Below are 72089 nucleotides of genomic sequence, written 5' to 3'. Positions count from 1 at the left end.
CCAGCTTACACATACCCTCTTTACCCAGATGAGTCAGACCGTGTGCCGCCTCAGCTAAGCTTGGAAGATATGCTCTGGGGGCTACTGGCTTACCGTGTCCACCTGTCCAAAGTCCTGAGGACTCCTGGACATACCCCTTTGACCTCCAGACTGCCTTTTCCTGTAGAGAACACAAATCTTGCATTTCAATTAATTGTTGTGTGTTGATTGTGTTAAATGTCATCAGTGATGTGATGTTAGTTTGTATGGGGGTGCTGGCTGCTGATTCAGCAGCTTCGTCTGCCCGGCTGTTACCAAGTGAAATTGGGTCTTGGTTGTAAGTATGTGCTTTGCACTTGATAACAGCCACTCTGTCTGGTTCCTGTATCGCTGTTAAAAGTCTTTTTATGTGGGACGCATGCGCTACCGGTGTGCCAGCTGCCGTCATGAAATTTCTGAGGCGCCATAGGACCCTGAAATCATGCACCACTCCAAAGGCATACCTAGAATCTGTGTATATATTAGCTGACTTACCCTTGGCCAATTCACACGCTCTGATTAGGGCGACCAACTCAGCAACTTGTGCTGAGTGCGGTGGGCCCAGGGGTTCAGCTTCTATGATACCTCTGTCGTCTACAACTGCATATCCAGTACACAAGTCTCTCGATTCTGTCTGTCTGTGGCAACTACCGTCAGTGTAGAAGGTAAAGATTACTCCTTCCAGTGGGTTGTCACTGATGTCAGGTCTCGCTGTGAAAGTCTGATTCAGGTATTCCATACAATCATGCTTATCAGTGTCTGCACTAAATCCTCCTTCACCATCATTCTCATCCTCCACCCTTTGTGCCTGTCCAGGCACACTTGGCAAGTAAGTTGCAGGATTTAGTGAGCTGCATCTCTTAATGGTGATGTTTACAGGGGCCATCAGTGATAATTCCCACTTTGTAAACCGAGCAGATGAGACATGTCTGGTTTGGGCTGAGTTCAGTAAGGCTGATACTGCATGAGGTGTATGGATGGTCAGGTTGTGTCCTTACACTATTATTATTATTATTACATTTTATTTATAGGGTGCCACAAGTGTTTCACAGCACCGTACAAAGGACAGTACAAGGAGACAAAACTTAGCATAACAGTAAATAAATAACAAAAATGGAGTGCAGGTAACAAAGAGCACCACAATTCTCAAAGCATAATACAGCTTAGATGTAAGTAGCGAAGGAGTAATCATTGTACTACTTGGGGCTGGTGGCCATAGATAGAAAGGGGCCATTTACCAGCAGGAGAAAAAGCAGGTAAAGATGGTCGCTGAGTGAAATGTGTCAAGAAGAGGGCTTAGACAAGAGGAAAGAGGGCCCTGCTCTGAAGAGCTAACAATCTAGTGGGGAGGGGCAACAGACAGATGACATGAGGTGCAAGCAAGCAGGTAGAAGCCTGATGGTGGTATGCGAGCAAAGCAGAGATGTCCAAGGCATGGGGCAGGGGGGATGGAGGAGCAGCCTAAGGACTAGGTTATGCATTGGAGGGGTACATTTTGATAAATAGCTGGGTTTTCAGTGCCCGTTTGAAGCTTTGCAAGGTCGGGGAGAGTCTAATGGAGCGGGGGAGCGCATTCCACTGAAGGGGTGCAGCACAGGCAAAATCCTGAACTCGCTTTTACTTACTAGCAAATCTATCGCTGCAACACTTCGCAAGCATGTGGGGAGAGACCGCGCTACGGTGTCCAACTGTGCACTGTAGTAAACTACCGGCGTGCTGGCATCACCATGTCTCTGGGTTAATACTCCTGCCACGCACCCTGCACTTTCTGTACTGTATAATTAAAAGGGCTTCTCATAATCTGGCATACCTAATGCAGGTGCCTGTGATAGGCACTGTTTGAGTCTCTCAAATGCCAGTTCGGACTCATCTGTGTGTGAGACCCGTTCTGGTTTGTTCGAAGAGACCATTTCTTGCAAAGGTAAAGCCAGTATAGAGAACCCTGGAATCCAGTTTCGACAGTACCCACACATTCCAAGGAAAGTGCGGATCTGTTGCTGTGTTTTGTGGCAGAGTCATGTCGCGAATCGCCTGTATTCTATCATCGGTGAGGTGTCTAAGTCCTTGAGTCAAGCAATGTCCCAAATATTTTACCCTGGTCTGGCACAACTGCAACTTATCCTTTGAAACCTTGTGTCCCGTTTGAGAAAGATGAAACAGAAGCTGTTTCGTGTCTTTCAAGGACAATTCGACTGAGTCAGAACACAATAAGTCATCGACATACTGTATTAGCACTGATCCACTTTTAGGTTGAAAGGATTGTAAACAGTCATGCAAGGCCTGGGAGAAAATACTCGGGCTGTCAATGAAACCTTGGGGAGGACGAGTCCAGGTGTACTGTACTCCCATGTATGTAAAAGCAAAAAGATATTGGCTGTCAGGGTGCAGAGGGACAGAAAAGAAGGCAGAACAGAGGTCGATGACAGTGAAGAATTTTGCAGTAGAGGGAATTTGCATGAGGATGACAGCTGGATTGGGCACTACGGGGAATTGGCTCTCAACTATCTTGTTTATCCCCCTTAGATCCTGCACTAGCCTGTAACCCCTCCCCCCACTCTTGTTCACAGGGAAGATGGGACTATTGGCAGTGCTGGACGTCCTGACTAGGATGCCCTGTTGTAGCAACCGCTCTTTGACGGGGTACACTCCTAATTCTACCTCTGGCTTCAGAGGATACTGAAGGATGTTTGGAGCTATCCTACCATCTTTTACTTGCACTACTACTGGAGCTACATTCGCCATCAATCCAGTGTCTTGTCCATCTTTGGTCCAAAGGGAACCTGGTATTTGTGAGATCATTTCCTCTACCTTTGATGGACACTTGTCTATAACAGTAGAATGCGACATTAGCCTTTGAGGGGTGTCTAATATATCTTGTACTTCTTGAGCGTGGTTCCCAGGTATATCCAAGAAGACACCCTCAGGAGTACAGTATATGATACACCGCATTTTACACAATAAATCTCTCCCGAGTAGATTAGTCGGAGCCGATGCAGCCAACAGGAAAGTATGTTTGGTTTGCAAGGGCCCTATCGTAATCTCTGCAGGTCTACTCAAAGGGTATTGTTGCACAGTTCCTGTTACTCCCATTGCCGAAATTGTTTTACCCGTGGTTTTTTATGCCTACTGTCGAATTTAACACTAACCTGGCCACCCCTGTATCTACAAGAAAAGGTAATGGTACACCAGCTACATCAACCGTGACCTCAGGTTCACTACCAAGGCTAGCAATCAACTTCACTGGCTGCAGACTACAGGTGTGGCCCAACCCCTATTGTATGGTGAAAGCCTCCCGCAGCGCATTGGCAGCAACAATATGTGAGGGGGGTAGCTGAGAATTTTCGGAGGCCTGCCAGTCTTTCCTTGGTGGGTACCTCCTTGTTTCCCCTGTATGTGGCTCATAATTTCTCCTAGGTGGTCCCTGATCCCAATTATGTGCATTGTAGTGGGGTTCATATCCTGGTCTAGGGGGTCGGTATACATCATGTGTACCTTTATTCCTACAGTCCCTTGCAAAATGTCCTACCTTGTGACAAGTATAGCATGTTACTACACGTGACTTACCATCAGGGGTCTGGGGTTTCGGCTGATATGGCTTTTTTGTAAGTGCGTCTATACTTACTGTCATCAGCCTTTCCCCCTGTAACTCCATGTGCTTAATGATGTTCCTATCATGCTCGACAGTGGCCTCCCTCAATGCAGCCACCAAGATACCTCTCCAGTTTGTTAGAGAGGTCTGTACCCTCGTTCTTAATGCCTCCTTTAACCCGTCCATTAATACAGTAACAGCTACCTCCCTGTGATGCACATTATCTTTTATGTACTCGATCCCAGTGTATCTAGACATCTCCTGCAGTGCTCGATGGAAATATTCGGATGCCGTTTCACCTTGCTTTTGTCTTATCGAAGAGATTTTATTCCATTTGACAACAGTAGGGAAATATACTCCTAATTGCAGATTGATTTGCCGTACATTCTCCTGATTGTATTCATCAGTGAGAGGTACTTCTGCGTCTAACTTACAATCGGTTATGAATTTTGCGGGGTCAATATTTGAGGGTAAACATACCCGTAGCACTATTCGTCAATCTTTGTTCATGGGTTCGCATTACCTAACTCTTTAATGAACCTTTGGCATGCGACTAGATCTTTTCTGGGATCGAAAAATTCTGACATAATTGACCTTAACTCTGCCCGGGACCAATGACAATGCATGGCAATGTTTCTGATGGGAGTGACTCCCTGAACGTCAGTATTCCCATTGGGGACTGCAATCACCCTGACAGGATTTAATTCAATTACATCATTCTGGTTTGATTCTATAATATTGTTTCTACATAATGTACGGTACCGTACTTACCTGTGGACACGACCTCACTTATCCCTCCGCTAGGGGGCCTGACTACTGCTCTTATTGGTTGGGCCGTGCCCACCTGAGTGTCTTGTATGGTGGCTGCTAGAGAGAGTGCCGATATCGTGCTGGGCTCATCTTCCTGCTCGCAGTCCTGGGGAAAACTTAAAATGATATACAACTGGCAAGGGTTAGCGTTAGTACATTTATGAGTTATTCTCCTATTCTGTACCAATGTACCATTGTCTGTACCCATTTTCTCCCCCACAATATATGGTGGTGGGGGTGCGGTCGCCATTGTTTTCCTCTCGGTTTGGAACTTGCTGCGCGAGCTAATTCCCTTTGCATATCCCCCATCTGTTGCCATAAATTTAAACAATCTGTGTGTCTAATCCTTTGTTTCTTGGATTAAATCAGACATATCCTTATCCTTAAACTCTGTAATACCTCTGGTTCAAAGCTGCCCACCCTAGGGAATGGTTCCCTTTCTTTGTTAGTCATACATACCCATTCATTGCAAAAAGCCTCCGTGTGTGAACCATACTTTTCACACATAATAAACCTTGCTGACCCTCTCTGTCGCAAATCTGACCTTTTCGGTCCCACTTCTTCAGCCTGAACCCTGGCTACTGAATGCCCAATGCTTGTGCAATTGGATCCCATCGCGGACTTTTTGCCAATAAACGCAATCCCCCAATGCACACCGCAGATAAACGGTGAAAGACACCTAGCGCTTTTACTCGCTCCTTCTCCACTGAGTACCACGACTCACTCCAATAGTGAACACCGCATACCCAGCGAGGCCCTATCTGTTTTCTATTTACTGGAAGTGTTTAGGAGTGACTTACCTATTCCAGTAAATATACACCGCTGGAGATTTTCCTGAGAGAGACCATCAAAAACTCCCTGTAACCTTATACACAAATCACACATGCGTATGCTCTATACAGCGCTAATGGTACCGCGATTTTACGCAAAAGCTCGTAAAGTGGTATCCAGTTGCGCTATATATATCACACCCACAAATGCGCAGTCCAATCACACAGCATATAGGTACTTGTTACCTATCTGCCGTACAACCACGGGTTGATGTACAAACTGCGACCCTCAGCCCGGAGCGTAATACAAAAACCTTTTTACTTCAATACTTCGCAATACTTATGCACTATCACGCTCCTTTGCAAATCACCTCACGATTTGCGTATTTCAATCTATATTAACATGAGTCAGCCACTTCACGCCACCAAGCCTCCACTTACTTGATGTACCACGGGACCCGATTTCCGGAGTTCAATACGTTCACTCTTAAATTCGCTCACTGAAATATACTTTGTTTTTCTGTACAGAAAATTTGGATTCATTCAGGTTGGCAGCTTTACCCCCAGAGGAAATTTAAATAAAAATTATTTATACTAAATTTTGTTTTTATACTAATTTTTTTTTTTTTAGAAACCGGGTAGTTTTGTGCTATTGTAGCGTGGCTACTGTCCCACCTTTAAACTAAATGAACTATTGTGTAATTTGTACTTAGCGCCCGTACTCTTATGCAATTTGCGTAAACACGCGACCGTGCGTGTCTCTTACGCCGCGTGTGCAGTTCCGTACTTTGTCCGAGACACGTGTACAAAACCGTACGTCTGCAATAGCACAAATCATACAACTCTATAAATGTGAGCAATAAAACTACTATTGCCCACTAAACACAACACAGTTTCTTTCTGTATAAACCTTTACAACTAGGCCAGACTGCGTTTGTGCTTTACGCTAACTTCCTTAAATATTTATTTTAGTTTTAACTATATAGCAACAAATATCTCCGGTTTCACACAGGTCTAAATGAATCTAGCAATCTGAATGTTATGGCAACAATGTAAGGGTATACAAAGAGTATGGGTGCTGTATACGCTTTTGGCGCCCCAAAAAAATCACAGATTTTTAAATAGCTTTTTTTCTGTTTACCTTACGGGTTCTACCAGCATCTCTACAAACCATACAGAGCAGACGCCATCTAATCAGCAAATAAGTAGGGTTTTCAGTGTATCCTTCGACCAGGAAAAGGATACGTAGGATACTTTCTGTCCACCCTTTTGCTGATAGATTAAGTCTGCTGTGACCTGTTAGGCTGTGAGTATGTGGAAAACCGGATGGAGCCCCCAATTGATAATGCTGATTTATATACAGGAATGAAAAGCTATACCTTATACACACTTTAAATACACTTTACCATGGAGCTGCTGCGGACGCAAAACTTAATACACACTCTACGCACCTTTTACGCTGTTAGCGTACAGAGTCCCGTACAGTGTACGGACTTTGCATACAAATGCCGCGCTGACGGTACAAAGTACACACAGCGCGTATACACCCAATGAATACACTTTAAACCTTATGCAGCAATGCAGTGCGATGCTATTGTACTTTAAACCTTAGCAGGGAAAGAAAGACATGACACCAGTCTGTAGTTAAACCACTGGGTTCCGACACCACAGCGTATTATTGCTGAAAGGGGGTTACAATATAAACAATACAATACAACAGAATAATGGCTACATTCAATGGTACATACGTGAGTGGATTTGCCGCGCTACCTGGTCCGGTCCTCGGTCATCTAATAGATAACTTTGTGAGTCTTGTGTCTGACCAGGCCTGCTGCAGGCTCTCTTTATGCAATTCATCCAAAACATAACACAATGGATACTGTAATCTCTTTGTCCATTGGACACAGGGATGGTCATTTACAGTACAGGAGAGGTCATAGGTCGGTTTGAATAGGTAAGCGATGTCTGTTCCAACTGCTCTTGTGGGTGGTCTCCTCTGGATTCCCGCCGCATACATAATGTACAGTAAATACAGTTTATAGCTATATTCTGCTCCTGCACATAACTATCTGCAGGAACATGTGATCTTCCTCAAACCAACACCGGAATGTTACCCTTGAAATACCCTACAGCTGGATACCAAACACCACCTTATAACCTTGTTCTGTCCCCTTCTATCCTGTAAAGGTGAATCCCTTTGTTCTGTTACCATTGAAACTGCTGTAACTTGCTGCTGTAGTGCAGGGAGGCTATGTGTAAAATGTGCACTATTTGGATTAAATATGTAATGTGTTTTGATGGCTTTTCCATGCGTTCACAAACTCTACCGTAAATACTCATACCACGCGCTAATACACAGGTCCGCAAGAGCGACCATATGCAAATTGCGAATATGCGCACGCACGGCGGAGCAAGTACGCGCACAGAGGCCATCTGTGCGTAGTTTGTACGTAATGTATGTACCGCAATATTTTTCGACTTTGACATGGGCTAGGAACCTGGCTTGGGTAGTGAAGTTCGGGGGGGTTCAGTTCTCAGGAAATCGAACCCGCTCATCTCTAATCAAAAGAATCTACGCATGGGCACTGGCTGAAGTGTGCAGGCTGTAACGGTGCAATTGCAACCCCGAATATGTGAACTCATCATGATTAACAGCTCTGGGCATCGAGAGGAGGGCGGTCTGTGGCGTCTCGTCTGCGTGATCCAGACAGTGGAGGTGTGTCTGGACTATTTTCGGGTGGGTTGTGCAGCCACTTCAAGAAAACAGATTGCACCAGACTGCCTGCCAGCGCAGCTGGGGTTCGTCCTCTAAATCGATGCTTTCAGAATAAAATTCCGAGCTTATCGTGGGGCGGCACAACACACATGCTGGACGGCCTTGCCCTGTGCTGGGCAGCCCCCATCATGTGAGCAGATGGATGCAGATCTTGCTGTAGAAGCAAGATCTGCGCCCATCTCTGAATAGCCCTCATAGTAATTAACAGTGGCAATATAATAGTACTGTACAACAAGTAAGCTACAATGCTGAGATTTCTAGACAAGTTTTTTAAAGTCCTTGCAAAATAATCATGAAATAAGTAATGAAATAAGATAAATGTGCAAACTATCAGAAAGGATTTATTTCTTTGTTATGTAGTCCAGTTATAATTTTTTTCCCAGCAGATTTTGCAGTATTAGTGAAGTCTCTGATACTTGGCCACAACATTTAGGTACATACATTTTTAAACATGCATACTGCACATCATCATAATTATAATCACCACATTATTAAGATAGCTTTTTTTCACTCAATAGGATTTAAAGTTCTTTGTATTTGTATTTAAAAAAACACATAATACAAAAATAACTTTGGGATGTATTTTTGTAGGGATATTAATTAAATACTTATGTATACAGGTAAGTGATATAGGTGACTAACATTCAGGATTCCGGCAGTCAAAAGACCATCAGCAGCATCCCAACGGTGAGAATCTTAACAGTGGTCTGGTAGGTATACTTACCTTCCCCCCATACACCCCGAACTATAACCTTCCCTTCCTGCAGCCTAACCCTAATCCCCCCATCCCCTCCCCTGCAGCCTAACTCTAACCCTCCCCAGTGGTGCCAAAACTTAACCCCCTCCCCGTAGCCTAACCCTAACCCTCCCTTCCCCAAAGCATAACCCCAACTCGTTGTTTAATAATTGGAACAATTATTTTCACAATGAAAGATATTCTCAAATGTTGATAGTTAAAAATAACGGGAAAAATTATATTCCTTAAAAAGTACTATGCAAACAGGACATTTGATACAGTATCTAATGTTAGTTCTGCTCCATAAAAGATGTTCTTATATACTTGTGTGTACCATATACAAGTGGTACACATTCATTTGGTACACACAAGTATCTAAGAACATCTTTTAAAGAGCAGCACTAACATTAGATATCAAATTTCCCATTTACACAGTCATAATAAGTATTGGTGATTTTACTTTCCATTGGTAATCTAAAGTTTGCTGTATACTTTTTTTTTACTGCACAATTCTCCTATGCAATTAAAAAGTATTTTACAAAAATTATCTAATGACATATTTAAAACAAAGGCGTAGCACATGGGTCTTCAACCTGTGGCCCTCCAGATGCTGTGGAACTACACATCTCAGCATGCACTGCTTCTGTTTTAGCATGCCTTAATAGCAAAACAGTGGCAGGGCATGCTGGGATGTGTAGTTCCACAGCATCTGGAGGGCCACAGGTTGAAGACCTATGGCGTAGCATAAAATTATATTTTTAAAAGTGGTTTTCTATGGAAAGTTCACAAACATGTACTGTATTTTAAAGTCATTTTCAATATATGAGAATATAATTAGGGTAGCACCTGGCATATGGCAATATTAATTACATGTATATAAAACTGAGACCTTTATTAGACATCACCAACTATGTTTTTGTTTTTATTGTATGAATGACTTTACTCAAAATATGCGTGGGAGTTTATATCTGGTGCTGTCATCCCACAGGATGCTCATGGTAATGGTCAACAGCAGCCATCAGGTACAGCAACAGCACCAGACACAATTTTGTTTGGTTCTTGGTTCCTCATTTCAGAAAAGCAACATTTAAAACTGTACAATTTATTGTAAGCACATCATGTCAACATTGTTAACTGAAGCAACATCACAATACAGTAACTTCTGATAGCTAGATATTCTATCACCCCAGGAATAGCATATACGTATGAATTTCTACCTAATGAAATTCATTGCTATTTGATCCATGCTGAAATGAATCTAAAAGTATTGTCAATGACATTGCTAATATATCTGGTTTCCACTGGATGTTTCAGTATTAAAAATATAGGACATCATATTAAGTTTCTGAGACCTAAATACCTTTTCTGGTTGAAAACAACTGAGAAAAAAAATCTATGTATATGGTATTCCTGTGCACAGAAGGATTATTTTCTGAGATTCCCCTGAATATGTCAAAATAATCATGGCCGAAATTTTAGAAAAGTATATATTTTTTCTGTTTTTTACTAGAGATCAGTGGGCTTGGTTCTCAGAGAACCAAGCCTTCACAAACTTATGGAATCCAAGGGTATCCGAGATGAGGCTCAGATCTTTATGTGTGCCTCAGATCCCAAAAAGGGGCAAAACCTGATCCTCCCACTTTAAGATCTCACAGTTTTTGGATTTGGCACCAATTTCAAAGTCGCATTGAAATTAGAGATGAGCGGGTTCAGTTCCCTGAGAACTGAACCCTACCGAATCTTAATACCTGAGTCCGGATCCGAGTCAGGCTCAGATTTTCCTGCCTGACTCAGAAACCAGAACAAGGCAAAATGTCATCATTCCGCTGTCGGATTCTCGCGGGTTTGTATTCCATATAAGGACCCGCGTTTCGCCATCATTTTCACTCCAGTCTCGGAGAGTGTATTGAGAGGACGTGTCTTCGTCCTCAGTGTCTTTGTGGGTGGGAAAGTGGGGTAGTGATTCCAGTGCTGACTTGTGCTGCTCAGTCCAGTGTAGTGTCTTATGCTGCATCAGTCCAGCCAGTCACAGTGGTGGTGTCCTCTGCTGCTATATGTCCCCAGTGCTACTGTATAAGTCCCTTGCAGTTTTGGTGTGTTGTCTTGCATCAGACCAGGGGTAGTGTCTTGTGCAGCATCAGTACAGTGACCAGTCACAGTGGTGGTGTCCTCTGCTTCCATATATCCAGTGTTACTGGCGTATAATTTCCGTGATACTGGCGTATAATTCCCGTGATACTGGCATATAATTCTTGTGATACTGGCGTATAATTCCAGTGAAACTGGCGTATAATTCCAGTGATACTGGCATATAATTTCAGTGATACTGGCATATAATTCCCATGATACTGGCGTATAATTTCCGTGATACTGGCGTATAATTCCAGTGATACTGGCGTGTAATGCCAGTGATATTGCCATATAATTTCAGTGATATTGCTGTATAATTCCTGGGAAACTGGCATATAATTCCAGTGATATTGCCATATAATTCCTGTGATACTGCCATATAATTCCAGTGATTTTGCCGTATAATTCCCGTGATACTGGCGTATAATTCTATTGATATTGCTGTATAAATCCTGTGATACTGGAATATAATTCCAGTGATATTGCTGTATAATTCCTGGGATACTGGCGTATAATTCTCCTGATACTGCCATATAATTCCAGTGATATTGCCGTATAATTCCTGTGATATTGACATATAATTCCAGTGATATTGCTGTATAATTCCTGTGATACTGGCCTATAATTCTTCTGATACTGCCATATAATTCCAGTGATATTGCCGTATAATTCCTGTGATATTGACATATAATTCCAGTTATATTGCCATATAATTTCCGTGATACTGGCGTATAATTCTAGTGATATTGCTGTATAATTACTGTGATACTGGCGTATAATTCCTGTGATACTGCTGTATAAATCCAGTGATATTGCCATATAATATCCGTGATACTGGCGTATAATTCCAGTAATATTGCCATATAATTTCTGTGATATTGCCGTATAATTCCCGTGATACTGGCGTATAATTCCAGTTATACTGCCGTATAATTCCTGAGATACTGCCTTATAATTCCAGTGATCCTGCCGTATAATTCCAGTGATCCTGCCGTATAAATCCAGTGATCCTGCCTGTATAATTACAGTGGTACTGGTGTATAACTCCAGTCCAGTGATACTGCCGAATATTTATATATACCCTGTTGCAAAGTGACTTACCGAGGCCATAACAACTATGCTTGTGATAGACATGCATTTTGTATCCGCCATTAGTGCAGAAGACTACAGTGCCAACCCTAGATGGGTCAGGTATTTGTGCCGCACACTTGTGTTGCTTAGCTTAGTAATACAGCTACCTCATTGCACCTCTTTTACATCTTTGCATGATGTGCTTTTTGGGCCTTTTTTATATATGTCCTCCTGTCTGACACTGCAGTGTCTCTCCTATATGAGCCAAATGTTTGTGTTGCTTAGTTTAGTCATACAGCTACCTCATTGCACCTCTTTTACATATTTGCATGATGTGCTGTTTGGGGCCTTTTTATATCTGCCCTCCTGTCTGACACTGCAGTGCCAGTCCTAAATGAGCCAATTGTTTGTGTTGCTAAGCTTAGTCATACAGCTACCTCATTGCACCTCTTTTACATCCTTGCATGATGTGCTGTTTGAAGCCTTTTTTATATCTGCCCTAATGTCTGACACTGCAGTACCACTCCTAGATGGGCCAATTGTTTGTGTTGCTTAGCTTAGGCATACAGCTAGCTACCTCATTGCACCTCTTTTTTCATCTTTGCATGATGTGCTGTTTGGGGCCTTTTTTATATCTGCCCTCCTGTCTGACACTACAATGCCACTCCTAGATGGACCAATTGTTTGTGTCGCTTATCTTAGTCATACAGCTACCTCATTGCACTTCTTTTTCATATTTGCATGATGTGCTGTTTGGGGCCTTTTCTAAAATATGCCCTACTATCTGAAATTGCAGTGCCACTCCTAGATGGGCCAGGTGTTTGTGCTGCACACTTGTGTCACTTAGTTTAGTCATACAGCAACCTTGGTGCACCTCTTTTTTATCTTTGCATCATGTGCTGTTTGGGTCATGGTTTTTTAAAGTGCCATCCTGCCTGACACTGCCATATAAGTCCAGGGGTACTGATGTATTAGTCCAGAGGTACTGCCATATAATTCCACCAATTGCAGAATTTTTGAAAAATGACAGGAGCATGCAGAAGATGCTGTCAGTGGACTGAAATATTGCGGGCCACTTTCGACATTCAGCCACTGCATGCCACTACTAGATGGGCCAGGTGGTTGTGTCGCTTAGCTTAGTCGTACAGCCACCTCAGTGCAACCTTTTGGCCTAAAAACAATATTGTGAGTTGAGAGGCATTCAGAATAGACTGGAAATGAGTGGAAATGAATGTTATTGAGGTTAATAATAACGTAGGATCAAAATTACCCCCAAATTATGTGATTTTAGCTGTTTTAATGTTTTTCCCCCAAAAAAATCATCCAGATCCAAAACCAAAACACGAAAGGGTGGTTTTGGCAAAACCAACCCAAAACCAAAACATGAGTGGGGAATTAGAACCAAAACCAAAACACGAAAAGTACCCGCCACACATCTCTAATTGAAATCAATGGGTTGACTGCTGATTTGCTAAGATCACCATCTCTCATGGTTCTCAGCCAATAAGCTTATAGATTTCAATGCTGACTCCTCACTGCTTATACCACCAGCACCCCCTTCACTAATTGACTTGGCCAGCTCCCCACACTGCTGGCCCCCCCACACTGAGAACCCCTCTGGCACCCACGCATACAAGACATTGCCAGCATCATTGCACTGCCAACACTGCTGGCACCCCCTCAAAGAGGACACCACTGACAGCCCTGCACTGATATCACCCTTGGCATCTGCACACAGAGGACTCCGCCAGCACCCCAGCACTGCAGACAGTTGGAATTCCTGCACCGAGGACACTGCATACAGCAACCCCACACTGCCAACACTGCTGGCACTCCCACACTGAGGACACCACTGGAACCTGCTCACTGCTGACACCTGTCACCTTCCCCTGCACTGAGGACACCTGGCAGCTCTGTCACAGTAAGTGCACTATTGGTGTATCCAACCCACACTGTATCCAACCTGCAATGTATCCAACCCCCACTGTATCCAACCTGCACTGTGTCCAACCGACACTGTATCTGACCCACACTGTATCCCACAATGTATCTGACCCACACTGTATCCAACCTGCACTGTAACAAAACTGAATCTGACTTGAACTGTATCTGTCCCACACTGTTTCTAAAGTTCACTCTATCCAACTTGCTTTGCATCCTGCACTGTATTTGACCCAAACTGTATCCTAGATGCACTGTATCTGACCCACACTGTATCCAACCTGCACTATATCTGACATGCACTGTATCTGACATACACTGTAACCCACACTGTATCTGACCTGCGCTTTATCCAACCTGCACTGTAACTGTTCCACACTGTAACCTACACTGTATCCAACCTGCGCTATATCCCTTAGTTACAGAAATCTGTTTTTATGGTTGGGGAAATTTTGGCGAGCTACTCAAAAAAGGCTGATTGATTGGGGCTTTACATAGGCACAGAGTGCCAGTCATAAGTGGCCCAGTGCCCCCAGGAGGGACGTACAATTGGGAACTGAGAATAGACATGTGATAGGGGCATGAGCACCTGTGTAGGTGGCATCCATGTCTGCTGTTGCTATTTTATACATGGATTAGGGTTTTTTCATTGCTGTTTGTCAACTTCTACAACTTTAGAGCAATAATTTTCCACACACAATTCTTAGTAAATTTCCGTGCGAGTTGGCTTAAAAGGTAATTGCTAATACATTGCTAATTTACAAAAAAAAAAATTAACAGAAATAACTGCTGTGTGTTTGTGCCGCTACTCTGTTGTATAGTTTAGCCAGCCAACCTTTGGCCTATGTTGGTGAACAATATTGTGAGCTGTGAGGTTATCAATACTGACTGGCAATGACTGAAAACTAATGCTATTGAGGTTAAAATACTGTAGGAACAAAAGAAAGGCCTTCATTATGTGATTTTAGCTGTTTTTATCATTTCTTGAAATAAATACAGATACAAAAACCAAAACCTAAACATGTGAGGCAGTTTTGGCAAAACCAAATCCAATACCTAAAACTGATGACAAATGACAACCAAAATCAGCAAAAATGGGCCGGCACACATCTCTGGTTTTTACCAAGGTAATAGACTTTTATTTCTTCGTGTTACATAATAAAAACTTTATACAATATGTTGTAAAAAATAGTTTGTCCAATTTGCTTTTGCAAAAAACAAATATAAAAGTATACTCTGTCAATATGACAAATGGTGTAATCAGAGACGTTTATATCACAATAGGAAGATGTTTAAAATGTAGCTATAGTACATAAAATATTTATTTCACTGCAAAATTATTATGTGTTACAATGTGACATTAAAAAGCTGAATTTTTTCTAATCCTATTTTTTGTTATTTTAGCCATGACCTCTTTTAAAAATAAAATAAAATTCGAATGTGTTAGTTTTACCTTTTTTTGTTGTTGCAATATTCCTTTACAGAATATACATGCTAAAAAAATCTGTTGCAATTCAATGAAAAGCATAATCAGCATGCGCTATAGATTACAAAGCGATTGGGAGAGAGTAGCCTTCATTAATGATTCATTCATTATCTGCTCTTGTTCTTATCCATTCTAGAACCCATCCAAGTACAGTATAAATGCATCATGAAAAATGGCAAAATGAAAACACCCCACCCCCACCCACACACAAAGAGCCTGGTTCTCAGTTAAAGAGCAAATAATTATGCACCTGGACAGACAAATCCATATTGCAATGCAAGGGTGCTAATACATGTATTTATTTTTGTGCATGCAGGGTAAATTCTGGCTGCTATTGCATGTAAACCACAAATGCTGGATATCTTTATTTTTACACTGCAATTTTAATTTGAGTTAGGACTCACCCCACTTAAATAATAATCTCTCTGCACATTTTAAATGTGCGCCACCTGCATTGCAACAAGGTTTTGCCAAGGTGTACAGCAGAGGTTCCTAAAATTTGCTCTTTTTGCTTTACTCCCACCTCAGAATCAGGCCAATATGTGTATTATTAATAGCCCTTACCAGACAGAGCACAAAAATTAGACAATTTAGGGCAGACTTTTTATGCCATTAGCATACATGCCAACATCTTTAGGAGGCATAACGGGACACTATAGTGTGGCAAATACAAAAGGGGTGTGGCTTCATGGGAGTGAAGCGATCGCGAGCCATGCCGCCATTTCTGTCACTGAGGGTGCATGCCCAGAGCTCTGTGAGCTGGTAGCATGCCCCCAGTACTTCTGTGTCCTGTGAATAGATGCTGTGCGCATCTAAGGTTTGTAGACTGCACTTCTATTGAGTATTCTCCATGCCTCCACTGGTGTGCTGCTAACAAAAGAGTTCAAAATAAAACACAAAATCTCAGCGCAAAACCTTAAAGAGGTTCAACGGCATTGAAGTAATTTTTATAAACCGGTTTCCCACATATTTGTCGCTGCTAAAAGCCTAATAGGTCGTCATGACTGGAAGAACCCTTTTCCTCCATCCTTTTTTGCCCAAAAAAAGTTTGCTCAGGTTTGGGCCCCTTGGCTCTCACATGAGGGTACCCCCTATCCTTGCTCCCCCCACCCAGCTCCTCTGACTGACCAATGCACGATGAGGTGGACCCTCTCACTGTCCTTCATTACATACCCTCATGCTGTTTTTGACTTATGCTGTTCTTTTATCCTTCTCTCTCTGTTTTTCCTTTTTACAACAGATGACACCCCTTTTCTAGTACCTTTCTGTCAATTGTTCCCTTTAACCCGTTTTAGTGTTCTGTTCCCCTTCCTCCTCTTCTAAGTAATATAATCTTTCACATTATATATCTACTGTTTTGTATCATTAGCATCTATTATTCACATCTAATGTTTGACCTAATGCTTCTCCTGCTCTGTGCCTGCTTTTGAGTGCCTTTGTGAACACTGAAAATGAAGAATTATAAAAAAAAAGTTCATAACCAGAAAAAAAGTGTGTCTGAAGTAAATATTAAATGGAAAATTGGAAAATAGATGTAACAACACATACTGCTTTGCCGGAAGGAGAGTGCACATGGGCACCTATGCAGGTGCCCACAAATGTGCAGCAGTCCCGCCGCCGAGTCCGACCTCAGCATGCTGTGGTTGGGCAGGATGGCAGGACAACGGGATTTCAATGTGAACACTTACATTTTAATGTATGTGTTCACACAGTGCAGCTGTGCCGCACTATGTTACATTGAAATCTTGTGTGTCCCGCAGAACAGGATCCGTGTGAACACAGAACCCCCCCTCCCATCCAAGCAGGTCCCGTTCAGCGAGAGCCGCTTGGCCGCTATGTGTTGCCCTAGCCTTAGGCTATCTCAGATAAAAATCCTTATACAGGTATACATACGAAGATACACACAGACAACATATGAAAGTATATGAATAAAAATCTCCCTTAAAAATATCATAAAAATAAAAAAATGACTCTGCATTGGTACAGTTTCAATAAAAATAATGTTCCAATAGAAATTATACTCCATTCAAATAAAATACCAAACAGTATCACATCCACCTTCCAAAATTCTTCAATCACAGAAAGTGGGAGTAACAGATGTCACTAGCAAATGTCCATAAACAGAAGGGTATCTACAGTATGAATTAGTCATTCAAGGAATATTCCATAGTGGAAGTGGAATAACTCACCCTGAATAGGAAAGCTTTCCCAGTAGTCTGTTGCTGTATGCACTGAATGGACAGTGTTGAAAGGTTCTGCTGGCAAAACAAGGTCCTCTTAGTGTGGGGCCACACATAGCGGCCAAGCGGGTCCCGTTCAGCGTGTCCCGCTTGTCCGCAGGGAGACTGCACGTGTGCTGCACAGACAGGCACCCACACATGTGCAGCAGTCCCGCCGCCGCCGGGTCTGACCGCAGCATGCTGCGGTTGGGCCGGACAGTAGGACAATGGGATTTCAATAACAACACATACATTTCAACTTGTACTTCCAGTTCCCTTAGTAGATGGTCTAGTGTATGTTGGACCACTTTATACTGTAGCTAATGTTACTTCTGCCCTTGAATAAAGCCTGGAATATTTATTTCTCAAAAATTACTTTTTTTTTTTTTGGGGGGGGGGATAAGTATGTATTTTTACATGTATGTACAAACATGTATGTAAGTATGCATGTGTAGCAGAAGGAGGTACCAGTTTGTCTAGAAAATAAATTTTTAGGGGTGTTTCCAATTTCATTAGCATGGTTCCCACATTGTTTAACGGTCGCTAGAGTGGTCCCTGTATTGTGTATTGGCCACTGGAATAGTCCCAGCTTAGTCAGATGGGGCTCGTACGTGATATATTTGTTTATACAGTAGCTCTTTGTTATAACAATTTTTTATGTATTTGAATAGTTATTTAACCATTTAACTGATGATTTTTCCCTTCAAAATGGCTCAATTTTTTAAAATTTAATATAGTTTAAAAAGTATTTTTCCCTTCAAAACTGTTCAGATATTTTTTTTATTTAATATAGTTTAAAAAGTATTTTTCCCTTTAAAACTGTTCATATATTTTTTATTTAATATAGTTTAAAAAGTATTTTTTTTATATTTAAATATTATATTATGCACATCTGCAGAATAGATCTCCTCTTCAAAAACTGGGGGACACAGTTGGTGGCACGGTCGCATGTGATCTGACCATGCCAGTTAAGAGGATAAACCACACCCACACTAGGCAAACCACACCTGCAACACTTTTTGCAATGCCCATTTTTCTGTTGCACCCGCCATTTGCATGCGTCTACCAACAAACTGAAAGCTACTGTACGATCCTCTTCACTAAGTACAGTACAAGCATATATTGAATGATCTGATCATGAGTGTTTAAATTCTTACACTCAAAATATTTTTTTACTTAAAACAGTGTTTTGCCATTGACTGACTCGATCTTCAAAGTTGTTACATTTCATTAATTCCAATTCTTTGCATGTAGAGATAAAAAGTGATATTGACAGAAAAGTAATTTAAGGGACACAAGTATGCAATAAATGTATTAGGAATAAATGTCTGGCATATAATATTAAAAAAAAATAATTGTTAATTCATGTTGGTAAAAGTAAAATATTACTTTCCATGGGATATTCACAGAATAACAATATATTTTATTTAGACATATCTATTAAAGTTGCAGTTTCGTGCTGCATGTATAGGTCCAATAGATTTATTTAACTCCAAATAAGGTTTTGTACATTATCACAAGCCAATTATTGCAATCCAAGGTCCTAACCACAAACTTACAGTAAATACTTTTGCAGGGTACCTGGTACTCAGGGTCTGAAAATTCCTGTAACTGAATAAAGAGGTACCATGTAAATTGGATTATTGGAAACTTGCAAATATTTTTACTATTGTAGCTGCAGTGATAAAATGCAACTTTGCCACTTATCATTGACAGCATTTGACATTTTCCCTGTGGGTTGAGCATGAATGAGTTACATGCCTAGTGCTTAATACAGATAAAAGTTTTAATGGGTAATGTAATTAAGAAAAATACATTTATTTTTCACTTGATGGAGAAAGAGAGACTGTATCAGTAATAAATGCAAATGGATTTTAGCTCTTAACCATTCATGATATGTAATCATGATGTGATCAAAATTCTCAAATACAAATGGCTATCACTTAGGGACGGTGATAGAAAAACATGAATTCTAGAACAAGAAATCTTGCTCTGAAGCTAAACTTCAAAGAATTACATTTATCAAAGGGTGCTAATATTAGGAATCCTTATCCCTTATGTAAGCAAATGGTAGATAACTAATACACAACCTTAGAATACTTTGATATATTTAGCCTAGAAAGTTTTAGATAAAAATATTTACTATAGTTTGGTGGTATTTTATGTTCTATTAATATTACTTATGAATTTGTTCGTGAAAGCTCTTTTTTGTAGAGACTCTTTACTTCATGCATGTTCATTATGTCTGAAGGTTAGATGTAGCCAACAACCTGGAACCAATAATTTCATCTGGATTTTCATAACAGCACAATCTACATATAGAAATGTCTTATCGTGGAAAGCAATGAGCCATCCACATGCCTGCTTGTTGGTGAGCTGAACTGTCTAAGAATTGGTGGCATAATATGAAGAGAGTAATGAAAGGAAACACAAAGACACACATAGAGAAAAGAAAGAGAGAGAGAGAGAAAGAGTAAGAAAGAGAGAGAGTGAGAGAGAGAGAGAGAGAGAGAGAGAGAGAGAGAGAGAAGAAACTATTGGGTTAATGAATATTGTACGGTATATCAAAAATTTGGGCGGCATTACATCCCGTCCTTTATGTCTGTAAAACTTTATGATGCAGTATTTGTCATATTATCATTGTTATTGATGGGCCTGTGCCAGTTGTCTTCATAACCATCTTGCTAATAATGAAAACTAGTCTTACTATAAATGCAGAGATGAAGAAAAAACATTGATAGTTTAATACTTACACATTTTATGTACTTCTTTATATGCAGTTAGTGTTGAGGCTCAACTACTAACCAATAACATGAGACTTTCTCAGGCTCTAACTTATCAGAGCAAAGCCATTCTGTATTGATTAGAATATGATAGGCAGTAATGACTCAGGGAATTATGGGGAGTTTTACTTTCACGTATTTGTGTGTGTGTGTGTATATATATATATATTATGTGTGGTAACTAGTGCTGCACTAAATCAACTCTAATGTTGTTATTATTATGTTTGGCGACAATTACTGTAGCCAGTTACTTTTTGTTGTTTGATTGTCGGCAGTAGCCCCACAGATTGGTCCTCTGCATTAAAGGGCCTTTTGAGTAGACATAGGAAAATTGTATCTTTAGGGGGCGCCTAATATGAAAGTTTATGTATATTGACCCTTTATAGAACATCAAAACATATATCTATGGTATAGAGATTGGTCTATTTGTTATAACCTATTGTACGTTGACTACAACCACAGTACATAATCTTCAAAGTATATATAATTTATTAAAACACTTTCTAAAATTATTTTAAATAAATTAATAGAACAGTAGTTCAAATACAGAGGTACACTTATATTTCTGTATGATCGAAAAAACAACTTTTCTCTGTCGCCCTGAATCCAGACACTATATCACCCACTATATCTCCAGGAAGGACCAGGAGAAAAGATCACATTAAGAAAGCTCCACTAAAGACACAAATATGTTCGGAAATCCAATTGAAAATGACAACACTATTAACAAAGAGTCTATAAATACAGACTCATTTTGTAATACACCCCTGATGAAGTCATAGATGACGGAATGCATTGGGTGATATAGTGTCTGGATTCAAGACGACAGACAAAAGCTGTTTTTTCAATCATGCAGAAATACAAGTGTACCTGTGAATTTGAACTACTGTTCTATTAATTTATTTTAAATAATTTTAGAAAGTATTTTAATAAATTACATATACTTTGAAGATAATCTTCATTGTGTATTGCTAGCTAAAAGCTGACCATATATAAGCACAAGCTGACCATATATAAGCACATTAAGAATATCTGTCTAGCCATCCAACTAGTTGGATGGTCAGAATGGAAGTCTGGTAATGTACGTGAGCAAATGACAATAGTCCATTTCCGCCCAAATGCTGGAAAATAGAAACAGTCATTCAGACAAATTGGCTAAATGAAACAGATTTAACTCATTTGTCTGAATGACAGTTTTTGTTGATTTACTTTGCTTCCATACATTACCACATACAGTATACAGATGTAGCCAAGTTAATTTTTTCTTCCATGCATTTGCATATGTGTATGCATCGCAGCAATGATTAGCCGCACCCGACTAATATGCGATTGCTGGTGTGAATAGTCACACCCGCAATCACACAGTGCATTTCCTGTGTATCACGAGTGCGAATAACCACACATGCCCACTAATGTGTACATGCATCACAAAAAAATAGTCACACCACAAATAGTCATGGGTGAGATAAAAGTGGATAGATCTGTAAATTCCAATGAGCCAACTAGCTGGATGGTTGGCCAGATAATCTTAAGGTGTATAGCCAGCTCTAGTCTGAATGTCTAGGAACTTATTAACACCTGCAATTGATTTCCATTACATCATTTTCTGTTGTTATTTTGCTAATGCATACACTGGCAGCCACTAGATGGCACCAGATAGAGCAATTCAAGTGTTGCACCATTTGGGCACACACAGCCGCTGGCACTGACATTACTATTATGTTGTTCCATCATTTTGACGGTCCGGTAACTAATATTATATAAGTAATACATTAGCTCATTTTCTCCTTTTTTATCATTTTTTTTTGTACCCTGAGTGCATCCTGTGTTTGTAGTTTTACAGATGCGAGCATGCTCTGACAGCAACAACATACACAGACTTGGTGAGAACTTTAGTACACCAGCAAATAATACTGTATAAACTACTTATTTCAAGTATATTACCCTACCCTCATTGACCTAGACGTTTTTGACAAGAGTCCTTGTGATTTCAGCACTAGGATGTTCTGTTCTAATTGGGCAGATTTTTTTGTGGCACAATTCCCCTAGAGCAGTGGTTCTCAAACTGTGTGCATAGGCACCCTGCTGTGCCTCAAAGCATTTGCAGGGGTGCCTTGGATTGGTGGGCCAGGACCAATTCAAATTATTTATGGTCAATATAAAACCAGTGCTCATGTCTGTCTACCATACAATATGTGGACAAACAGAAGCAAATATTGTCCCTCAACACACAATTAAATCTAAGGATGACATACAGTATAAACACAATTTACTTAATTCAATATTTCTTTCTAAATTTCTCAATAAGAAACTGTTGGCCTAGGGATGCCATGATGAAAATTCTGATACTCTAGGGGGCTGTGGTTTAAAAAAGTTTGGGAACCATTGCCCTGGAGAATTCAGTGCTGTGCTGGACAGGCTAGGGTAATTGACATTATACAGAAATAGAAAATGCAGATGCACACTTCTAACACTAAGAATACTGGCAAACAGAATAATTAGAATAAACTCTGTAATTTAACATGGGGTAAAATTGAGGTTATTACCCAATTTTTACCCAAAATATGGGCCCACGTATCACAGACAGGTAACCTCATCATGTGGTTCTCAAACATTCCTTAGGTTCAAGACCAGACCATGGGACCCCCCCAGGCCACCACCCCAAAGCATCACACTAGGAAGAGGTAACAGTTTAAGTGTTAAAAGGTGTTACATTAATAAGAAGTAGCAGCTCAGTACTAGAAGTGTTACATAGGTGACAAATAATAATTAGAGTGTAAAAAAAGTGTTACATTTGTGAAAAGCAGTTTAGCTACTAAAAAATGTTAAATTAAGTGTTACAATAATGATGCCCCAAAGCAGCCCGACCACACCAACCCAGGGGCCGCAAGCCTTCCTTTCCTACATATAAATGTATCCAGTACTACCCATTCATAGTGCCTATTCCAATATATAGTCTGAAAATGCAAGGATCCTATACTAATAAAAAACACTCAAGGGCAGGTTGGAGGCATGCAAGTTCATACTGAAGGAGTCTCACCTTCAAGCGTAAACACATATACACAATATAGAATATATGGGCAGGGGGCTGGACTGCACACCCACATTTTAAACATAATAAGAGGCGCTATCATGTTGAGACTTGTAGTGTTACAAAGAAAATGCAGGTGCACACTCTAGACACTAAGAACACTGGCAATCAGAACAATGACATTATTGGTGTGGACGGGCTGTTTCAGAGCATCATTATTGTAACACTTAATCTAACACTTTCTAGTATCTACTGTAAACTGCTTTTCCCTAATGTAACACTTTTAACACACTAAATACTACTCATCTATGTAACCCTTTTAGTACTGAGCTACTACTTATCATTAATGTAACACCTTTTAAAACTTAAACTGCTACCTCTCACTAGTATGATGCATTGGGGTGGTTGTGATGATCCGATACACACTCCAGGTTTCCCTATTTTATAGAATTTGGGGGTAATTTTGATCCTACAGTATGACTAACCTCAATAACATTCATTTCCACTCATTTCCAGTCTATTCTGAACACCTCACACCTTACAATATTGTTTTTAGGCCTAAAAGTTGCACCAAGGTAGCTGTATGACTAAGCTAAGCGACTCAAGTGTGCGAGACATACACCTGGCCCATCTAGGAGTGGCCCTGCAGTGGCAGACAGGATGGCACTTAACAGCACATCATGCAAAGAAGTAAAAGAGGTGCAATGAGGTAGCTGTATGACTAAGCTAAGCGACACACGTGTGCGGCACAAATACCTGGCCCATCTAGGATTGGCACTGCAGTGGCAGACAGGATTTCACTTAAAAAAAACTAATCCCCAAACAGCACATCATGTCCAGCACAAGACACCACCACTGGACTAATGCAGCTAAGCACAGCACTGTAATGACACACCTAAAACAGAGCAGGTCGCCACACCACCTTCACGCACAGACAAACACTGAGGAGAGAGAGACACATCCTCTCACTACACTCTCCAGAACTGGAGTTAAAATGGCGGCGACTTACAGCTCCTTATTTAGAATCCAAAACCAACAAGAATCTGACAGTGGGATGATGATGTTTTGCATTGTTCTGGTTTCCAAATCTGGCAGGAAGTCCCGAGCCGGACTTTGATCTACGCTCGGGACGTAATGTTCAGTACGGTTCAGTTCTCAGAGAACCAAACCCGCTCATCTCTCATTTTTAACATTTATTTATTTATTTTATTTATTACACACTACAAACAGCAATCACCAGCACTGATCATTGCACAAGACACCAGACACTTGAAAAGATAAGCATACTGAAAATTGTATCTTCGTGTCTCTGCAGGTCTTCTTACTGTGTATCTGCATTTGATGAACACATCCTTATTGTACATGGCCTATATTTGCATGTTCATTTACTCCCTTATTTCACCTCTACAGCTGTCCAGAGGCAAATGTGTCAGAAGTGAACAAATCTGCATTTGATTCTCTTTGGGGGCAGGAGCATTGCAAGTTTGCATACTGCAGAAACAGTTGTAGCCCGCACCTTGCCTTGATATAAGAGTGTTGACAAGAAAGGAAGGGATGCAGTTATATTGCCGGCAGTCGGGATCCCAGCGGTCAAGATACCGAAGCAGGAATCTTGACTGCTGACAATACTACCAGCCGGAATCCCATAAAGTGGGAATAGAACCTGTGACGAGCCACATTGCCCACAGCGAAGTGAGCGCAGTGAGCCCACAAGGGGCTTTCTAGTGCTCATCCTGCTGCCGGCATACTGATGGCCAGGATGCCGTTGTCTTTATACTGACGTTCGGCTTTACATATCGTTGGTAATACATACTGATCCTGGAAGGAACAGGTACAGTAAGTAATTTATGGGATATTATCTTGAAATTAACTTATTTAATATACTGTACTAATGTGAAATATTTTAAAATTATTTATTATTTGTTTTTATAGTATTACTTATATAAGACAACAGTAGAAAAAGAAAAAAGTTTTTTTACAGTGCTGGTCATGAGAAAATATATCTAAAAATTGCATTGTTCTCTGTAATCATAACAGAGAGGATTTGTGCAAAATAACTTTAATATATGAAAATGTATAGGCTTATAAATAGCTTAAAAAGGCCAATAAACCAGAATCTCAGAAGTATCATTCTTAATAGAAGTAGTCAAAAGAGCATAATGTTTATATTTTATGCAGCATAATATATGCCAAGGCATAAGATGCATACAGTATGTAATCTGCTGAAAATATAATTGATAATCAGCAAGCACACAAAGTTAGTAGGTTTAACAGAAAAAAGGATTCCCACAACTGTCAGTCACTTGTAATCATAGGCAAGAGATAATGGCTAATGTATCCTTAGGGGCTCTTGCTTTGGGAAGTGATATTCAGAATAACAAGCAAATACAAGTCCCACAGCTAGGATTGAAGTGTAGTGATTGCTTGCCACTGAAAAGTTCCATAGAGATTCAAGCCATGATCACTGCATCTCTGCAGCTGCCATATACCTTCAACTGGATACTGCTGATATGCATTTGAAGATAATCCATGGGGAAAAAGATGGTTTTAATCACATTCAATTTCCTACTAACGCAAAATACAGCAAGGTTCCATCTCCTTTCTGATTTATGCCAATAACGTTGATGCATTTCGTCAAAATAATTGAACTTTTCAAAGAGAGTACATGGAGATATAAATGTTATTGAATGATATTAAATAAATATAATTGGCTCAATAAATAAAACAGAAAATAATAACAATAATAACGTGATATCAGCTTCAATGAGAGTAATATACAGTATAAGTTGATAAAATGAGGTGAGAGAGAATTTATAGATAGGTTATTTAGAATTTGATAAGGAGCAAATTTCTGCTGATTAGGGAATATTGAAATGGTTTCATGTTCAGTTAATGACTATGTTTATGCTTTAGTTTTTATCTCATGAGGTTGTGTTTTAAGTTATATGCATAAAATATGACTTGCATAGCATTTTTTTGTTGAGTTGCACTAATTTGTCATTGTACCAATCTAGCACCTGCTTCCCTTTGTGCTTGTAAAGTTGGGATCAGGGTGTTAAATTGTAGGTTCAGTGCAGTAAGGGCATGGAGATGCAAGTGAACTATACTAGCTTCAGATGTGTCTTATTTTACTTCAACATATCTTTATTGTATGTACTGTGTATGCTTTTAAGGAGGCATATCTTAGCAAATTCCTGGATCGAGCTTGACAGTTGTTGTTGATGATGATGATGATGATTATGCTAGTAGATAAGGAAAGTCCCTTTGCATTGGATACGTTCATATTTTTGAACCAGGATCACACAAATATTTCTATAACAGCATAAATGTTCTGGTGGTGCACCCCTATAATTTAAATCAGGAAATGCACAGGAAATGTCATCTGTGACCACACCAGGTAGGTGAAATGATTTGTTGGACACACTGGGATTTCCTGCTGTGTGCACAAATAAGGATTACCCTACTCAGACCTACAGAACAGATGGTGCTACGCTCTCTCTCCAATTCAGGTAATCTATTTTACAGTAACTTATTCTCTATACTCTCATCTGCAAGACATCCCACATGCTGCAAGCAACATAGAAACTGATGGCAGATGCAGGACTGACTATACATTTACCATTCAGTGCCTGCTCCCTGTGTACATTCGCATTCCCTCTTCCTCTGCATGGCTGTAGAAAAGTAAGAGAGGAGGGAACAGCAGATGTTTGGGAACTGTGCTCAGTTTCTTTTCCACCCTTCCTGACTCATCTATTTTTCCACCGCTAATCCACTGCATAGAAGGGTCAGGTGCACTCATTCCCTATTATATGCCTGTGAAATCTTTTCCCTCTTTACTTCTTTCCAAACTGAGAAAGATGAATCAACTGAGATTGCTCATATGAGCTTATTTTATATAAGAATACAGCAATTATCGCTGTAGTCTGAGTACACTATGATTGTTGCTGTTTTTGCAGATTATGGAAGGCTTCATATGTTGAACCATGTTTCCACTACTTATACTGATCCACATACGATGGTGGGTAATGTGTTATTATAAACTCGTTAAGTGCACAAATATAATGGACTAATTGACACCTATTACAAGCCATTTGCTACAGAAGATTGTTATGTATAACACAGGTAGAACCTCTGTAGCCTGATTCATGCATAAGAGAATAACTGGGTACTGCATCTAGTTACTAAACAAAACATAGCAATGTGCTTCTTCATATATATATATATATATATATATATATTTACCCGGAATATCATGCATGATATATCCCTTGTACCTTGAGTGGCTATAAAAAAAACATCTTGAGGTATTTAAATATTCAAGAGCTGCCTTAAGCTGGTGAGGATATAAGCTCTCTGTTTTTTTTATTGTAGCAGGACTGGTTTCAGCAGTTTTTTTGTTAATAGTTTAGGTTTGGTAGTTTCAGCTGCTAATCAATGAGTAGCAGCCAGTAGTTTTAGTTTGGTAGGGCAAGCAGTGTTAACTTACATATATTTGATTGTGTGACGAGAATTCCCTCTCTTCCCAGTTTGTGATCCCTGGACTGGCTGAATATTCACCTCGTTCAATGTTATAAAATCCTGCTTTCTATCTCTTTATCTTCTCCTATTGTTATAACCTGTTGTTTTCTATAATTTCCTGCAATTCTATACTATTATCATGTAGCTCTGTTTTTTTCTTTACATACTGTAACTTTCCCCCTTGTCTCCTCTCATCATGCTCCGTCCATGCCATAATGCTCCCCCTCCCCACCGGCTGATGGAAACTGCTCGTCTCCTGACCTCTACTACTGGAGCTCCCTTTAGTCTCAGTGCACAGCTGATCCCGGCTGGTGATGTGGCCAGGTGTGGTGCTGCACCTGCCGCCGTATTCCTTCCACTCTAGCATGCAAGCCTGGTTGTCTGAAGGGGTAGCGAGCATGCTGGGCACCCCACGCGGGGATCAGTATGTAAACTTGATGCTCGGGATCCAGGCCATCAGTATTCCAACAGCGGGATCCTGACTGTGGGTATGCCAGCAGTGGGGCAAGCACTAGCAATCCCCTTGCAGGATCGCTGTGCTTGCAATGCTTCGGGCATGGTGGCTTGCTGCGCTCGCCACAGACTTTATTCTTCCTTACACCCATAGAGAGCAAAAAATCTGTGGTGCTGGAGGTATGCTGGCAGCAGGGCGAGTGCTAGCAAGCCCCTTGCGGGCTCGCTGTGCCCACCACATGATTTTTTCTCCCTCACACCCATAGAGGGAGAAAAGCCTGTAGCGCCAGGATTACGGCATCGGTATTTCCCTGCTAATAGGGATTCCGGCATCGGCATTGTGACATCCGGGATCATACGGTGACCGCTTCCCCCCACGCCAGGTTTCTACACCACAGGCACAGGATTCTGTGATGTTAGTGGCACCCGTGGCAAGCCCAACCCCCATAGCCGTGGCCACCATTTTAAACATACAGGACCCATATACTATAGTTCCTCTCCCATGGTTTCAGGAGCTGGGGAGCATTTGCAAATAAGCACCCAGCTGCCTCTGGACGGGATTGGGGTGATTGATGGATCTGTTATTAATTCACCCACAGTGGTGAGTGTTTCCAGGGCTGCTACTCAGCTTGTGGTTACACCTGTTCCATTCAGCACTCTTCCCGTCTGGTGGTAACTGGTATTGCATCAACTCCCAGCACTTTCAACATATGTCAAATGTCTGCTCAGCAATATGTTATTCAGATGCTCCTGCTGCAGTATAAGGATGGTCACCTTTATATAATCAGACTATGACCAAGCAAGTTTTGCAGCCCACCTTTAATAGCTATCAGCAGCATATGTTGAACCCTGCTTGGTTACAGCCACCTTTTCAAATTTCACAGCCAGCTCTCATGAGAGCAATGGATCAGCCAATTGCTGCCAACCCTGGGTTTTTTAACCCATATGCTCAATTTACGCAGTCTATCATAAACTCAGTAGCAGCTCAACATATTTCACCACCTACTTTGCCACCCGCCCGTGAGTGTGGCCTCCCATGCCACCAATTATGCAGGCCCCAACCTCTCTGCCTGTGATGTCCGATGCTCCTTACATCCTTCTGTCATAGCTGTGTCAAGGCCAGTGGATTTAATGGATGCTTCTATAAGTTTACAGGAGTCAGGCTCCCAGCAGGTTCATGAGGTTCAAGAGACATAAGGTCACGGTGTTGTGGGTGCAGCATAGGACAGGTCTCTGATTCCAGTGAGTTTGTCAGCAGTCCTTTCCACATCTGGAGCAGGTGAGAAAGATATGTCAGTCATAAGCAGCATTCCTAATCCCCATTAATCGGATGATTCTTCTGATTCATTTAGTTCCACCGAGAAAATGCATGAGTTCATGCGCTATTTTGTGCACCAGTTGAAAGGGAAGCAGAAAAGCCCTAAGGTTTCAGGTAGTGGTGCAGCAAGCTCGGTTTCAGATGTGTCAGGGGATGTGGTCCATTGCTCCAATACTGTATATCAATTTTAAGAGGGGAGCAATCCAAGATTAAGTAGAGTATTCATTATGTGGATATGTTCTCAATTACTCATGATGCTAAAAAAGCATTAGATACTGCTAAAGCGTCAGGGTTGGCAGAGGAAGAGGCAAGGCACAGTTACCATAATTGGTTAGTTAGGATGTATGAGTTTGCGGCATTACAGTATGTGTAATCTCTGCTGGGGAGTTATCCTCTTAAAGAAGAGGCAGATGTTTTGTCTCAAGATTTTAGAGAGGGTTATTGTTTGCCATTAATTCAGCCAGTTTTCGTTTCAGCTAAGAGAATTTTGAAATCTGCTAGGAATTTTTCTGAAGGTGTAAGCAGAGATTAAATTGGAATGCATGTGTGGTCCTTTTGTGTCCTCCTGGACACTACTCACCACCACCATGAAGGACAATATTCCGTGCACACATCACGTTGGATGGGCCATGCCCCTATGTGTTTCATGTAATCACTTCAGAGGGCTGTGCTTTGAGCCCTCTGATGAAGGGATTACATAAAAAGTGTAGGGGCGTGGCCTATCTAATGTGGTGTGTGCCCAGAATATTGTCCTTGGTGCTGGTGGTGAGCAGTGTCCAGACGGATCCTATGGAGAACATTGGATACGGTGTATGGTCCTGACTCCCTTCCCAAGTGAAGTGTTGCAGTATTGCCATGGCTTTCTGTTTTGCATCTTGTGGTATCCAGCCCACAGCAGTGAGATACTTAGTATGAGGCTGCAATTTGTATCGTGGTGTTTTACAAGAACTGTTTTTAAGTGAATAAAATTGATTTGCAATATGGGTGACCTCATTTTAGCCTTTTTTTGGGTTCATGAAGAGGATCTAGATGCAGACTTTGGAACATAGAATCTGCATAATCCATTTCTCGGGGAAAGAGATTTATACTGTATGGACTAAAAGCACACCCATACATCTTTGAAATTATCTGTGTGTGTGTATATATATATATATATATATACAAAACAATCAGCGGCACTCACGGCTCCCGAATGGGGAAAAGAAGACACTCAGTCGTTGTGCAGTCAACGTTTCAATGTTATTTACATTGACATTTTCATCAGGACTTGTTAATGTGAATTTCATTGAAATGTTGACCGCACAACGACTGAGTGTCTTCATTTCCCCATTCGGGAGCCGTGAGTGCCGCTGATTGTTTTGCATATTTATGGACACCCGATTCGGGGTTGTTACCTGGATGGCACCGGCTTATTGATTGTATAGTATTTCTAGACGGAGTGCTACTGATTCTCATACAATATATATATATATATATATATATATATATATATATATATATATATAGGAGTGGGAGAATAGGGGTAACAGCGACCAACGGTGTCTACACAGATATAAATATATATGCAGAAAAAAAGCAGGATACGCAGTTATGGGATAATAATTTTTTTTTACAATTATTTATTTTATAAAAATAGAGTTACAAGATACATACAAATTAAAAGTAGAGGAACAGCAAAAAATGCTAAAATGCAAAATGCTAAAACCATACATTCAAAAAAATTGGATTGTTTTTTGGATGTGGTGCAGGCTATCAATAACCAAAGACAGTTTGTCATCAGACCCTCAGACTTTTGAGACATTTAAATCTAATCTATCTACAATATTGACTTTATTGCTAAGCATGTACCAGGTGTTGAAAATTAGATTGCAGATGCATTATCTATCTATAGGATAGAATTAGATTGCTTGCACCTTCAGCTAGTGATTGTGGTTTATCTTGTCCTGATTTCATCTAGCAGATCACCATGCTGGCATTTAAGGAGCTGCATTGAAGGCTCTAGCTCCGGGTACGCTGAAGACTTATTTAGCAGCTTGGAGTGTCTAGCAGGAGTTCTTGGCAGGCAAAGGTAAACATACAAATTTACAAGATGCAATGTTGGAATTTGTATGGCTTTGGCATGAGACAGGTTGTTCAAAAGCAGCAATGTCTGGGGCTTTAGCCGGTATTTCTTATTTGTCATGATTGCAAGGGTTTTAAGACCCAATAAAATCATTCCCTTTTTTGAAGGCAATGAAAAGTTGGGCAAGAGAACAAGCAACCTCAGGAGATTTGAGTAGTTCTATTGACATTGTGCTGCTAAAGGGGTTGATCATTGCAGTTTTTTGGGTTACTTTGGGAGAGTATGATTGTCACTTATTATGTTTAGAATTTGTGATAGCCTTTTTTGGAGCATTGAGGATCGGGAATTAGTGAGTGCTAGTAAGAGGTCAAAGGACAATGGTCTTTTACTTTCTAATGTAGTTGTAAAATCAAATTTAATTTTGACTAAAATACATAGGTCCAAGACAGATCAGTTGGTTAGAGGGTGATGGATCTGTATACCTTCACATCAGGAACCGAGTATTTGTCTGGTGGCTTTAGCTAATCGGTTTTGCCAGCACCGGTGTGCATTGGCTAATACATCTAACTCATACATGCTGACCTTTCACCGCTTTCTAAATTCCAGTTTGCAAGTGTTTTCAATGAATGTTTAGTTGCTTTAGTTTCACTGATAGAGAAGTATGGAAGGCATTAATTTACGATTGGGACAGTAACATGTCAGTAGCATCGGGTTTATTCATAAAGCCCATTAAACAGCTTTAAGAGTTATATTCACGGCAACAAGTTAGCTAAATAGATGAGCGCTGCTGTGAGTTTGTTCTTTGGAAAACCCAGGGCCTTAAGATACCCACCATTAAAGGGGGTTTGGAGTTCTTTTCACCTTTTTCCTTGGAAATTGTGAGGTTTGAGGTGGTTCACCTCCAGATGGGTAATCCAAACGACTAAGTTGTCCTTTTCCCTTCCTGTTTGGTATTGAGTTTAGTTATTACTGTATTTCTTTTCAAAATTGTATTTACAGATGTATTGAAGGAGCCATATTAGGTGTGGATTATAGGACATTCTTATGTCTATTAGGCTAGCAGGCACCCTTTAGCTATATTGGCTCAGTTTCAAGTTTGGTGGATTGCTGTGACAGGTTTCAAATGGAGTGGTTTGTTAGATCTTCTATGGAAGCTAGAGGTTAAATGGGGTGTCCTGGATTGTCTAGTCATTCATTTGGGAGGAAACTATCTTGAGACCTGCAAGGGCACTGAGCTGATAAATGCAATAAGGAGAGACTTGCCGGTGATCTCTGAACATTGGTCACAAGTGTTGTTAGTTTGGTCCGAAGTCAAACCTAGATTGTGGAAGGGTACGCAAGGTGCTGCAGCTTTAGATAGGGTGAGAAGGAAGCTTAATGCAGCAGTATCGAGGTTTGTTGTGAGCATGAATGGGTTAATCATTTGTCACCCCAGATTAAAGTATGAAGAGGTTAATTTCACAGGCTGGATGGTGTTCATTTAGCAGGGGAAGCTTTGGAGATTTTTCTCACAGACCTTTTGGGGTTTCTGTATTAGAGGGCAGAGGTTGGTTTGATGGTGGCTGTTCGTGGTCTTGGACCACATATTTGACAGAAAGCAGTGCTTACGGTGGCTCAATTAGGCGCAAAATCATTTCCCCTATGAGAAAGGTGAGTTGGTCACTACCTTAGGGGAGGACCAGGTCTCCATCTCAGGGAGGGACTAGTATTGGACCAGTTGAGGGAAAGTGGTACTACCCAGGCCAGTTTTGCACAAGGGGTGGATTATCCACCCCCATTTATTTAAAGAAATACTTTAAGTTGGGCTGTGGCCTAGATAGCACTGCTTTTTCGCTACCATGCATAATTTGAATTTATTAATTATAATTTGGGTAAACTTTGCTGTGACCTCCTTTTTTCCAATCTACATAATTTTCCGTGTCTTTATTTATTAATTTAAGATAAGTATTGTGGAAATAATAAAACATATAGGTGACTTATTTACCTCATATGTTGGATTTTACTTTATTTATATGTATGTGTGATTACTCCTTAAAGAGTTATTGTTATGTTGTGTAGAGTTTTAAATGCATAACTATAAATGTAATTTGTTTTATAACTGTACAGTATATTCTTTAAGAGTGCCCCCATAAAGAGAATTTTATTTTTCTTACTCCAATTGTGATGACAGTGCATGTTTACACTAGTTACATCTACAATATATGCTAGAATTAAAGTTTCACCTACAGTATCTCAAAATACATGTGACTTTAAAGGCTGCTGCATAAATGTAAGTATACAGATGAATTTATGCACCCCAGTAAATGTAATATAGATGAGGGTGTTAAATAAATGGACATGGGGACATGGTAGGCTCCATACTTATTTAAAGAACTGTTCAGTGCAGCTTCAAACCTATATACCAAATAGTAAAGCTTTCTGATTTGTTTTAGAAAGTAATAGAGCCAAGCTTACATTTAGTGCCTCCTCATTGAGAAGTGTTTAAGCAGAAGTGTTGTATATTAAGGTAGATGAACCAGCAAGTTCACTCATACAAAATGGATTCTTCTTTAAATCATTGCTGATCTGTCATAAATGTTCTTATGTTCTTTCAGAATGTTCACTTACATCTTTGTGTTGCATTTAAACATTTTTCTTCTGCTTAAAAGGACATTTCTTAATGTTTTAAACATTAACACAAGTATCTTACCGTGCCTGAAATCATTTCAATAGCTAATGTATTTTTATGCAACACGTGTAATTTAGATATCTTTTGCAGTGTTCATTTTGTATTCATTGCTGTCTTCCTTCTGCTCGGTGTACAGTATATTTCATAGCTCATATTTCATGCCTTTGATTTCCAGCTACAGAAGGAAAAAGGTATAACCATCATTAAATGTCACTGACACATAATATGTTGGCATACTGGTAATAATGATATATTAGCTGTTTTTTCTTTGAAGCTGTTTATTAAATAAAATTTGGGGAGGTGCAAATTCAGAGTGTCATATTATGGAGCTTTTAAGCTGGGATGTGACAAAATGATTTGGATCCATTTAGAAGAAGCTTATTTGTCTCCAAACCACAGTACTTGGATTTTATCTTAATGTAATCTGATGTTGTGCTCTACTAAAGGTGTTACATTTTTCTTATCTGTTTTCATTCCAAATGCACAATCAGATAATGAGACATAAAAAAAAAATGTTTTTCTATCCTGATTGGCATTGGCAGTAGGTACGGGATCAGTATGAGATACCGGCGGTCAGGATGCCAGTGATCAGGAGACAGCCAGGGCCCCGTTGGTGAGCGCAGTGTGTATCCCTGCAGGCTTGCTGTGCTCACCATGCTTCAGTCACCACAGGGTTCTATTCCCTCTCGGGTGGTGGCGTGGACCACCACCCAAGTAGATGGTATTGCATATGGTGTCTGGATTCTGGCGTTGGTATACTGACAACTGGGATCCAGTCCGGTGGTCAATTGACTGCCTTCCATGGGTACAAATCCACCAGACAAAATTGAACTGTAATCATTTGTTGAATCACATTTTTAATATGCAATGAAAAAATGCCCAGCACCATTCCTATCCACAGTTTTTTTCATTTGTATATATATATATATATATATATATATATATGGGGGGGGGATCTAATAGAGTGAAAGTACTAGGAAGTGCAGGACTTTGTCTGTGTTCTCATGTATTTTTAAAGTGGCAATCAGTAACACAGAAATAGGTGTTGGGAGCGCTTAATATGAAATAAAACAATATTCATGCAATATCTGTAAAAAATAAAATGTTAATAACAATGTTTAAAGCTCTTTTTTATATTTTGGTGAGCAACAGTTCATGCATAGATGGATGCGGTGGGTTCTGTGTGAATACCGGTGGCAGGGGCCGCACATAGATTAGCGGTGGGACATAAGTTGACTGATCTGTCCCTAACCTTTGGCAGCTGTCTTCCCTTCTTGTCGGCTGGTTCCATCAATTTTCAGTGAGCTGCGATTATCTGTGTGTCTTCCTGATGGTCAGCGCAGTACTTTGATGTCACTGCTTGTTCTGCGCATGGCGTCTGTGGGCATCCAATCTGTATCGGGCTTGTCAGCCCTTTCTCAAGGATCTTTGCACTTCCAGCATTTCCTGGTTCTTGCACTCAGATTGGGATCAAAAACCAGCTCGGGAAATTTATGGAAGCAGCCCTAATAGGGGTGGGGTCTGATGAGGGGGTGGAGTCTGTCAAGTGGGCAGGATTACTGCTTATAAGGCCTGATTATACGCAGGTATTAAAATTGCGTGCCTATGGTGTGGCACAAAATTTTAGGGGTGTGGCTTCATGGGGAAGGGGTGTTGCCACATAATAGTGCCAATTCAAATTACACCACACAGTAGTGCCGCTTATACACATTGCACCAGGTAGAACCTCCTATACACACTGCGCCAGGTAGAGCATGTTATACATATTGTGTCAGATAGAGCCCATTCTACATTTTGCGCCAGGAAGAGCACGGTATACACTTTGCGCCTGTTATGACTACTAGGCTTCTCTGTGTGTACACATGCAGGAAGAACCTGAAATGAGGTCAGCTGAAGCCAGGTGAAAATTAAATAAGGTTTATTGTAACAAAAGAACCAGTATGATGCTGGAATATAGAGTGATTAAATTAATACAGAAAAATGGATCTTTGATTTACACGGAACAGGATGCAAATATTCCCAGATTATTGCAATGGTTTGTTATTGGAACAGTGAGTATGATAATGCTTGAATATACAGTAGGTAAAGTCCAGGTTAATAGCAGTGGTGAAATGAACATGAAAAAAATCCAGATTTAAACAAAGCAGAGGAAAATAACATACCACAATCTAGTAACCAGGCATGGGCGGTAACAGACTGTAGAAAATAACTCAGGAATGCAGACATTGCTCCAGCAGGGCTAGAAGTCTTGAAACAAGGCATTGGTAGCACAAGACGACAGGAAGTGCCTCCGAGATGCAGGTATAGCTGAAGCAGGACAGAATAACTGGAGGCAGCCTAGTCACAATCCACAATGAACCACAATGATCTGCACATGAATGTTAGTGCGCTGGACCTAAATAGCAGTACAAGATGATGGCCACAGCTGCTCACAATTGGGTAATTAACCTGCAGAGACAGAGTGTGCAACTGCAATTCAGACCTCTGACAGAAAGTGAGACCCATAGAGGCAGGAAGGAGACATAATGCAAAGCAACACAAAAATACAGAACTTCCTAACATTATCCCCCCTTAAACAGGCAGATTCCAGACACCTATAAGTTCATCTTCTCTTCTTTTTACTTCTCCTCTTTTGGGGTTGCCTAGATCTATCTGAGGATATCACATAGACACTACTCGGCAGAACAGGTCCGTCAATTATTAGTCTTGGATCCTCCAGAAGCTCGTTCTCAGAATTGGAGTCACAACCCATCGGCAGTAATGACCCCTTATTTTCTTGGATTGTACCAAGAGCAGATGGTAAATTTGTAGAAGCCAAACTTGCCGAGCAATCTATGGGAACACCTAAAGACATGTACCCACATCTCAGAAACTGAGAATTCTGCCCAAACCGCAAAGGCTGGTCCTCAGATGTGCACACTTTAACAGATTCATCCAGAAGAGCGAGGACAGTTGGTGGTGTAAATACCAAATTGCTTTCTAACAAATATTTAAAATGCCCGCTCTAATATATATTGTAAATGCCTGCACATCTTATTACCATGTGCCCTGAATGTGTGCTATACATCGCAAAACACTGCATCCCATAAGAGAAAACAATACACCCACACATTATCTGAGTTCCAAAGCTCATTGATGTATATATTTGTTATTAAAAGGATATGTATTCAATATATATCACAATGTACAGTATACATATAGTTACATGATTACAATTTATACAGTAAGCAGTTAATACATACAGTGACAGGCCAGCGATACAATTACCATATCTTTCTCATATAAATTTGTCCCTCCATATCACTCTCTCTCTCTGTAAAATCATGCAGGAACTGGTCTAGAAGCACCTCCATCATCGTCTGGGACAAAAACAGCAACTGGCAACTGTGTGTCTCTGTAATGTGTTATCTAGTTTGGGGGAGGAAACTTTCTCATTCATAATGAGTCACTAGTCTGTTCGTATGTTAAACAGGTTCAGCCTTGAAGACATCAAAAGGGGCTGGCCTGAGCTTCCTGTCCACCACCTGTTTCTGTAAATGTCTATTGTCCTAATAAAAATGACTTTAGCTTTCTACATTTAATCATAACTTATTTGTTGCAATGTCCTACAACTTAATAACAAGTATCAAATGAATCTACACATTAATCTGCTTGCTTTAATACCAAATATGACAGGTGTATTTTGATTCGTTCCAATAATACACATACATGACATTACTCCATTATATAATTTTAAATCATTATGATGTCTGGCACTTGATATTATTATAATTATGTACTGTATGAAATAAGTTTCAAATCCATCTCTGTGGCATGTCCGTGTAAATGCGTGTGTTACCATATATTGCTGTGCTCACTGCGCATATTTGCAAGTATAGTGACTTATATGTGTGGAGTTTGTATGTTCTTTCTATGTAATATTTTTTTTACTTTGACAGTCCACCCTTTGGCAGTAAACAATAACTGCCATCAATTATTAACATAAGAAAAAAAAATATTTCAGACAATAATCGGTTACCTAGACACAAGTATGTATTCATTTCGCAAATCAGACCCTTGACTATATTTGGGGAAGACAGGGAGGACGTGACATCCTCTATATGCACTCGGCGGTCACAGGACCACTGGTTGGGTGTGGCACAACATTCAACCTATAGAGTATGCTGGGACAGTGCTTTGGCCTATAATGTCTGATTTGCGATGAACATTTCACACATACATGTACCTACGTCTTTGTACACTGATGTTTGGATTCGATTGAGGCTCTGCTGGGTAGATGAAAAAGACACAAACAAATCGTGAAAGTGACATATAAAATTTTCATGATCTACATATTCCTATCCTTTTCTGAACATTGTTTCCATTTCTGGAACGTATGCTATGTCTGTTTAATAATTGAACAAGGGTTATAAGTAGTGTCCTTCCTAAATAACATAAACCTTGGGAGTTCGGGGAGAGCCACTCATAAACCTTTCTTCCACATATATTAATGAGCTCTTTATCTGCAATGTGTGAATAGCCATTGTCTGATTGTTCCTGATTACCTCCGAACTCCATAACTACTAGTCCTTTGATTTTTCTCTGAATTTAACAAACTGATCGGCTAATCCTGGGATCCTATAAGGAAATCACTCCTTCCTCCAGAACCAGTTCCAGTCCCACACTCGACTCCTCATAAAAAAAACCTTGCAAAAATAGAATGTCCTGAAAAAAAATGTCAGCGGGGGTTAAAAGAGAAATAGAACAAAACAACTCTTGTTCATAATAAATCAATTACAATGACTGGTCTTTCTGCAATACTTTAGTACGCTCATTTAGTGTTCAACAGTGCCGCCTCTCAGTCTTCACGGAACAGAGTCTCTGGTGATACTTTTGCGATCTCACTCCATTTACGAGTTCCTTCCGGACTACCGACTTTCCTGCAATGGGAATCGTGGACCCAAGTCTCTCTCTCAGCTACTTTCACTGGGATAGTGCTGTCAACAAAACTTGGTAGGGTCCTTCCCACCTGTCTATTAGGCAACCTGAGCGTAAGAACAATCACACAGTCTCTTGGTTCACAATCAAGACAGTTAGTATTTGGCATACCAGCAATCAACAGTTTCAAGTTCTTTTGTCAAGTTCTCAAATGCTGGCTCATCTCAATAAGGTACTGTACTGTCACCTCATTGGTGTATTTCTGATCATTGTGTGGATCAATCATGACATGAGGTTGTCTTCCAAAAACAACCCAATAAGACACAAATATCAAAACCAAAACAAAAACAAATTTCGAAGAGGGTGATTCGTTAAGTGAAGATCTGGGAGTGGTTCTGATGCTACATAATACTAGTGGCACTATCTATGACCACAATAGTACATTTTCAAGCTTTGCTCCTACATCTAGGGGTACCAATATCTACACACAAATTTCTGCGCAATTTTTCTTTGCGGTAAACACAGCAGCATCCGTGGTGGCAGGAAATGCCTCTACCCAGTTTGAGAAAACATCAGTGCACACCAATACATAACAATGATTCCTAATGGGTGTTAACTGTACGAAGTCATTGTGTGTTTGCAATGTAGAGTACCATGAGCATAACTCAAAAAAAAAAAAAAAAGAAACATCTCTAGAGGAGAGAAAGAAGAAGAAAATGAAAAAGAAAATGTCAGGGTCATTCACCAACAGGCGTATCAGTGTCTATACAAAATTTCCATTCACCAGTATTCTCATACTTCCTCCACCCTTTGTGCATGACAAGGCACACTGCAGTAATACTGGTGTTATCGTGCTGTTGAGATATACTGGGTTTGGGCAGAACTCTGAAGGACCTAGGCATGTGGAGTTTGAACTGTACTTGGGTCCATGTATTGTACCACCCTGTGTGAACGCAAAAAATGAAGAGGAAACTGTAGAGAAACAGAATAGAGGTTGGTGACAGATGAGTTTGTAGAGGTGGAGAAGATTTTATGAAAAATTGACAACTGGATTGGGCACTATGGGGAAGTGATTCTCTATTTGGTCTACTCCCTTTAAAAAAAAAATTCTGTGTTTATCGTATCGCTATTGGGACTATCCCAGCTATCAATCCAGTGTCCTGTCCATCCTAAGTTCATAGGGAACCCGGTATCTGTGAGATAATTTGATTAATAATTTCCTCTACCTCTGACGGACATGCATCTAGAACAGTAGAATGCGACATTAGCCTTTGAGGGGTGTCTCCTTTCCCTTCATACTCCCTCCTACCCCCTACGGTCGACTAATGACCATCACCTCTCCACCGCCCTGGTCACTGCTTCCCATGCACGAGTTCAGGATTTTGCCCGTGCTGCACCCCTTCAGTGGAATGCACTCCCCCGCTCCATTAGACTCTCCCCGACCTTGCAAAGCTTCAAACGGGCACTAAAAACCCACCTATTCATCAAAGCATACCCTCCTGATGCATAACCCAGTGCTGAAGCCGCGCCTCCACCCCCCAGCCTCATGCTGTGAACATCTCAGCTTTGCTTGCATACTGCCATCAGGCTACCTCCCACTTGCCTGCACCTCTTGTCATCTGTCTGTCGCCCCTCCCCACTAGATTGTTAGCTCTTCAGAGCAGGGCCCTCTTTCCTCTTGTTATCTAAGCCCTCGTCTCGACACATTTCACTCGCAGCTCTCCCCTACTCAACGACCATCTTTATCCTGCTAGTAAAGGCTCATCTCCATCTATGGCCACCAGCCTCTAGTAGTACGATGATCACTCCATCAATACTTACATCTTAGCTGTATTATGTCTTGAAAACGTGTGGTGCTCTGTTACTTGTACTCTATTTCTGTTATTTATTTATGTTTTGTCTCCCTGTACTGTCCTTTGTACGGCGCTGCGAAACACATGTGGCGCCTTATAAATAAAATGTAATAATAATAATAATAGTATATCTTGTACTTCTTGAGCATTGTTCTCAGGTATATCCAAGAAGACACCCTCAGGAGTACAATATATGACACACCGCATTTTACACAATAAGTCTCTGCCGAGTAGATTAGTCGGAGCCTATGCAGCCAGCAGAAAAGAATGTTTGGTTTGCAAGGGCCCTATCGTAATCTCTGCAGGTCTACTCAAAGGGTATTGTTGCACCGTTCCTGTTACTCCCATTGCCCGAATCTGTGTTTTCTATATGGCTTATGATTCCTTACTATATGTCCCTTGGTCCCGTCTATGTGTTTAATAATGTGGCTTGTTTTCTCTGTCTAGGGGTCTATATTGACTATGTGTTCTACTACTCCTACAGTCTCTGGCAAAATGCCCTTCTTTCCTACAAGTGTAACATATTATTGACCATTAGGGATCTGGGGTTTGGACTGATGGGTCTTTCCTGTATGTGCCTGTATACTTACCGTCCTCAACCTCTCCACCTGTTGTTCTCTGCGTCTAGCACTAGTCTTGTGATGTTCAATAGCACACTCTTTAAGATTAGCTACTGTGACCCCTTTCCAATTTTGCAAAAAAGTCTGCACCCTGCCCTCAATGCCTTATTGAGCCCGTCCATTTACACAGAGACAGCTACCTCCCATTTGCCGAATTAGTGTTTGCCAGTGATCTTAACCAGATGGAGAGTATTCTATTACTGCAAAAGACAACAAAAAAAGTTTAACAAGCTTCTAGGTCATGAGAAGTATTCATTCAATCCTTCTCATCCTGTATTAAGGGTCTGTACATGGTCCAACAAACATTTCCGAGCTCATCTTGACTAGGGGCATTACTAGGAATGAATACTTCTTATATGGTAACTGAAAGAAATACCCGGGGGTTACCTTGTCTCTGTCCGCTTTCCTACTGGCAAATATTAATGTGGGGACAGGTTTTTCTCCATTTCTGACGTTACTTTCTTGATTTTTGTTTTATTTTTGGGTTTTACTATATATGTACACGAATGATACCATACTTACCAGTTCCACTGGTCTCAGCCACTTCCTCTGCAGGCTACTGCTCTTCTTTTATCGGTTGGATACTCCTCTGGGTGCATGATAAATGGCTGAAAACAATCAGGTCACCTTCTCCTCCTAAATAAACTTCAACATTCATTAGTACATATATAGGTTACAGTCATATTTTTCATATTTTTCATATTTTCTATAGTTTGTATACTGGCCGTAACTGCTTCTACAGCTACATATGGCGGTGTACTTGCATTCTCTTTTTTTTCTACTTGTTTATTGTTGCTACAAGTTCAAACAGTTTTTATATTTCCATTCTTGTCTTATATGACTTTTGTTAGACCTACCACCAGCAATACCTTAGGATCAAACTCACCAACCCCTCTTGCTGCCACAGGTTTAAACAATTTGTATGTCTGACCCTTTGTTTTCTGTATTTTATCAGACATATTTTAATACCTACATTCTGCAGTACCTCTGGTTCAAAGCTGCCCACCCTAGGGAATGGTACCCTATCTTTGTAAGTCATACGTACCCATTCAGACAAAAAGTCTTCAGCGTGTGGACCATATTTTCCACACATAACAAACCTCGCTGACCCCTTGGGCCGCGGCTCTTCAACCTGAACCCTGGCTACCATACGTCCACTGCTTGTGCAATTGGATCCCATCACGGACATTTTCCTTTTACGCAATCCCCAATGCACAACATGGATAGGCAGTGAAAATTCTTAGAGTGCTTTCACCCACTCCTCCGCTGAGTACCACGACTCACTCCAATAGTGACCACGGCGTACCCAGTGAGGTCGACCTAATTGGTTTATATTTACTGAAAGTGTTAGGAGTGACATACCTTTTCCAGCAAATATCCACTGCTGAAGATTTTCCTGAGAGAGACCAGCGAAAACTCCCTATGCACTTTTTATACACAAATCACGCTTGCGTATGCTGTACACAGCGCTAATGACACCTCGATTTTACGCAAAAACTCGTAAAAAGAAAGTATCAAGTTGCACTATATATATCGCACCCACATACGCGCGGTCCAATCGCACAACATATAGGTACTTGTTACCTATCTGCCATACGACCACGAGTCGATGTACAAACTGCGACCCTCAGCCGGAGCATAACAAAAAAACTTTTTAATTCAATACACACAATGGGGGTAATTCCAAGTTGATCGCAGCAGGATTTTTTTTAGCAATTGGGCAAAACCATGTGCACTGCAGGGGAGGCAGATTTAACATGTGCAGAGAGAGTTAGATTTGGGTGTGGTGTGTTCAATCTGCAATCTAATTTGCAGTGTAAAAATAAAGCAGCCAGTATTTACCCTGCACAGAAACAAAATAACCCACCCAAATCTAACTCTTTCTGCACATGTTATATCTGCCTCCCCTGCAGTGCACATGGTTTTGCCCAACTGCTAAAAAAATTCCTGCTGCGATCAACTTGGAATTACCCCCAATGCACAATTCCCTATTACGCTACTTTGCAAATCTCCTCACGATTTGCGCATTTCAATCTATACTTACGTGAGTCAGCCGCTTCACGCCGCCAAGTCTCCACTTACTTGGTGTACCACACGACGGGATACCGAATTCCACAGGGTTCAACTCACTCACTCCTGCTTTCACTCACACAAATATACTTTGTTTTTCTGTACAGAAAATTTTCACTCATTCTGAATGGCAGCTTTACCCCCAGAGGCAATACAGTTTAAACTAAAGTTTTTTACTAATCTGCTTTAGAAACCGGATAGTTATGTGCTATTGTAGCATGGCTACTGTCCCACCTTTTAACTGAATGAAACTATCGTGTGGTTTTATTATGCACACACAAACCTACGAAAGCTTGCGTAATTACGCAACCGCGTGTACCTCTATGCCACGTGTGCGGCCTTGCGCCACGTGCACGTTTTTGTACGCTGTCCTCACGTTCCATACCACGTGTACCAATGTGCGTACGCATTAAAACAAATCACACAACTCTATAAATGTGAGCAATACTAACTATAATCGCTCACTGAACACAACACCCAGTTTTTTTTCTCATCAACCAGGTCAGAACTGTGTTTCATGTCTATAATTACTCCCTTAAATACATTTATTTAAAATGTATCTGTATAGCAAACAAATGTATCCGATTTCACACAGATCTTTAATGACTGCAATAATCTATAATTTAAATGATATGATTCAGATTGGATAGCTATCTTGCAGAACATACACTGATATAAATATACACATAATTATAATAATATTATATATATGTACCATTCACTGGTTTCCTATGAGACACCTTGCCTCTTATTTGCATATCAAAGCTATTTGCTTTTCACTGCTAAAAAAAAACAGTTACACAGTTTAATTTGCATTTCAATGGCTATCCTCCCTAGTAAGCAGATTCTTCAAGTCTTGGAAGGAAAAAAACAAAACTCTTTCTTTCCTTTTTCTATCTGTGTGCAATTTCTTACACCAAGCCAAGCATTTTTCTTACCATTTACTCTCACTAGGCCCAATTGAAACTATTTGTAATTGACTATGGCATGGGTTAAATAAATGCATTGGAAACTCATAAATGGTGCTTGATGTGACAAAGGAAACTGATTGTTCTGAGCAGACTGAAAATCAGCTATTTAGAAAGAGACCTTCCTAAAATGGTCACTGCTCCTTCCCCTTCCACATCCATGAGGTTTACACAAGATGGTGAACAGGCCATGTGGTTAGTCCAAAATGGAGGACCGACCATGCGGCTTCCTTTGTCACAAAGAAATTTCAAATTATACAAGCACCAGAAGTTATTTTAGGCCTGAGATTAAAAAAAAACTATATCAAGGCTATGCAGCAACTTTTAAATGTACTTTTAAATCTACTTAACAGATAAACAATCCAATCTGAATCAAACACAATATGACTTATTTGAACTTTGTTTTGCAACAATAAAAATACATTTTTGCATTTTAAATATTATGAGAAATACATTGTCCCTTGAATTTTTTATATCATCGGATTACTGATAACACAACAGAACACACGGATAAGATTGTCTCAGCGTCACGATGCATCCACCATAAGCTGATCGACCACAGCGTTGCGTTTGTAATATACAGTGCATCATTAGAACCGTGATATCCCGGACGAGCCCCTATCTGTAAATACCAAATTGCTTTCTAACAAATATTTAAAATGCCCGCTCTAATATATATAGTAAACGCCTGCACATCTTATTACCATGTGCCCTAAATGTGCACTATACATCGCAAAACACTGCATCCCATAAGAGAAAAAAATACACCCACACATTATCTGAGTTCCAAAGCTCATTGATGTATATATTTGTTATTAAAAGGATATGTATTCAATATATATCACAATGTACAGTATACATATAGTTACATGATTACAATTTATACAGTAAGCAGTTAATACATACAGTTACAGGCCAGCGATACACTTACCATATCTTTCTCATATAAATTCGTCCCTCCATATCACTCTCTCTCTCTCTCTGTAAAATCATGCAGGAACTGGTCTAGAAGCACCTCCATCATCGTCTGGGACAAAAACAGCAACTGGCAACTGTGTGTCTCTGTAATGTGTTATCTAGTTTGCAGGAGGGAACTTTCTCATTCATGATGAGTCACTAGTCTGTTCGTATGCTAAACAGGTTCAGCCTTGAAGACATCAAAAGGGGCTGGCCTGAGCTTCCTGTCCACCACCTATTTCTGTAAATGTCTATTGTCCTAATAAATATGACTTTAGCTTTCATACATTTAATCATAATTATTTGTTGCAATGTCCTACAACTTAATAACAAGTATCAAATGAATCTACACATTGATCTGCTTGCTTTAATACCAAATATGACAGGTGTATCTTGCTTCGTTCCAATAATACACATACATGACATTACTCCATTATATAATTTGAAATCATTATGATGTCTGACGCTTGATATTATTATAATTATGTACTGTATGAAATAAGTGTCGAATCCATCTCTGTGGCATGTCCGTGTAAATGCGTGTGTTACCATATATTGCTGTGCTCACTGCACGCATTTGCAAGTATAGCAACTTATATGTGTGGAGTCTGTATGTTCTATCTATGTAATATTTTTTTTTACTTCGACAGTGGGCTGAATTTTTTTGAACACTGCCTTGAAGAAAGTTGGCAAATCTTGTAAAACTGGATCTTCCAGATCTACAAGATCTCAGATGGCCCCAGCTGTGCAGAAACCTCAGATGGCCCCGGCTTTGCAGAAACCTCAGATGGCCTGGCTGGGCAGAAACCTCAGATGCCCCCGGCTGGGCAGAAACCTCAGATAGCCCTGGCTGGGCAGGAACCTCATATGGCCCCGACTGGGCAGGAACCTCAGATGGCCCTGACTGGGCAGGAACCTCAGATGACCCCGACTGGGCAGGAACCTCTAGGACCTCCTGCTGGAGCTGGACAAGCAGAACCCCCTCCTGAGGCTGGACAGGCAGAGCCGACTCCTGGGGCTATACAGGCAGAACCCCTGCCTGGGACTGGACAGGCAGAACCCCCTCCTGGGGCTGGAATGGCAGAGCCCCTTCGTGGGGCTGGACTAGCAGAGCCCCCTCCTGAGACTGGACTGGCAGAGCCCCTCTAATGCTGAAAGAAATCATATTGTATGGGATAATAGCCAATACAACAACACTCTCCTCATGCCCAAAGGCAAGGACAGTAGAGACCTTATGCCTAAAGGCAAGGGCAGTAGAGACCTCATGCCCGAAGGCAAGGGCAGTAGAGACCTCATGCCCGAAGGCAAGGGCAGTAGGGACCTTATGCCCAAAGGCAAGGGCAGAGGTGTTGGCCGCAGCTGCTCACAATTGGGTAATTAACCTGCAGAGACAGAGTGTGCAACTGCAATTCAGACCTCTGACAGAAAGTGAGACTCCTAGAGGCAGGAAGGAGACATAATGCAAAGCAACACAAAAATACAGACCTTCCTGTCATTATCCCCCCTTAAACAGGCAGATTCCAGACGCCTATAATTTCATCTTCTCTTCTTTTTCCTTCTCCTCTTTTTGGGTTGCCTAGATCTATCTGAGGATATCACAAAGACACTACTCGGCAGTACAGGTCCGTCAATTATAAGTCTTGGATCCTCCAGAAGCTCGCTCTCAGAATCAGAGTCACAACCCATTGGCAGTAATGACCCCTTATTTTCTTGTATTGGTAAATTTGTAGAAGCCAAACTTGCTGAGCAATCTGTGGGAACACCTAAAGACATGTACTCATGTTTCCGAGATACAGGTATGGCTGAAGCAGGACAGGATAACTGGAGAAAGCCTAGTCACAATCCACAATGAACAATGATATGGACATGAATGCTAGTGCGCTGGACCTAAATAGAAGTACAAGGTGTTGGCAACCGCTTCTCACAATTGGGTAATTAACCTGCAGAGACAGAGTATGCAACTGCAATTCAGACCTCTAAAAGAAAGTGAGACCGCTAGAGGCAGGAAGGAGACATAATGCAAAGCAACACAAAAATACAGACCTTCCTGACAGCGCCAGGCAGAGCACATTATACACATTGCACCAGGTAAAGCACATTGTACACTTTGCGCCAGGCAGAGCACATTATACACATTGCACCAGGTAAAGCACATTATACACATTTCACCAGGTAGAGCATGTTATACACTTTGCGCCAGACAGAGCACATAATACACATTGGACCAGGTAAAGCACATTATACACATTGCACCAGGGAAAGCATATTATACATATTGCACCAGGAAGAGCACGTTACACACATTGCACCAGGTAGAGCACGTTATACGCATTGCACCAGGTAGAGCACATTATTCACATTGCACCAGGTAAAGCACATTATACATATTGCACCAGGCAGAGCACTTTACACACATTGCACCAGGTAGAGCAGAGGTTCTCAAACTCGGTCCTCGGGGGCACACACAGTGCATGTTTTGCAGGTCTCCTCACAGAATCGCAAGTGAAATAATTAACTCCACCTGTGGACCTTTTAAAATGTGTCAGTGAGTAATTAATACACCTGTGCACCTGCTGGGTTACCTGCAAAACATGCACTGTGTGTGCCCCCGAGGACCAAGTTTGAGAACCTCTGAGGTAGAGCATGTTATACACCAGGTAGAGCATGTTATACTAATACATAAAATATATATGATACAGCAGGCAGGCACACTATATAATTATTAAATGTAGTAGAGTAGAGTAGACAGTGCTTACTGACTGTCACACAACTGGGGTGTGATGTAGTTAGAAGTAGCTGGTTGCCGCATCCAAATTTTATCAGCAGCCGCTCCTTTGTACAGTGTGATGGAGGGGCTGAAGGGGAGGAGGAACACGTGATGCCGCTGGCGGGAGGCAGAGCCGTTAGTAATGTTACCCCTCATTGGCTGGTCGTCACTCTGCAGCAAACATACGTTTATAGTTAATCTTAAATCACATATACAACACAGCCCTCATTGGCTGGCTGTCACCCCATATGCAGGCTGCCACCAGCCACCAGCTGCAGCCGCGATCACGGCAGCCGGGAATGCATTAAGTGAAGCTTCTGCGCATGCGCAGAAGCTCTGTGAAGCATTTAAAACATGGCCACCGTCGGAGCAACTGCGCGTGCGCAGCAGCTACAACGGCGGTCATTTTTTAAATGCTTCACTGGGCTTCTGCGCATGCGCAGAAGCTTCACTTAATGCATTCCCGGCTGCCGTGATCCCGGCTGCAGCTGGTGGCACTGGCGGCCAGCATAGGGGGTGACAGCAAGCCAATGAGGGAATGCCGGACCAGCCAAACGGAATCCGTTCCGGCGTCCCGGCACACCAATCCGCCCCTGTACAGTGTACACGGAACTTTACAAAATTAAAGAAACAAAAAGGCAGTATCAAGAATAAAATGTGTTGGGATTGAGCATTCTGATAAGCAGGTCTATTCGGTGCTTAATCCCTAAATAAAATAAAGGAACTGAGATTAAAAAGAGAAGTTAAATAATATGTGCTTGGAGGACATTAAAAATGTAACATTAAACAAAAAGAGTGGCAGAACTGTGCTTTTCCGCTTAGTGATGTTGTATGATAGATGCTCCGGTGGCAGTAGAAATTATTCTCTTTCAAATGTTTTTCCATACAGACACACTTGTGGCTCATTCCATGGACTACATGCTTTACTTCGAAATTGAAACCAAAAAAATAAAATAATACATTTATAAATGTATGAAACTATTTATAGCAATTTTTAACAATAGAAAGGGCTATTATTAAATACTAATTACAAGGCCACAATTATTCAAAGTTCAGAGAATGTATCATGTGACATAGGGGGTCATTCCAAGTCGTTCGCTCACTAGCTACTTTTAGCAGCCGTGCAAATGCATAGTCGCCGCCCATGGGGGAATGTATTTTTGTTTTGCAAGTATGCGAACGCCTTTGCTGCCGAATGCAGCAAAAACATTTTGTGCAGTTTCAGAGTAGCTCTGGACTTACTCAGCTCTTGTGATCACTTCAGTCTTTTTGGTGCTGGAATTGACATCAGACACCTGCCCAGCAAACGCCTGGACACGCCTGCGTTTTTCCAAATACTCCCAGAAAACGGTCAGTTGACACCCATAAATGCCCCCTTTCTGTCAATCACCTTGCATTTGGCTGTGTGAATGGAATCTTTGCTAAACCCATCACCCAGCACCAATCCTCTTTGTACTCAAACGACACGCCTGTGCATTTCGGTGCATATGCATTTGCAGTTTTGCTATTGTTTTACCTAATCACTGCGCTGCAAAAATTGTCAGCGAGCGATCAACTCGGAATGACCAAAGCATAGAGAGATAAGGTACCATCCAATCAGCTCCTAACTAACATTTGTCAAACACAGGTGAGGAAATAAAATAGCTGCTGTAATTTATTGTGGGTAAGTGACCACCCCATACCCCACTCCACCCCACCCCTGGGCTATTCAATTGTCTCCATTGTCAGCCTTTATCAAGTTTTCTTTTTACCTGCCTGACATAGGCTGAACAAAATCTCTGATAAAATTACCCATTTTTACAATCGAGTCCATGAAGACACACGGGTCTGAGAACTTATTCTGAATCAGGTGTTTTTACCCAAAAATGGGTCTTTTTTGGAGAAAAAAATGACTATAACTAGTGATGTGCACCGGACATTTTTCGGGTTTTGTGTTTTGGTTTTGGATTCGGTTCCGCGGCCGTGTTTTGGATTCGGACGCGTTTTGGCAAAACCTCACTGAAAATTATTTGTCGGATTCGGGTGTGTTTTGGATTCGGGTGTTTTTTACAAAAAAAAACTAAAAAACAGCTTAAATCATTGATTTTGGGGGTCATTTTGATCCCATAGTTTTATTAACCTCAATAACCATAATTTCCACTCATTTCCAGTCTATTCTGAATACCTCACACCTCACAATATTATTTTTAGTCCTAAAATTAGCACCGAGGTCGCTGGAAGGCTAAGCTAAGCAACACAAGTGGCCGACACAAACACCTGGCCCATATAGGAGTGGCACTGCAGTGTCAGGCAATATGGCACTTCAAAAAAATAGTCCCCAAACAGCACATGATGCAAAGAAAAAAAGAGGCGCACCAAGATCGCTGTGTTACTAAGCTAAGCGACACAAGTTGCCGACACAAACACCTGGCCCATCTAGGAGTGGCACTGCAGTGTCAGGCAGGATGGCACTTCAAAAAAATAGTCCCCAAACAGCACATGATGCAAAGAAAAAAAAAGGCGCACCAAGGTCGCTGTGTGACTAAGCTAAGCGACACAAGTGGCCGACACAAACACCTGGCCCATCTAGGAGTGGCACTGCAGTGTCAGACAGGATGGCACTTCAAAAAAATAGTCCCCAAACAGCACATGATGCAAAGAAAAAAAGAGGCGCACCAAGGTCGCTGTGTGACTAAGCTAAGCGACACAAGTGGCCGACACAAACACCTGGCCCATCTAGGAGTGGCACTGCAGTGCCAGGCAGGATGGCACTTCAAAAAAATAGTCCCCAAACAGCACATGATGCAAATAAAAAAAGAGGCGCACCAAGTCGCTGTGTGACTAAGCTAAACGACACAAGTGGCCGACACAAACACCTGGCCCATCTAGGAGTGGCACTGCAGTGTCAGGCAGGATGGCACTTCAAAAAAATAGTCCCCAAACAGCACATGATGCAAAGAAAAAAGAGGCGCACCACAGGTATAGAATGTAGATGGATAGTATACTTAATGACGACACAGAGGTAGGTACAGCAGTGGCCTTCCGTACTGCTATATATAGTATACTGGTGGTCACTGTGTCAGCAAACTGCAAAACTAAAATGCACCACAGGTATAGAATGTAGATGGATAGTATACTTAATGACGACACAGAGGTAGGTACAGCAGTGGCCTTCCGTACTGCTATATATAGTATACTGGTGGTCACTGTTTCAGCAAACTGCAAAACTAAAATGCACCACAGGTATAGAATGTAGATGGATAGTATACTTAATGACGACACAGAGGTAGGTACAGCAGTGGCCTTCCGTACTGCTATATATAGTATACTGGTGGTCACTGTGTCAGCAAACTGCAAAACTAAAATGCACCACAGGTATAGAATGTAGATGGATAGTATACTTAATGACGACACAGAGGTAGGTACAGCAGTGGCCTTCCGTACTGCTATATATAGTATACTGGTGGTCACTGTGTCAGCAAACTGCAAAACTAAAATGCACCACAGGTATAGAATGTAGATGGATAGTATACTTAATGATGACACAGAGGTAGGTACAGCAGTGGCCTTCCGTACTGCTATATATAGTATACTGGTGGTCACTGTGTCAGCAAACTGCAAAACTAAAATGCACCACAGGTATAGAATGTAGATGGATAGTATACTTAATGACGACACAGAGGTAGGTACAGCAGTGGCCTTCCGTAATGCTATATATAGTATACTGGTGGTCACTGTGTCAGCAAATTGCAAAACTAAAATGCACCACAGGTATAGAATGTAGATGGATAGTATACTTAATGACGACACAGAGGTAGGTACAGCAGTGGCCTTCCGTACTGCTATATATAGTATACTGGTGGTCACTGTGTCAGCAAACTGCAAAACTAAAATGCACCACAGGTATAGAATGTAGATGGATAGTATACTTAATGACGACACAGAGGTAGGTACAGCAGTGGCCTTCCGTACTGCTATATATAGTATACTGGTGGTCACTGTGTCAGCAAACTGCAAAACTAAAATGCACCACAGGTATAGAATGTAGATGGATAGTATACTTAATGACGACACAGAGGTAGGTACAGCAGTGGCCTTCTGTACTGCTATATATAGTATACTGGTGGTCACTGTGTCAGCAAACTGCAAAACTAAAATGCACCACAGGTATAGAATTTAGATGGATAGTATACTTAATGACGACACAGAGGTAGGTACAGCAGTGGCCTTCTGTACTGCTATATATAGTATACTGGTGGTCACTGTGTCAGCAAACTGCAAAACTAAAATGCACCACAGGTATAGAATGTAGATGGATAGTATACTTAATGACGACACAGAGGTAGGTACAGCAGTGGCCTTCCGTACTGCTATATATAGTATACTGGTGGTCACTGTGTCAGCAAACTGCAAAACTAAAATGCACCACAGGTATAGAATGTAGATGGATAGTATACTTAATGACGACACAGAGGTAGGTACAGCAGTGGCCTTCCGTACTGCTATATATAGTATACTGGTGGTCACTGTGTCAGCAAACTGCAAAACTAAAATGCACCACAGGTATAGAATGTAGATGCATAGTATACCTAATGACGACACAGAGGTAGGTACAGCAGTGGCCTTCCGTACCGTACTGCTATTATATATAGTATACTGGTGGTCACTGTGTCAGCAAACTGCAAAACTAAAATGCACCACAGGTATAGAATGTAGATGGATAGTATACTTTATGACGACACAGAGGTAGGTACAGCAGTGGCCTTCCGTACTGCTATATATAGTATACTGGTGGTCACTATGTCAGCAAACTGCAAAACTAAAATGCACCACAGGTATAGAATGTAGATGGATAGTATACTTAATGACGACACAGAGGTAGGTACAGCAGTGGCCTCCCGAACCGTACTGCTATTATATATAGTATACTGGTGGTCACTGTGTCAGCAAACTGCAAAACTAAAATGCACCACAGGTATAGAATGTCGATGGATAGTATACTTAATGACGACACAGAGGTAGGTACAGCAGTGGCCTTCCGTACCGTACTGCTATTATATATAGTATACTGGTGGTCACTGTGTCAGCAAACTGCAAAACTAAAATGCACCACAGGTATAGAATGCAGATGGATAGTATACTTAATGACGACACAGAGGTAGGTACAGCAGTGGCCTTCCGTACCGTACTGCTATTATATATAGTATACTGGTGGTCACTGTGTCAGCAAACTGCAAAACTAAAATGCACCACAGTTATAGAATGTAGATGGATAGTATACTTAATGACGACACAGAGGTAGGTACAGCAGTGGCCTACTGTACCGTTATGCTATATATTATATACTGGTGGTCACTGGTCAGCAAAACTCTGCACTGTACTCCTCCTATATAATATTATACTGGTGGTCCCCAGTCCCCACAATAAAGCAGCACACTGAGCACAGATATGGAGTGTTTTTCAGGCAGACAACGTATACTGGTGGTCACTGTCAGCAAAACTCTGCACTGTACTCCTGCTATATAATACAGCTGCTCCCCAGTCCCCACAATTAAGCAGTGTGAGCACAGATATATGCAGCACACTGAGCACAGATATGGAGCGTTTTTTTCAGGCAGAGAACGGATTACTGGTGGTCACTGATCAGCAAAACTCTGCACTGTACTCATCCTATATTATACATCTGCTCCCCAGCCCTCCCCACAATTAAGCAATAGTGCACAGCACAATCAAGTTCAACAATAACGGAGAGGACGCCAGCCACGTCCTCTCCCTAACATTTCCAATGCACGAGTGAAAATGGCGGTGACGCGCGGCTGCTTATATAGAATCCGAATCTCGCTAGAATCCGACAGCGGGATGATGACGTTCGGGCGCGCTCGGGTTACCCGAGCCATACGGGAGAATCCGAGTATGGCTCGGACCCGTGTAAAAAGGGTGAAGTTCGGGGGGGTTCGGTTTCCGAGAATCCGAACCCGCTCATCACTAACTATAACGGAATTATACAAAACTAACAATCGGCTAAAAATCTCAGTATGTTTTGGGACCAACTGAAATCCCCTACAGCATGTAAAATGACAGTTACTTTGAAGCTTATGGGTAAGTATTTTATATCTCTCAACTTGTAAAAAGGATTAGTGATCTTTTTTGATGTGTCAGTTACATACATTTATTATATGTGTTATTAAATATAAGACAATTTTGGGGTTTTAGGTGTCATGATTGAAACTTAGTTTCATATTAAAATAACTAAAATGTAGGGATACCTGATCAGTTGTAATGGAATTACATTACTTCATAATAAAATGTATCCCACACTCTTTTGAATTCTATTACTGCTCCTCAATCTCCACTAAATCATATAGATACTATACAAAATGGATATTTGTAGGACATTTAGAGAATCTCTATTGTCAACATTCAAAATAAATAAAAAGTACTCTTCATCAATTAACAAAAATGTACATAGATTTTGGGGTAGCAAGAATAGAAATTTATAGCTGACAGTGCAGAAAATCCTGAAATGGTAATTGGACTCAATTATTAAAAGGCTAATATATTATTAGAAAATATAGAAATAAAATAATGGCCTCTATACCAACAGACCATATAGGAGCAACAAGGGATGCTATTAATATCGGGCATAATTCAGACCCCATCGCTGATGTGAGAAAATTGCTATGAAGCTATTCTAGCATATCTGCGCATGCGCATACACCGGTATGCGCATGTGCAAGGTCCTAAACTGTGTTATTTGCAGAGCGCAGTTTAAGGCCTGGAGGGGGTCAGGAACGTGGCTTCGATGCCGCGTTTTGTTATAGTCAACACTTCATTTAAGGGGCACAGTCCAGACAATGGAGGCGTTTCCAGACCATTGCTGGGGTAGGTTGCAGTGGCTGGGTAAAGTCCCATGCAGCCGATGCAATAAAAAACATGGCTAGGCTGTGTAGGCAGAGGGCTACTCGAAACATGTGAAAGCATTGCCGATGATTTTGCATGTCTGTGGGGGGGGCAGGACCCAGCAAGCGGGATGGACTTGCCCTGTGCTGGGCGTTCCCCCCGCATGTCAGGTAATTTGATTGTAGATGTGCATTTTTTGCACAACTATGATCTGGTCTGAATTGCCCACATTGTTATGTCACTGAATTCCTATTTCTCAATTGTCCAGCTTTCCACTCAGGTTGCTTCTCACTTGATATAGCTTGCTCCGGGTTTACACATTCTAGTTCTAGACATTAAAATATTTCCATTTAGAAGTTTCTTTTTTTTTATCCAGTTTTTTATCCAGTTGATTGACAGGCCCGTTTGTTGTAGATCAGATGATCCCAGATTCATTTGTGACCCTATAAAGAACTAGGTGAAATGAATGCTCTCACACCAGAACCTGGAACTAATTTATACAATTTCCTTAAAACAATTCAACAAACAATAAAGAATCATAAAAAAGCTATTCAAGTGGCAGATAATCAGTTAGCATACAGCAATATTATATGGAAACTATAGCTTTAGGGGCGCTGCTCATCTTTCTTTGAGTTTTGTTAGTGAGAAAACAATGAAGAAATGGGGATAGAATGAACTGACCACATATATAAATAAATAAAATGTGCAGTCACTCTTAAATATTGGATTTTATGTCCCTGAGAAAGAAAAGTGAAAGTATTATCTATTTGTCCACTCAGATGTCTGGATTGCATGCATTGTAGATGACAGTTTGATTTCTAGGATGTACCTAAGGCTGTTCCCTACACATTTCATCACATTATGTGTATTCTTGGTAAACCCTCCAACATACATCAGTTTTACAATACCGCATGCCCCTTTTATGTATTTACCCTGCAGCATGTTCACTTATATTTTTGTTACCATCTTTCTGTCAGGAAAATGATTCACTTTGGCACATCATAAGCTAAGACATACATCAGCGTTCCATAAACGTGATGTGATGTTTGAGAACAAAATATTACTTTATTTCTGCTACACTAAACAGGAAAACAATGTTCCAGATGTCTTCTATATTTTAGAAAGAAGTTAAAATTGGCAAACGTAGTGAACAAATAAAAACACAGACTCATGAAGAGCTGATTGTACATCCTTTCATTGTGTAAAAAATGCATTTCTGCACTTTGCTTGCCACAACAACAAAAAAATGCATACTCTGTATGCAGATTTTGGCACGTCTTACACTTCTAAGTCCTTACTGTAAAAAGTAGTAACAGAGGGCCTGATCTTGAGTTGGTAATAAAATAAAAAGGAGCAAGTAACAGTGGGGCAGATGTATTAACCCTGGAGAAGTGATAAAGCAGTGATAAGTGCAAGGTGATAACGCACCAATCAGCTCCAATATGTAAATTGACAGGAGCTGACTGGCTGGTGTGTTATCACCTTGCGCTTATCAATTTTTTATCACTGCTTTATCGCTTCACCAGGCTTAATACATCTGACCCTGTGCATCTGGACAAACCATGTTCATAGGTGTGCGCAGGGGGGGTGCCTGTTGCGCACAGGCACCCCCTAATGTCCGACACCCCTATCTCACATGCCTGATGCAGCCGAGCAGGCCGATTACTGTCCCCTCTGCGCTGCACCCTGCCAGGACTGCATTACTGAACGGACGCCTGGGTTAATCAAGGGTGCCACTGCCACCGGCTTTCAAACTCCCGGCTCCACCCCCATGTACAAAAACAGCGTGATGTGATTACGTCATGCTGCTTGCACGCCCACCCATCACACCTGCCACACGCCCACCTCTATCCTTCTATGCTATGCCAAAACCAGCCACTGATGAGGATCAGCATGCAGCCAGCGTTCCTCTTAGGAAGACAAATTCAATACTGGCAGGCGTTTGGCAGCAGCATTGACACGTCACTTGTTTTTCCAGCAGCAGCAGTACTAGTCTGCGCCTGTCAGTGTCAGTGAGTGACTGACTTGTAAGTAAGCTGTTGCAGCTTGCAGGGAAAAAAGAGTGCCATCAGGGGTGTTTGTTTGGTGCACTCCACTACATCTGACAATGTATCTGCTTTATTAGGATTGGTACAATGGTGGATATTTTATATTGCGATGACTATCAATAGATGGTGCTAGATACATCCAAAAGGCGGTGCTAGTCACACCCCTCCGACGGTGCACCCCCTAATAAAATGTGCTGCGCACGCCTATGACCATGTTGCAAAGGGTGCAAATACATACATTGTTTTTGCATGCAGGGTAAATACTGGCAGCTTTTGCATGCAGCCCACAAATGCTGAAAAGCTTTTTTTTTACATTGCAGTTTAGATTTCAGTTTGAACATGCATCTCTCAAATCTAAATCTCTCTGCACATTATACATCTGCCCCACCTGCTGTGCAATATGGTTTTACCAAAGTGCACAGTTTTCTTTATTTGCAACTCAGAATCAGGCCCAAAGTCAGGTTTAGAAGCAATAGGAAGACTCAGATACTCCACTGCATCCCAGGCCATTTAGATTGTATTGTACATTTCCATGCTGATTCTATAGAAATTCCACTTGGAGCTTGTGGATATGTTTATTACTTACAACACACAATCCTGCATGCACAAAGCAGTAGCGGATCTTGCCACGGGCAAGCAGGACTTTTGCTCGGGGCGCTGCCTTCCGGAGGGCGCTGGCGCCATCCGGAGGGCGCCGCACCACGGCAAGATCCGCCACTGCTGTGCCCTCCGCTGCCCGCTGTGTCCCCCGTCTGTGCCTCCTGTGAAGGGGAACCAGACGCGTAGCGTCTAGTTTCCCTTTGTGGAGAGTACCTTTGCTGAGCGGTGCGCGATTACGTCATCGCGCACCGCACAGCAAAGGTCCTCTCCACGAAGGGAACTAGATGCTACGCGTCTAGTTTCCCTTCGTGTAGAGGACCTTTTGCTGTGCGGTGCACGATGACGTCATCGCGCACCGCTCAGCATTCAAGCGGCGCTACTAATGTACAGGGGGCGTAACTGACCACTCCCCCTGTATTAAGCCATGCCCCGTTTCCTGCCCGGGGCGCAGAGCGGGCTTGAACCGGATCTGGCACAAAACAGATCCTTCTCAGCCACCTAATAGAAAGGGACTAGGATCATTTTGGTAAAGGAGACAATGAGAACAAAATTGAAAATGTAGAGCAGTAGGTTGTTAACACATGTATGCACTGGATATGCTAGTCCATTTAACAACCTCTCCAGCTTCCAACTGCATTGGTGTTTAAAGACATACCCACATTTAATCAGATCTTAACAGACATTAATACTACCCATCAATAGAGATGAGCGGGTCTGGTTCTCTGAGAACCGGACACACCCGAAGTTTGGAATTCGAGTACGATCCGAGTCTCTGTCTGCTGTATGAGTCCAGGGGTACTCTGTCTCCCATATCTATAAGGGGTGCTCTGTCTGCTGTATCTGAAAGGAGTGCTCTATTTACTGAATCAGTCAAGGGTGCTCTGTCTGCTGTATCTGAAAGGGGTGCTCTGTCTGCTGTATCAATCCACGGGTGCTCTGCCTGCTGTATCCAAAAGGGGTGCTCTGTTTACTGTATCAATCCAGGTGGGGTGCTCTGTCTGTTGTATCTAAAAAGGGTAATCTGTGCGTCCATCCAGGGGCTCCGCCCCAGTGTAAAATTTAAATATTAAAAGTTAAAAACATAAAGTCTAAAAATATAATTATAAAAGAAAATATGTTTTTTTGTTTGTGTAGTACCCCAGTGTATTATATAATTTTTATTTAATTTTCATAAGTACTGTGACACTGACAGTCAGACCGCAGTATATTATTTTGTATTCGTACATGTATTGTGCGATGCTGTGGGTGAATGTGGTACCACAGTAATATATTTTATTTCCTACTCATACACATATTGTGTGACACTGTTGGTGAAGGTCAACCGCAGTGTTTGATTACTATGTCTGATGCACACATGTATTGTGTGACGCTGTGGGTGAAGGTGGTACTACAGTAATACATTTTATTTCCTTCTCATACACGTATTGTGCAACACTGTTGGTAAAGGTCAACTGCAGTGTTCAATTACTATTTATGACTCATACACGAATTGGGTTCACTATGGTATGCATGCGGTCGGGCTCCCGGCGACCAGCATACAGGCGCCGGGAGCCTGACCGCCAGCTTACCGACAGTGTGGCGAGCGCAAATGAGCCCCTTGTAGGCTCGCTGCGCTCGCCACGCTACGGGCACGGTGGCGTGCTACGCGCGCCACAATATTTTATTCTCCCTCCAGGGGGGTCGTGGACCCCCAGGAGGGAGAATAAGTGTCGGTATGCCGGCTGTCGGGATCCCATCAGTCGGCATACTGACCATCAGTCGGCATACTGAAGACCACCCCACGAATTGTGCGACACTATTGGTGAAATTAAACTGCAATGTTTGATTATTATTTTGTACTCATAAACATATTTTTGCAAACCTTTGGTGAAATTAAACCGCAGTGTTTGATTACTATTTCTGACATTTTTTGTACAAATTGTGGTGTGTGTTGTCAGAGCCGGCCCTAGCTATAGGCAGACTAGTCAATTGCCTAGGGCATCTGCCTTCACCAAGTGGACTGCTCAGTAACCATTGGTGTTGGTGATGTTTGGTTCCCACCAGTAGCTCTGCTCTTATGTAAGCAGAGCCGCCTGCCGTAGCACCAGAGAGTGTACCTGCAGCTATGGAGTATGGACTACAGAGCTGTTGAACGGCAGCTTGGGCATTGCAGCCCACTGCCCCTAACAAGATGGCAGGTGCACCGGGAGAAGGGCTGCTGTACATGCCCAACCACAGCAGCTCCTCGTCCCATGCTCTTTTGCAGAGTCAGGCTGACTCTGGCCACAGCTACGCTACCACTGTGACCAAGCCACTGCTCTTTTACATCATCAATGCAATGCAGAGCAGCAGCTTAAAAAGTGAAGGGGTGGCTAGGCCAGTACTATATTTGTTTAAAACAGAAAGCAGTAAGCAGTTTAATTGATTTAGTGTCAGAGTCCACTTGTAATTTTGGTGGGCTGCGTGTATATATATTAGTGATGTGCACTGGACATTTTTCGGGTTTTGTGTTTTGGTTTTGGATTCGGTTCCGCGGCCGTGTTTTGGATTCGTACGCGTTTTGGCAAAACCTCCCTGAAATTTTATTGTCGGATTCGGGTGTGTTTTGGATTCGGGTGTTTTTTTTTACAAAAAAACCCTCAAAAACAGCTTAAATCATTGAATTTGGGGGTAATTTTGATCCCATAGTATTATTAACCTCAATAACCATAATTTCCACTCATTTCCAGTCTATTCTGAACACATCACACCTCACAATATTATTTTTAGTCCTAAAATTTGCACCGAAGTCGCTGAATGAAGAAGCTAAGTGACCCAAGTGGCCGACATAAACACCTGGCCCATCTAGGAGTGGCACTGCAGTGTCAGACAGGATGGCACTTCAAAAAATAGTCCCCAAACAGCACATGATGCAAAGAAAAAAAGAGGTGCAATAAGGTAGCTGTGTGGCTAAGCTAAGCGACCCGAGTGGCCGACACAAACACCTGGCCCATCTAGGAGTGGCACTGCAGTGTCAGAAAGGATGGCAGATTTAAAAAATAGTCCCCTAACAGCACATGATGCAAAGAAAAAAAGAGGTGCACCAAGGTCGCTGGATGGTTAAGCTAAGCGACCCAAGTGGCCGACACAAACAACTGGCCCATCTAGGAGTGGCACTGCAGTGTCAGACAGGATGGCAGATTTTAAAAATAGTCCCCAAACAGCACATGATGCAAAGAAAAAAAGAGGTGCAATGAGGTAGCTGTGTGGCTAAGCTAAGCGACCCGAGGTGCCGACACAAACACCTGGCCCATCTAGGAGTGACACTGCAGTGTCAGACAGGATTGCAGATTTAAAAAATAGTCCCCTAACAGCACATGATGCAGAATAAAAAAAAGGTGCACCAAGGTCGCTGCATGGTTAAGCTAAGCGACCCAAGTGGCCGACACAAACACCTGGCCCTTCTAGGAGTGGCACTGCAGTGTCAGACAGGATGGCAGATTTAAAAAATAGTCCCCAAACAGCACATGATGCAAAGAAAAAAAGAGGTGCACCAAGGTCGCTGGATGGTTAAGCTAAGCGACCCAAGAGGCCAACACAAACAACTGGCCCATCTAGAAGTGGCACTGCAGTGTCAGACAGGATGGCACTTCAAAAAATAGTCCCCAAACAGCACATGATGCAAAGAAAAAAATAGGTGCACCAAGGTCGCTGGATGGATAGTATACTTGACGACACAGAGGTAGGTAGAGCAGTGACTACTGTACCGTACTGCTATATATTATATACTGGTGGTCAGCAAAATTATGCACTGTCCTCATACTACTGCGCACAACAACTAAAATGCACCACAGGTATGGATGGATAGTATACTTGACAACACAGAGGTAGGTAGAGCAGTGGACTACTGTACCATACTGCTATATATTATATACTGGTGGTCAGCAAAATTATGCACTGTCTTCCTACTACTGCGCACAACAACTAAAATGCACCAAAGGTATGGATGGATAGTATACTTGACGACACAGAGGTAGGTAGAGCAGTGGACTACTGTACCGTACTGCTATATATTATATACTGGTGGTCAGCAAAATTATGCACTGTCCTCCTACTACTGCGCACAACAACTAAAATGCACCACAGGTATTTATGGATAGTATACTTGACGACACAGAGGTAGGAAGAGCAGTGGACTACTGTACCGTACTGCTATATATTATATACTGGTGGTCAGCAAAATTATGCACTGTCCTCCTACTACTGCACACAACAACTAAAATGCACCGCAGGTATGGATGGATAGTATGCTTGACAACACAGAGGTAGGTAGAGCAGTGGACTACTGTACCGTACTGATATAATACTGGTGGTCACTGGTCAGCAAAATTCTGCACTGTACTCCTACTATATACTACAATGCAGCACAGATATGGACCGTTTTTCAGGCAGAGAACGTATAATACTGGTGGTCACTGGTCAGCAAAACTCTGCACTGTCCTCCTACTATATAATACTGGTGGTCCCCAGTCCCCACAATAAAGCACACTGAGCACAGATATTTGCAGCACACTGAGCACAGATATGGAGAGTTTTTCAGGCAGAGAACGTAGATATTTTCAGCACACTGAGCACAGATATTTGCAAGCACACTGAGCACAGATATTTGCAGCACACTGAGCACAGATATTTGCAGCACACTGAACACAACTGAGAGAACGCTGCACACGTCCTCTCCCTATCATCTCCTATGCACAAGTGAAAATGGCGGCGATGCGCGGCTCCTTATATAGAATACGAATCTCGCGAGAATCCGACAGCGGGATGATGACGTTTAGGCGCGCTCGGGTTAACCGAGCAAGGCGGGAGGATCCGAGTCTGCCTCGGACCCGTGTAAAATGGGGGAAGTTCGGGGGGGTTTGGATTCCGAGGAACCGAACTCGCTCATCTCTAATATATATATATATATATATATATATATATATATGTGTGTGTGTGTGTGTGTGTGTGTATAGTATATATATACAGTAAATATATATATATATATATATACACACACAGTATATACACACACTCACACACATACGAGTAGAAAGACACTTGTATTATCAAACACTTGCTAGGGCGCGCTCCTAAGGACTAACAATAAATATACTTTGTCCCTGATCCCAGAGACAGGGCAGCACTCCATGGTCTTGGTAAAGTGCAAAAAGTAAGAACGCGGAGTGCCGCCTTGTCTGGTAGATCAGGGTCACTATGTGTGTGTGTACACATATATATATATATATATATCTCCATGTAGTGAACTTGGCACTCACTTGCAAACTGCAATCCTAAACTACAGTCATGCTGTGTATAGTTTTCGACCTCTCTGCCACTTCCCATATGCAGTAGGTGCCCGTAGCATCCTCCATATCTCTCTCCTGTCCCTGTCCCCTCTGTCCTGTACCTGTCACCCCTCTCTCCAGTTCTCTCTGTCCTGTCCCCCCTGTCTTGGTCCTACTGTATGACCTTTATCCTGTCACTGTCCTGTACCCTCTGTCCTGTCCACACTGTAATGTCCCAGTCCCCACTGTCATATTCCTGCCCCCTCTGTCCCAGTGCTATCACTCCTTTCTCCTGTCCCATCTGTCTTGTCCCTATCATCTCTGACCTTGCCCTGTCACCTCTGTCCTGTTCCTGTCACTCCTCTCCCCTGTCTCCTGTGTTCTGTCCTGTCCTTACTCCATCTGTCCTGGTCCTGACATGTGTTTTCTAGCCCCTGTCCATGCCACCTCTATCCTGGCCCTGTTACTTCTGTACTGTTCCTGTCACCTCTGTCCTGCCTTGCCTTTTGTTCTGCCATCACTGTACTGTCCCTGTCACCTCTTACCTTCCCTGTCACCTCTGTCCTGGTCCTGTCCCCATTGTCCTGTCCCCCCTTTTTTCTGTCCCTTCTATTCTGTCCAGTCCCTTTTCCCTCTGTCCTAACCCTCTCTCTGTCACGCAGTGTCTTCCTGCCACCCACTATCTCCGTCACCCACTCTCTCCCTTTTCCTTGCCAGTCACCCAATATTTCCCTTTTACCCCTCCCTCCCCAGTCACCCACTATCTCCCTGACTCCCTCTTCCCATCTATATCCTTGAGAGGGCACCTGACAGAATCTTGCCTAGGGCATCAAATTGGCTAGGGCCAGCACTGTATGTTGTACCCATTGTTTGTGGATAGATATAGAGGACGAACAAATGAGAGGAGAGCAGGAAGCACAAACTAGTGGTGCAGGTTCTGCCACCAATCAGGACAATACAAGTCCTTCAGCATCATCTAGTAAGGTAGATGCCCAGCAGCATAGAGGACTTAAGTCAGGGCATGTAAAATCAATTAATTTTACAGTGGTAAAGAAAAAAACATGAAAAGGAAAGTTAGCTGCAGAGGCAGTAAGACAAACTGTACATTCAGAATCAGAATCTTTAGACATTCTTGAGGAATGTTTTGGGGTGTCCACAACAGCTATGTGTGAGCCTGACATTTCTCACGCTGTCCTCATAGAGAAGCCTTTCACCTCCTTCCACCTTCTGAACCATCTGGACATGTGGGGAGCAGTACAAGTAAAGAGGGTGTTGATGAGGAGTACATAATAGAAACTGAGAATTCGTGTGTGGAAGTTGAACAGGATGAGGGGGATATGTGTGTACTTCTACTATCTGACACTGAAGATGTTAATGATGTTTGTATAAGTCAGCCACCAGTGGCTGCAGTTGTTGACCATGATGACAAAATTGCTGTTGTGTGAATTTGCAAGGTGGCCGATTGCCGAACGCAGGTTTGCTAGGCGAATGCAGGTTGATTTACAGGAAGCGGACATTTGGAAGTGGTAACTGGCCAATTGGCCATTCTGGGAGTGTCAGGATAAACACATGCGTTTCCAAGTGTTTTTAGGGAGGATGTGTGATGTCAGCTCCTGCCTGATCAGCCTGTTTCTTTCGCACTGTAGGAGTAAGTCCTGGGCTATGCACAGACTGAAAAAAAACATTAGATGGTGAGTGATTTGCGAATGGATTTGCAGCAGACCGGCATTTGCAAAGCTTTTCGCACGGCATATAGATACTTGCACGGGGCGGGATTTCACCGTGTCTGGGCGGTGACTATCTGATCGCAAACCTCTGCAAATTTGCAGAGGAGCGATCTGGTCTGAATTAGGTCCTAAGACAGTACCCAAGGGATGATGGAGTAGTGAGTACTAAATGGACTGCCTGAATATGGTGGTTTGAGGAATGATTGGGCCTGGACTATCCAGTCATTGTATGTGGGTGAATATACAAAGTAATATACCAAGCAATAGTAAAGGACAATAAGAAGGTCAGTATTAAACATAAATTAATATTATTTCTATCTGCAACAATTACATACTTCTAACAGTACTACTCTTCACATGACACGGATTGCCAATGTTTACTAATATGTGCATTAATATTTCCAGCAGTGGTGAAATATTACAAATGCCTGGTAATTTTCCCAGCATTTTTCTAAAACATGATTAATTGTTAGAGATTAATAATACACATTTTCCATTTCATCAGCTCTTGTTATTGTGTTGCAGATTCTCTCACAAAGGCCCTCATTCCGAGTTAATCGCTTGCTAGCTACTTTTAGCAGCCGTGCAAACGCGTAGTCGCCACCCATGTGGGAGTGTATTTTCACTTTGCAGGAGTGCAAACGCCGGTGCAGCAGAGCGGCTGCAAACATATTTTGTGCAAAACAAGACCAGCCCTGTAGTTACTATTCTGTGCGATGAATGCTGCGACGAATGACACGGTAATGATGTCAGATACCCGCCCAGCAAACGCCCGGGCATGCCTGCATTTTTCCAAACACTCTCAGAAAACGGTCAGTTGACACCCAGAAACTCCCACTTCTTGTCAATCTCCTGAAAGCGTCGCTAGAACCCGTGAAAAATCACGATGCTCTTTGTACCTGTACGCCACACGTGCGCATTGCGGTGCATGCGCGTATTTGCCATTTTTTTACATGATCGCTATACAGCAAACAACGGCAGCTAGCGATCAACTCGGAATGAGGGCCAACATCACATCTTACTCTTCACTTATATTTTTTTTTCATCATTAGCAATGAATAATCTCATATCATATCACTTTACATGAGTCATAGAGTATTGTAAGTTTAACTCAATACTTAAACATACTGTATCCCCCAGGAACTCATTATTTTTCACCTTTTTCTATTTTTGGGTAGCTGCAGTATGAGACTTTTTCTTGGATTAGATATTTTTCGTCTTGGACAAAAGGATCATTGGAGAACACATGATATTTTTTACTTATATTTCGGTTTTATTTGCAAACCTAATAATATTTTAATGAGACAGATGCTCCTGCCATTTCAGGATGTATTTTACATAAACTCATATTCCATAGAGCTACAGTATACAAACAAACTAAAAATAAGGAAATTGGGATAGATTTTTTTTTAAAACATTGTTCTCACTAGATGATTTTTTCCCCATCCACCTTGACCATAACATCTGAGGTTCAAAATCATTTTTAATTTCATGAAGTCAGCTACACAGGTTGTAAAATAATGTAATTAAGTGGAGAGATTTAAAATCCAGTCACTAGTCTCTTCAAGTTTAATATATTTCTCTCCCACTTTTTAAATTACAAAGATGCTGTCAATCAGTTTAAGATCCAAACTAGATTAAGCATAAATATAATTGAAGGAATTCACATCATTCTGTAATGAATATGTTTGCATAATTAAATTTAAAATGCTCTAATAGTAAACTAAGTACTTCCCCAAATCACAGAAGAGAACACTTAAAAAATAAGGTTAATTTAACCACTCAGAGTGCTGAATCTATCTAGGAAATCTTAATCAAGATTTAGGGGCTCATGCTGAGTAGAATGAAAACTCTATTTTCACTATTACATTTCTTTTAAATGTACATGTGTACCAACAATTTGTACACATCCGGTGTCATTCTGACTGAGAAACAATATGCTTTTTGGAAAACTTGAGCTAACTGGGATGAGACAGTAACTTGAGGAGTTGTGTTAGTGCAGTCAAACTACTGTAAGCCATGCTGACCTAAAAATTAAATCCATGCTGACCACAAGATAGAATCCTTTGGAGATAGTACTAAACCTCAGGAGCAGAATGGCTGAATGCATCAAAATGTCTCCAACTTATGCTAATACTATTATTGCAACTGCTGCAGTCTACTTACATTATTAAATTGGGTGCTGTATGTTTTGTGAACATGCATAATGTCTGCATTCATCATGATGACATGAGAAAATGGACATTGTCTTAATGTTCATCGCATATCGACACTGATGAAATATTATCTTGGCAATGCGAGGTGATGCAGAGTTCCTGTATGCTATCCCCTTTACCTACTACTTATCCTTATCCTAAACCTGAGATTACCCCTCACAACTAAATCTTGACCATTCCAAACACCCTTCCCTTGCAGTTTGACCCTCATGTCAACATTCTGCAACATGTCAGCATTATTATGTATTAAAACAATGTTGAAATTATTACTGTTGGCATTCTTCTGTCAACATTATGACTATCGATATTTTAAAGACAACATGGGGACTGCATCCCTTACATCTTTCCAAGGAGAGGATAATGGATGTGTATACTGATTTCAACTTAATACTGTAAATACTTTTTTTGTTTGTCTTGCTTGAATATACTCTTGTATGGTATTTGTAACTTAATTACCTATTATTAACACTGTCCAGATATGTATTATGGACTTGATTCTGAGTTGCATGCTGCAGTGGTCATGTGTGCATCTGCGACTTTATGCAAATACAGCTACAAGCCCTTCCTTAGTGCACAGCCATGTGTCTACATGTGCAAGGAAAGAGTCATCCAGTTTGAATGACTTTAGTTGCTCAAATACCTCTTGGTGCAATTATTAGTTGCACAATCAAAAATAGCCCCAGCCTCCTTCTACTATATGTGGAGATTGTCCATCAGAGTATGGCCACCAATGTGAATAATTATGCGTCTGAGTTTGCAACCACTTCAGTAACACACCAACCATACTACCTTAAAACACCCATAAGGCTGATCATCTTTGGATGTCTGCATAGCCACCTCCCAGTCACTTGCCAGTCTCCACCCAAGTACTATACATGCAATGCATTTTCAAGACATTTCAGAGAGCATGGGTGGGAGAAGCCATATTTTTAAAGCACCATTCATTTACAAAGAAAAACGAGGCATTATTGCACAAACTCCTACACCTCCAGCTACTCGCACCCTACAGTATTACTTTTAACCACATACAATACAATCGCAACTGCAAATCTGTGTCCATAAGCTCTGGACACTTGCACGATCAATTAAGACCGACACATGAGCCAAAGGAAAAATCTATCAACTACTGTGCATCTGACATTGGCATTGTATCCAAACCAGAATCAGGCTCTATGAGACAGATGTAATAGGTTGCTTTTTTTGAGAACTTGCAATGTTTTGCATAAATTCACACATTTTTCACAAATTGCAAATATAATAGGGTGCGGCGAAGTACCAATTCACATGTTTTCTACCTCTACCAAAATCGCAATGGTTCATCGAATCCAGATGTTTTCCGATTCAAAACCATAGAAATTGCAACAGTATTAGGGTGTTTTTTTTCAAATCGCATTCCAAACCTTACAAAAAAATCACAGAAAAAAGACCAGGTTCAGAGAGGTGAATTTTCTCATACAAATCATGAAAATAACACATATGACCCAAATTAACACAGGAGAATCCCATAATCATCAATACCCCTATATATATATATATCCCACCTTCTTCAATGTCACCTGTGAGCGTGTTTGCAATTGCGTTTTTGCAGTTAGGCTTGGAGCAATCTGTGTGTGGCTTGGCATGTCTGGAGGCACTGCACAGGAGTAGGGTGCAAGACCAGCACCAGATCCAGGTCCCAATGAGGCTTTGTGCTCCACATACGTACCATGCAAGGGTGGACCTGGATTCCCTCTCAGATACGGAGGTGTGTACTGCATTACTAGATGTGTGTTATCATCCTCAGGTTCTATTGGATTGACTGGCTCAAGATGAAGTTCTGGGTTGTCCTCCAATGACAAATGGCTCCATGTAAGCTGACGTGATGGACCTGGAATTACACAAAAAAGGTAAGTAGTAGACTTAACACATTATTTATAGAGTGGCCATATACATTTTACAATGCTAACACTCTCCTTCTATTCATAACCATGCTTGTGCTTAGTTGGTTGCAGTCCAGAATACATAAGAAGGTAATTTTTAATGCACAAGACTCACATGTTTAGGGAATAAAATGATGTAGGATTTATTTAACCACTTAACTGATGATTTATTTAGCTTAAAACCACTCTGAAATTGTCGGGGGGGGGGGGGGGGGGTTATGAGGAAATTAAGTGAAGAACATGACTTTAACCCTATCCCAAATGATTTTAGTTAAAAAAAGGGATTTTTTTTTTTTAAATATCCTTTTTACAAACATCGAAACATCAATCGGGAACATCGTGACCATCGGAACATCAGAAACATTGTGACTATCGCGGCTTTCAATTTGAAAGTCAGGACAGCCTGCAGGTATACAGGGGGTTCTGGGGGCAGCTTGGGAGGGTTCATTTACTCTCCCCAGCGGCTGCCACTGTCTGCAGCCACTGGAGGGGGATGATCCTGCCGTGTTGACCGATCAGCAGTGATCGGCAGCATGGCAGACACAGGGGGAGAGTGCAGGGAGGCAGAGGAACCTTCCGCTCCCTCTGACAGCAGCAGCGGAGGGAAGATTCCCTTCCCTGCCACAGCAAACACTATCTATCTGACTGGTCGCATCCTGTGCGACCAGGTCAGATAGAGCACTTGCAGGCATGGTCGCATCTGATGCGACCATGCCAGACAAGTGGTAAGAGTACTCTGTTGGTTAAAGATCAGTGTGTTTGCCGCTTTAACCAAATACATCATTTCAGACTTTTGGTACACATTGACTCATACTACATGGCTCAATGGGCCGATTCAGCATGGATTGTAGTTGTTTGAAAAATGGCACAACACCAACCATTTACACTAACATGCAGGGGGATCGGATGTGGCCGGAAACATGCCTGTGGGTCGGATACAGTGTGGGTCAGATATAGCATGGGTTACAGTACAGGTTGGATACAGTGCAGGTTAGATACACCAATAGTGCACTTTCTGTGACAGAGGGTCCTCAGTGCAGGGTTGTCAGTGGTGTCTTCAGTGTGGTGGTGCAGTAGTATTAACAGGGCAGAGGGTGCAAGCATTGTCCTTAGAGCGGTTGTGTCAGCAGTGCAAGAGTGAAAGCTGTGTCCTCAGTACAGTGGTGCCAGCAGTGTCAGCAGTACAGAGGTGTCAGTGGTGTCCTCAGTGCAGTGGTGCTGGCAGTGTCGGCAGTGTCATGTGCCAGCAGTGTCCTCAATGCTGTGGTGCCGACAGTGTCTGTAGTGCAAGGGTGCCATTGGTGTCCTCAGTGCTGTGGTGCAGACAGTGTCAGTAGTGCAAGGATGCCAGTGATGTCCTTAGAGCAGTAGTGTCAGCAGTGCAGGGGTGTCATTGGTGTCCTCAGTGAGGTGGTGTCACCAGTATCGGCAGTGCAGGGTGCCAGCAGTGTCCTCAATGCTATGGTGCCAGCAGTGTCGGTAGTGCAGGGGTGCCAGCAGTGTCCTTAGAGTGGTAGTGTCGGCATGCAGGGGTGTCATAAATTTACTCAGTGATGTGGTGCCAGCAGTGTCGGCAGTGCAGGGTGCCCTCAGTGTCCTTAATGCTGTGGTGCCAGCAGTATCGGTCCTTCCTTAGAGGAACACAGCTCCAATCCAAATGATCTTTCACCTCAGAAAAAAAAGATTTTAGTGCAGCACTTTTGGGAAATCAGATCCTCACTTTATTAATTCATTCCACTCACATTTAAGTGTTGGGAAAATCACATATCATAAATTTCATTCCAATTTCTATACCTGCTGATAAGAGAGAACAGAATTGCTTCAAGCTAAAACTGATCACTCAAGCAATAAAAATGATAGATCTAATTGGGCATTTATCAGCAGGTATAACTCCAATTATAGGGATATTGAGAGCTGTATTAGGAAGAATTGGCCCCTATTGTTAAAAGATCCTGTGATCGGTAAAGTACTCCCAGAGAGAACATCTTTTATCTATAGGAGAGCCCTGAATTTAAAAAATAAACTAGTTCGTAGTTGTATTGAGGATGATAAATGGACTAGTTTGAGAATTCAGGACTTCCATTGATGTGGACTTTGTCTTATGTGTAAGACAACGAGGATTAACCCTTCAAAGAGGAAAGAATTCTCAATGAATGGTAAAGTTTATCCTATAAGATACTTTATCACCTGTTGTTCAAAGACCGTTGTTTATGCAATACAATGTACTTGTGATTTGGTCAATATAGGAAAAATTACCAGGAGTCTGAAGACTCGACTAGCTGAGCATGTCTATAATGTTGAAAAGGGTTTAGATTCCCACACCTTTTCCTCTCACTTTAAGGAGAAACACGGCTCAAAGGAATGCCACATTAAGTCCTTTTGGGGCATCCAGCAAGTAAAATCCACTTGGAGATCGAGGGTTTTGGAAGCAAGACTCTCTAAGGCTGAGATGCGATGGATTTTTCAGTTAAAAACACTGGTGCTCCGAGGTCTTAATGGGGACTCTGAGCTGAAAGACTTCCTGTGAATTGGTTAGTTTTTGCACATCCCTCTTAAGGTCTTATCCTTTTTAAGATATATATTTATGAATTTATAATGCATATCCATTTTTCTAATGTATTTCTTTGTTTTTATCTTTTGAGGCTCTCCATTCCCTGTGATGCTGGTTAATGCCTGTTTAATAGTCTGGAGATTACTGTTTTAAGAAGCGTTGTCCATATCCATGGTGATAAAACAAGTCCCCTGTGAAGCTCGTATGTCATGATCACCGGGACTTCTGCCCTATGGAATGTATTGCAACGCAACATGTGACTTTCGCTTCTTCCTGATGCGGGGAACACAAGAAAGTAACATTTTATGTTACCGTCCGGTCAAGTTTTGGCAC

This window comes from Pseudophryne corroboree, chromosome 2 (genome assembly GCF_028390025.1).
Source record: "Pseudophryne corroboree isolate aPseCor3 chromosome 2, aPseCor3.hap2, whole genome shotgun sequence".
Lineage (NCBI taxonomy): Eukaryota > Metazoa > Chordata > Amphibia > Anura > Myobatrachidae > Pseudophryne > Pseudophryne corroboree.
Note: the sequence above shows the minus strand (reverse complement) of the source record.